The sequence below is a fragment of the Salvelinus namaycush genome, chromosome 2 (assembly GCF_016432855.1).
Source record: "Salvelinus namaycush isolate Seneca chromosome 2, SaNama_1.0, whole genome shotgun sequence".
NCBI classification, from domain to species: Eukaryota; Metazoa; Chordata; class Actinopteri; order Salmoniformes; family Salmonidae; genus Salvelinus; species Salvelinus namaycush.
This window is the reverse complement of record NC_052308.1, coordinates 48,542,662-48,607,273: the sequence shown is the minus strand read 5'-3', so window position 1 is coordinate 48,607,273 and position 64,612 is coordinate 48,542,662. Positions and strand designations below refer to the sequence as shown.

The 64,612-nt window shown below is 42.5% G+C and overlaps 2 protein-coding genes across 3 annotated transcripts; both read right to left on the bottom strand.

The window, feature by feature from the left end:
• Positions 1-512: 512 nt before the first annotated feature.
• Positions 513-29,727, bottom strand: LOC120064276 (carbohydrate sulfotransferase 11-like). The gene is made up of 3 exons (XM_039014736.1): positions 29,190-29,727; positions 15,262-15,344; positions 513-3,603 (listed from the first exon to the last, which is right to left on the bottom strand). Exons 1-3 carry the CDS (start codon positions 29,281-29,283, stop codon positions 2,755-2,757), a joined length of 1,026 nt encoding a protein of 341 aa, XP_038870664.1. The 5' UTR covers positions 29,284-29,727; the 3' UTR covers positions 513-2,754.
• Positions 29,728-34,966: 5,239 nt separating this feature from the next.
• On the bottom strand, positions 34,967-64,320 carry LOC120064266 (thioredoxin reductase 1, cytoplasmic-like). 2 transcript variants are annotated; one of them, XM_039014713.1, is made up of 16 exons: positions 63,950-64,320; positions 63,688-63,748; positions 61,547-61,656; positions 60,389-60,496; positions 59,785-59,857; positions 53,042-53,164; positions 52,589-52,731; positions 52,009-52,124; positions 48,780-49,005; positions 48,159-48,251; positions 47,807-47,883; positions 40,783-40,939; positions 40,330-40,437; positions 37,292-37,387; positions 36,795-36,929; positions 34,967-36,233 (listed from the first exon to the last, which is right to left on the bottom strand). In XM_039014713.1, the coding sequence occupies exons 1-16, from the start codon at positions 64,064-64,066 to the stop codon at positions 36,171-36,173; spliced, it is 1,806 nt and encodes a 601-aa protein (XP_038870641.1). In that variant the 5' UTR covers positions 64,067-64,320; the 3' UTR covers positions 34,967-36,170. The 2 variants fall into 2 exon arrangements, with proteins under 2 accessions (XP_038870641.1, XP_038870651.1); XM_039014723.1 differs by lacking the exons at positions 63,688-63,748; positions 63,950-64,320 and adding an exon at positions 62,990-63,009.
• Between the last annotated feature and the right edge of the window lie 292 nt (positions 64,321-64,612).

The window sequence follows — 64,612 nt, the reverse complement described above, 5'->3', positions numbered from 1 at the left end:
GTGAGGATGACGAGCAAGCAGATGAGCTTTCCTGAGTTTGTTCAGAAATTCTTCGGTTGTGCAAACCCACAGTTTCATCAGCTGTCTGGGTGGTCTCAGACGATCCTGCAGGTGAAGAAGCCGGATGTGGAGGTCCTGTGCTGGCGTGGTTACACATGGTCTGCAGTTGTGAGGCCGATTGGACATACTGCCAAATTCTCTAAAACGACGTTAGAGGTGGCTTATGGTAGAGAAATTAACATTAAATTATCTGGCAACAGCTCTGGTGGACATTCCTGCAGTCAACATGTCAATTGCACACTCCCTCAAAACTTGAGACATCTGTGGCATTGTGTTGTGTGACAAAACTGCACATTTTAGTGGCCTTTTATTGTCCCCATCACAAGGTGCACCTGTGTAATGATCATGCTATTTAATCAGCTTCTTGATATGCCACACCTGTCAGATGGATGGCTTATCTTGGCAAAGAAGAAATGCTCACTTACAGGGATGTAAACAAATGTGTGCACAAAATGTGGGATCTTTTATTTCAGCTCATGACATATGGGACCAACACTTTACAAGTTGCGTTGATATTTTTGTTCAATGGACATGAAACAATTCAACAACTTAAAGTCTATTGTTATCAAATTGACTGGAGCTGTTGTTGAACTGACAACAAGAGATTTGCTGAACCCAGTCAATTTGACAACAAGAGCCAGTCCGTCTTTTGTTGACCAATAAGAGGGCTGCACCATTAGAATGCAATTTTATGTCTCCTTTAAATGAATATTTTGGTGAAATTACATATTTAGATGTTTCTTTACATTGAAAGCAGTTTATAGACAAGGAGTCCACACTTTGGTTTTGTTAAACTACCCACTGCCAACAAATGTAATTTCTAGGTACTATCCCTTGTCTTAAGGCCTTCCCACACCGTACTTTGGATTCAGTCTTTTACGATTATTACATGTCACACTGTGTGATGTGACCAAATTAAAATCTTGATATCAATCTGGCCAGATTATAGATTTGCTTCAGTTCTGTCATCACATTTTGTGATTGGCTTGCGAGGCTATGTCAACTGCAATGTAGCCTACATCAACTGGGCGTGTCAAGCATGGCGTCAAAAGAACAACAAGCTGTTGCTGTGATGTTGGCGGTGTTTTGTCTCGAGAAACCCAAGAAAAAGGGTATGGACCCGTTTATAGCTGGGAACGAGGGCAGTATGGGCACGCCAGCATGGCGTCATTGGCCGTGTTCCTATTGGTCAGCCACCGGGATCGGCTCGTAACACCAGCCACACTACACGATGAAGGCCCAAAAAATTGGACACTGACAGAACTTGACGGAGCCTACGACCGCACGTAGTGGTACTTAAATCGGCAGACCTAGGCCCTGTCATACTGAACGAGCCAAGACGTCCGACAATCATTTACGACCTAAGAATTTGCCTACGACGTGGGACTTTTTGTCTGGGACGGCAAAATCGTGGCATAAGATGGCTAAAATCGTACAGTCGGTGCGGGGCTTCAGGTATACTTTATCAGACAGGGCTCCAAGCCTCCAGGAGTGTCACTGTTGACACTAGCACAATGTTAAGAGTATAGACACGAAGACTGGTAATAATAATGCCTATCGTGACAGCTCATCTTTCATAACATTGGACACGACTCGGATTTGAGTGCAGTAAAAGTGCTCTCTTTCCATACTTCCTTTCAAAACAACTCCAAAACAGCTTGATTTTACCTCAATATTTCAAACATTCACACAGTAAATTCCACATATTGCACAGCTGGATACTTATCCTTGATGTCGACTGGTACAACAGCATTCCAGACAGGGACACACAAAAACAGCTGTGTTTATGTGTTGATTTGAATATGGCTGAAGTTATGGTAGATATTCCAAATGTCTCAGTGTGATCTAACCGCAGTTTGTTGACATTGAGATGCAAATATCACAATAAATAAACGGTCTAATGATGGTTAATGTCGTGCTCTGTACACACCAGAGACACTCTCTACAGTACAAAGAAGACGCTGATGTCAGTCACATTTCCAAAGGATGTCATAAGGCCCACACTCAAAGGCACTAATATGAAGACTTTCAGCACCCCTGTGAGATAAATATCACTTTCAGACAGCTTGTGTTCCTCTTAGTCTGACTGTAGAATGGAACATTGTTGGTGACAATAGAAACTTTGAAAGAAAAAAACTAAGTTTGTTGGTGGTGTCATCGAGTTTGGTCATTTTGAGTTAATGTGCACTATACCGTAGGTGCATTTTACACATACAAAGGCAACAGTTCAATCTCCAGTGGCTCATTGTTACAGTACAAAATAATTTGCCTAGTTTAGTCAACTTCTCCATCTTGAGAAAGTGTCCATTCCCGGTTGTGAGGACGTCTCATCTTAAAGCCACTCTTACCTTTGATATGAAAGATATCTTTAGTTAGTTGCTTAGAGTTCACCAGGTTAGTTCTCTCAGTAACAAGCATTATTGTGCTTTGGAGAGTCCCGGGATCCATGTTCAAATTGTCTGTAACAATTATCTTGAGCCCCCTGTCATAGGTTATACAAATGTTGTTATAAGCAACAGCTGCTAAAAGCCATACAAACAGCTTATATCAGCTGTCTAATATTTGACTACTTCAAGCTGCCACGACACAAGCAATAAGCTAGTGGGGACTGGGCACGACTTCATGCTTACAACTGCATTACCTAGTCCTTATGACAGACGGTTCAAACAAAGCCTACTCCTACGAAAAGTTACTTCATTGAAACTTCAGGTACTCTGGCGTGGAGTAGTTGAACAGCAGGAAGTCCATGTGGTATAGGTTGTACAGCTTCTTCTGGTAGAAGGGGCTGATGCTGTGGAAGAACTGGGCGGCCATGTCTCCCGTAGTCCTGCTGCTCTTGGCTGAGGTGGGGAAGGTCACCTGGCCCTTCACCCCGGCCAGCTGCAGCACGTAGCAGGAGTCCTGCTCCAGCGTCTCGTACTTGCCCACCACATCATAGTGGATGAGGCAGGGGTGGCACAGCGAGTGCACCCGCTCCCAGTGCTCGTTGAAGGGCTCCTCACGCTGCGTGGCCGGGTCCACCAGGTAGTACACAAATTCCTCAAAGGAGACGTCGTCGCCCCGCTCCAGCGCCTCGGCCTGCGGGTCAGGCCGATGCTGGCGGATGATCTTGGTGCCGTAGCGCTTGTGGAAAGCTGTGTTGTAGCTGCGTGTGAACTTGTTGCGGTAGGCCGAGACGAGCCGCTCAAAGGGCTCGCGCACAAACACAAACTTCAGGTAGGAGCGCAGCCGCTGGTTGATCTGGGAGGTGGAGTACTCAGAGAGGGTGCGTAAGTTGCCCGGCACGTGGGCCTCGTTGGCGGGAATGGCGAGGGGGTCGCGGTGGGGGCCAGCGGCGCCTGTCAGGACCATGAGAACTCGTTTCCAGTTGGTGCAGGCCACCTTGGGCACGTAGCAGTAGAGCAAGCCATGCTGGTCGTCCACAATGATGTGCTTGAGGTCCTCAGGGATGAGGACGCGGCGCTTGTGCGTGTACGAGTGGCAGGCGTCTTCCAGCAGCTCCCGCCGACCCTGGTGGGTCACCTGCACTGCCGACTGCTCCAGCTACAGGAGAAGAGAGGAGAGGATTCAGTGAGTATTCCAGGTAGTGACATAAAAAACAGCTTGAATTTGTCTGAAGTTCTGGTAGATGTCTCGTGTTGTTTGATCACAGTTTGTTTTCTTGAGGTGAGTAGAAAGTGAGATGGCCAGTGGTTATGGCTGGGGGATACTTTATATCCATGTTACTGAACACATTGGCATATTTCAACAGGTTAACGCAGGAAGTTTCAACACTCATCAGATTGCAGAATGGGAGGCAAGAAACTGGTCTACACAATACGAAAAAAAATATATTTAATGAGGCTGGACACAAGGCTGGACAATCTACGAAGGGTTCTGGGCCCACAACAACCCCTAGCCCAAACACACTTCAAGTACATCCAAAATAATTGGTTAGGTATAAGCAATGTTGTTGTAGCGCCACCTTACCCGTATCTTGATTAATCAACAAATGTATAATAACACCCTTGCCTTTCTCGAACTAACAACTTGCACTTGTATTTTCTTAGTAGCACTGGCTTTGCAGATAGTTTATTGAGGAGAAATGTACTTACTATCACATGTGGTTGTCTCACCTACATATCTTAAGATGAATGCACTAACTGTAAGTCACTCTGGATAAGAGTGTATGCTAAATGACTAAAATGTCAAATGTAAAAATGAAGGGGAAAGGGGGATACCTAGTCAGTTGCACAACTGAATGCATTCAACCAAAATGTGTCTTCTGCATTTAACCCAACCCCTCTGAATCAGAGAGGCTAGATGGATGGATGTTTTTACATATTGCTTATACCCATCCAATCCTTTCAGATTTACACAAGTGCCTTATAGGGGCTAGGGGTTGTTTCTGTATGGGGCCATTTTCAACCCGAATATGAGAAAAAAACACCCTTTCAAAAGTAAGGCTTGGACCTCCTCAGTCTATTGACATTAGGAAGTTACTTGCAGGGGCAGAAACGCTCCTCGCATTCCAACGTCACTTCATAGAATTCATTCTACACCTTGTTCTTACCCGCACAGAAAATTCATTCTGAAAAGGAGTTAGCTACGTGCTTATGTAATAGTATAAACGTCTGGGAGATTAACCATAATAGGCATAATCTGTCCAAGAATGGAGCTAATCTCCAGAAAATTGAGGGTATGCGGAGAGGTAGAAAATAAGATGAAAATGTGTGCATTAGGGAATCTGCAACCGAGACAAGAGTATGTTCGTGCTGTATGACTGAATTACATGTTCTCTAAATGATCGTATTGTTTGTCAAACTTAAGACTTGATAGTTGAGTTTTAATGACCCATTTGTCTCCCACGTACACACACACTGTAGCTGGATGTCATAATTATATTTACTCTAAATCTCTCCCATCGACAGAACCGTCAATACCAACACTACTGGTCCACCAGTTCAACTTGGGTTCCTTCCTGTACAAAACCTGTATTTACTCCTTCCATTTACTCGGCCAAATGCAGAGGATCTCAGTTTGTCTTTGTGTCTGGTTGCATATGTGGTCCTGTGAGCTGGTTTGAGAAGACACTGTTTACACTGAAAGCTCAAGGACACACTCAAGCAGGCTACAATGATGCCACCTCTGAGCCTTCACTCATTGTGTAGCTGGGAAGTTATATCTTTCTATAAAACACTATTTTGTCAAGCAGAAGTTATCAAGTAAAACATCAAGTAAAACTATTACTTTATCTTTTGGCACCAGGTAATGCCATTCATTATCAATAACAGTGTAAAGACTATCTTATATGACAATCTTGAGTGGAATTAGTGGAGCAATATGTATTTTTATGGTACATACTCTTACCTTGTCGGCTACGACTGACCTCAAGTAGATTCAATGGGTTCCTCGTAAACCTAACACGCAAACCACACCGGCCACGTTGTGTGTGCAAGTGTTGCAAAATACATTTACACATACATATTATTCAATCATTTCACCCACACCGCTCACGAGCGTCTGCATAGCCAAGCGCTAAAATACAACTTGGTTCTATTTGACCCACATGACGTGCTGCAAGTCCCGCCTCTCCCATCTTCTCATTGATTTTCAGGAACATAGAACCCCACATAGATGAGCGATTAATCATAGATAACTTACTAAAAACTCAGCAATCATAATTTTGAGGTCATATGAATTAAAGATTTTAATTGCCTATTTCAAAGTCGTGCCCCCCCCCCCCCCCCCGTCCTTGAATTTTCCTAAATAAGTCGATTCAACATACTGTCATTGTTCGAATTTCGATATCACAAACAGAGTTTGTGTTAAAAACTGTTTTAGGAGGACATGTCATTTCCCCCCCCCCCCCCCCCCCCCCCCGCCCTTCCTTCACCAGTTGGCTGCCATCTTACAATGGCCCATCAAAACTAAACCAAAACTATATCAAAACTAATTTCACATCTGGGCTTATAATAATAGATGTAGCTTAAATACAATATTAAATTGATAATAGTCTGATGGGCGACAATATTATCAATTGCCTCGTGAATGAAGAGACTGAAGTGCAGTGTTGGTAATCGACAAAGTGGATTACTTTTTCAAATCATCTTTCATGCAGGTAAGTCATTTTGATTTCATAACCTAGCGGAAAGAGCAGGTTGTAATGTTTCTAAAACACATACATTTGCCAAACAATTTACAAAAAAAAAAGGTTTCCTGATCTTTCTTATATCTCTCAGATATACTGTAGGACAGACACTTCAGAACAAACTTCCTTTAGATTTTTGGGGGGACTATCTGTTGTTCCCTGTAGTGAATCTGTTATTCAATGCATTTCTATTGCTAATAGCAATAAAGACAAATTCAATGTTTAATCTAATAATTTTTTCAATATTTTTTTTTTGATACTTTAAGTGGTCTTAAAATTAGACAGGGCTTAGACTGGGCTTAGACTCTAGAGGGTTTTAATAGTCGGAGTAGAGAAACACACGATTGACACCGATGAAGTGTGTGTCAGTCATGCTGGTGTCGGCAGTAGAGAGTAGAGAGAGTTACGCCGCTGCTGCACAACATGCTGGTGCTCTATTGTTCATTAGGGGATATGTTTTCTTGGTCTTGGATACACAGAGTGATAGCAATACAGAAGCTTCCCTTTATTCTATGGTTCTTCCCTTCTCTTCTTTTCTCTGGGACACATGTTCTGGTTTAGAGAGATCTTCTGTTGAATCTGACAATTAATCTTGGTGGTTGTACAGTCGTCTCAAATAAAACTGTGAAGGACCTCGGCGTTACTCTGGACCCTGATCTCTATTTTGACGAACATATCAAGACTGTTTCAAGGACAGCTTTTTTCCATCTACGTAACACTGCAAAAATCAGAAACTTCCTGTCCAAAAATGATGCAGAAAAATTAATCCATGCTTTTGTTACTTCTAGGTTAGACTACTGCAATGCTCTACTTTCCGGCTACCTGGATAAAGCACTAAATAAACTTCAGTTAGTGCTAGAATCCTGACTAGAACCAAAACATTTGATCATATTACTCCAGTGCTAGCCTCCCTACACTTGCTTCCTGTTAAGGCAAGGGCTGATTTCAATGTTTTACTGCTAACCTACAAAGCATTACATGGGCTTGCTTCTACCTATCTTTCCGATTTGGTCCTGCCGTACATACCTACACGTACGCTACGGTCACAGACGCAGGCCTCCTAATCGTCCTAATTGTCTCCTAAGCAAACAGTTGGAGGCAGGGCTTTCTCCTATAGAGCTCCATTTTTATGGAATGGTCTGCTTACCCATGTGAGAGACGCAGACTCGGTCTCAACCTTTACGTTTTTACTGAAGACTCATCTTTTCAGTAGGTCATATGATTGAGTGTAGTCTGGCCCAGGAGTGTGAAGGTGAACGGAAAAGCTCTGGAGCAACGAACCACCCTTGTTATCTCTGCCTGGCCGGTTCCCCTCTCTCCACTGGGACTCTCTGCCTCTAACCCTATTACAGGGGCTGAGTCACTGGCTTACTGGTGCTCTTCCATGCCGTCCCTAGGAGGGGTGCGTCACTTGAGTGGGTTGAGTCACTAACGTGATCTTCCTGTCTGTGTTGGCGCCCCCCTTTGGGTTGTGCCGTGGCGGAGATCTTTGTGGGCTATACTCGGACTTGTCTCAGGATGGTAAGTTGGTGGTTGAAGGTATCCCTCTAGTGGTGTGGGGGCTGTGCTTTGGCAAAGTGGGTGGGGTTATATCCTGCCTGTTTGGCCCTGTCCGGGGTATCATCGGATGGGGCCACAGTGTCTCCTGACCCCTCCTGTCTCAGAATCATCTGGCCAAGTGCATAAAGTTCCCTCAGCGCTCATAACAAGCAACCTCTGAGAAAAGTCCCTCTACTATTCGAGGTGAACATTATGAATCAGACACCTTATCGATAGCAACAGCTCATGGTCCTCCTGGAATCAGAAGTGTTTTTGACTCAATAGAGGAACGTAGTCAGAGAAATGCTGATGAATGTCTTGCTCGAGCTGTGTATGCAACTTGTTCACCTCTGATGCTCACAGGTAATGTGTATTGGAAGAGATTTCTGAATGTTCTTCGCCCAGCATACACCCCTCCAACCAGATATGCTTTATCTACTTATTTGCTGGATGCAGAGTTCAACAAAGTTCAAGTGAAGGTCAAGCAAATCATAGAGAAAGCAGACTGTATTGCAATCATCTCTGATGGGTGGTCGAATGTTCATGGGCAAGGAATAATTAACTACATCATCTCCACTAGAGGTCGACTGATTATGATTTTTCAACGCCGATACTGATTATTGGAGGACCAAAAAAAGCCGATACCGATTAATCGGCCAATTTTTATATATATATTTGTAATAATGACAGTTACAACAATACTGAATGAACAATGAACACTTTTATTTTAACTTAATATAATACATCAATAAAATCAATTTAGTCTCAAATAAATAATGAAACATGTTCAATTTGGTTTAAATAATGCAAAAACAAAGTGTTGGAGAAGAAAGTAAAAGTGCAATATGTGCCATGTAAAAAAGCTAACATTTAAGTTCCTTGCTCAGAACCTGAGAACATATGAAAGCTGGTGGTTCTTTCAACATGAGTCTTCAATATTCCCAGGGAAGAAGTTTTAGGTTGTAGTTATTATAGGACTATTTCTCTCTATACCATTTGTATTTCATATACCTTTGACTATTGGATGTTCTCATAGGTACTTTAGTATTGCCAGCCTAATCTCGGGAGTTGATAGGCTTGAAGTCATAAACAGCACAATGCTTGAAGCATTGCGAAAGCTGCTGACAAACGTAGTAAAGTGAGGTTTGAATGAATGCTTACGAGCCTGCTGCTGCCTACCACCGCTCAGTCAGACTGCTCTATCAAATCATAGACTTAATTATGATATAATAACACACAGAAATACGAGCCTTAGGTCATTAACTTGGTCAAATCCAGAAACTATCATTTCGAAAACAAAACGTTTATTCTTTCAGTGAAATACGGAACCGTTCCGTATTTTATCTAACGGGTGGCATCCATAAGTCTAAATATTGCTGTTACATTGCACAACCTTCAATGTTATGTCATAATTACATAAAATTCTGGCAAATTAGTTCGCAACGAGCCAGGCGGCCCAAACTGTTGCATATACCCTGACTCTGCGTGCAATGAACTCAAGAGAAGTGACACAATTTCCATAGTTTAATATTGCCCGCTAACATGAATTTCTTTTAACTAAATATGCAGGTTTAAAAATATACACTTCTGTGTATTGATTTTAAGAAAGGCATTGATGTTTATGGGTTAGGTACATTTGTGCAACGATTGTGCTTTTTTCGCAAATGTGCTTTTGTTAAATTATCCCCCGTTTGGCAAAGTTGGCTGTCTTTGTTAGGAAGAAATTGTCTTCACACAGTTCGCACTGAGCCAGGCGGCTCAAACTGCTGCATATACCCTGACTCTGTTGCAATAGAACGCAAGAGCAGTGAAACAATTTCCCTAGTTAAAATAAATTCATGTTAGCAGGCAATATTAACTAAATATGCAGGTAAAAAAATATATACATGTGTATTGATTTTAAGAAAGGTGTTGATGTTTATGGTTAGGTACACATTGGTGCAACAACGGTGCTTTTTTCGCGAATGCGCTTGTTAAATCATCACCCGTTTGGCGAAGTAAACTGTGGTTCAATGATAAATTAACAGGCACCGCATCAATTATATGCAACGCAGGACAAGCTAGATAAACTAGTAATACCATCAACCATGTGTAGTTAACTAGTGATTATGTTAAGATTGATTGTTTTTTATAAGATACATTTAATGCTAGCTAGCACCTTACCTTGGCTCCTTGCTGCACTCGCATAACAGGTAGTCAGCCTGCCACGCAGTCTCCTCGTGGAGTGCAATGTAATCGGCCATGATCGGTGTCCAAAAATGCAGATTACCGATTTAATTAATCGGCCATTCCGATTAATCGGTCGACCTCTAATCTCCACCCCTCAACCAGTATTCTACAAGAGCACAGACACAAGGGACAACAGACACACCGGTCTCTACATTGCAGATGAGCTGAAGGCAGTCATCAATGACCTTGGACCACAGAAGGTATTTGCACTGGTGACAGACAATGCTGCGAACATGAAGGCTGCTTGGTGGAGGAGTCCTACCCTCACATCACACCCATTGGCTGTGCTGCTCATGCATTGAATCTGCTCCTCAAGGACATCATGGCACTGAAAACAATGGATAGACTCTACAAGAGAACCAAGGAAATGGTTAGGTATGTGAAGGGTCATCAAGTTATAGCAGCAATTTACCTCACCAAGCAAAGTGAAAAGAATAAGAGCACCACATTGAAGCGGCCCAGCAACACCCGTTGGGATGGTGTTGTCATCATGTTTGACAGTCTCCTGGAGGGAAGGAGTCTCTCCAAGAAATGGCCATATCACAGTCTGCCGATATGGACAGCCCCATCAAGAGGATCCTCATGGATGATGTATTTTGGGAGAGAGTAGTAAGCAGCCTGAAACGTATAGCAGTAGCCATTGCATGGATTGAGAGAGACAATGCCATCCTGTCTGATGTTCAGACTCTGCTTGCAGATGTAAGAGAAGAAATCCGTACTGCCCTGCCCACTACACTGTTGCTCCATGCAGAGGAAACTGTAGTTCTGAAATACATCAAAAAACGTGAAGACTTCTGCCTGAAGCCCATAGACGCTGCAGCGTACATGTTGGACCCCAAGTATGCTGGCAAGAGCATCCTGTCTGGTGCAGAGATCAACAAGGCCTATGGTGTCATCACTACTGTGTCTAGCCACCTTGGCCTGGATGAGGGCAAGGTTCTTGGCAGTCTGGCGATGTACACTTCCAAGCAAGGGCTTTGGGATGGAGATGCAATATGGCAGTCGTGAAAACATATCTCATCAGCCACCTGGTGGAAGGGACTTTGTGGATCTGAGGCTCTTTCCCCTGTTGCCTTCATCATCTTCCAAATCCCACCAACATCAGCCGCCTCAGAGCGCAACTGTTCCTTGTTTGGGAACACACACACCAAAGCACGCAACAGGCTGACCAATACAAGGGTTGAAAAATTGGTGGCCATCCGTGCAAATTTGAGGCTTTTTGAGCCTGACAACAAGCTATCCTCAACAAGGTTGTAAAGTGACAGTGAAGATGAGGCCTCGGAGTCTGATGTTCAAGAGGTGGACATTGAGGAGGTCCAGGGACAAGACATGGAAGCCTGAGAGGAAGACAACCAAAGCTTTAGTTTCTAGACTATCATTTTACAGATGTATGTTGAAAACGTTTTTGGGAGATGCGATGGATCATTGGGAATCATTCAATATTCCCTTTCTTTTGTTGTTCAGTGAAATCATCCCATGTGACGAGTCAACTCATTTAATTAAAGTTTAATTCGTAACAATTTTTATTTACTTTTTTCTATTGGAAGGATTGAATCATTTGCAATTATGTCTACTTATGATAAGGTAAAAGGTTTATGTTTCTGTCTCTATATGATATGGTAAATATATCCAATGCTAAAAACATCTACATTTAAATGGTATTAATATTAATTTGCATATATTTCCATAATTCCCATATATTCCCACGGAAAGTGTCCAAACCCTAGTCAGGAGTTTGTTTTTCAGTTGAGCCGTGGCAAGTAAGCTTCACGTTATCTCCAACATGAGCAGATTTTACATTGGGGACCAAAATGACTAGTTCTACATCCTGTAAAATGTTGTTATCGCAGATACACTCATAGTAGCCCAGCTGAGGTAATGGTGAGAGAGAGGTCTCCATTCTGGAGTTTAACCCTGTTTTCAAAGCCCTCGATTAGCCCCGATCTTCTGGTTATCGTACATTAGTAATATAAAAACCCAGTGTTTATCTCCCAGGACAAATAAGTTAGCAATAGAAGCTAGATAAATGTCCATGAATATTTCATGTGTGACATGACATGACCCGAAATTAATATAGTTGGTTCACAGTTGGTTTAAATATTTTTACGTGCGAGTCATGATCGCGTCTGGTATGGATGAACAAAATCTAAATGCTTGCGATGGCGCATGCGGACGTACGTGCATGGCCAGTGTAGTCAGCATATTAGGGTAACTTAAGCATGCAAGGTCAACTCTCCATGCATTGTAAAACCTTTGTTTAAGTTAAATTTCCAGTATAAAGTAATTACACCCTTTCGTGTTCCAAAACTGAACTTAGACAAATCAGAATAAAATGTGTTAAAATCTTCCGCCAGTTTTGCTTGCTGCCTGCATAAACTCAAACACTTTCCCTCGTAGTATAGCAAGAGCACAGAGTTCCACTTTGGACAAGCTAAGTGCAAAATAACCAAAAGAAAACCGCAAGCGATTAAAAAAATATTGTCTCAAGCAGTTGTTCTGTCTTTTGGCATGAGCCTCAGACTACCCTCCCTGTATGATTTAATTGGCAAAAGCCAAGCTAATTTCTCTCACATTCTCTCCAAGTCTTAGTTCTGGAACAGTCCCTACGCAATGTCATATTGTATAGTATACCACAACCTGTACATACAAACACATCCCGGAACTATGTATGTTTTTTACATTACAATTACCCTGGAGTAATGCCCATGTAATGTAAAATGTTGCCATAAAGTTTTAGCGAACCTTGTGTTGATGAAAAGTAATTGCAGAGAGTTCCAGGCCACAGGTTAGCTTTTTGCCTCTGCTGACACCAGAATGTCAAACCGTCATAGTGACACACTGTATAGATGTTTGTTTAGAAGTAGAATGACATGAGATATTTAAGTAGCCTATAAAGTACAACTCTACAGGCTACTTATTAGGGATTTATATTTTCCCGTTTAAATACTGGAGTTTAAATACCGGGAGTAATTCCTACTAACAGAGAGAGTCCGGGGAAATACCGCAAAAATACCCACTTAAAGAAGTACTCACTTAGTGTTTAAAACCAAGATATGGTCACTATGCCAGGGTTAAGAGGGGCGCTGCACCGGCTTGGTTGTGCCACTATGTAAAGATTTCAGAGCAAATGAAACTGATATTTTAGTAATGTTATAGTAACTATCTTTGATCGCCAATGCCATTGTTGTGAACTGCAAAACAGGCCATTCATAAATTCTGAGCGTTATCATGTTCCTCAATTAATTCGCCGCATTTCAGCGGTAGGCTATCACGACACAGAGGCCCCCAGGACGCACCCCGAATATAGCGCTGTAGAATCAAACAAAGTTTGTAACGGCAGTCAAACAAAAGTCAAATGACCAAAGTTGCTACGCTTGCTAGGTAACCTCCTTCAATGAATGACAGAATATCTCCTCTATTTGGCTAAATCAAGTTGATGATTATACAGCTTGCAGATCAGCTCATGAATAACCGGGAGATGAAGAGTGGAAAAAGTTGAAATGTCAAGATAAAAATATCCATATCTACTCTCATACCGTTTGTTGATCACACATTCTCTACCGAAGCTCTCATATGGGCAGCAAGTACGAGACAGCGCGGAGAAGCAGGGAAAATGTTATAGCAGTATTTTGACAGCCATAGGCGATTGCAGAATAAAGTTAGGAATTTTCATGAGAGACAGGAGTCAGGATTTTGGGTTTCAGTCGGATAGGGACTGGACAGGAAAATAGCTTAGGCTGTAGGACAGGAGAAGTTAGAATTTTCCCTCATGCCTTATTGTTAACAGACAGAGATGCCTATGTAGTGAATTGTGCATATTCAATTTGTGACTGTCTGAAGAGTCACAATGACATCTTAAAGAGGCACACGTTATTTTATAGGATATACTGTAGGGGTTTATTGTAGGGTTTATAAACTGCATTCTGGTGTGTGTGCAGTACTGCAGTATCAATTATGCGTGTGCTTTGAATTTATGGTGACTTTGTGTGAAGTAAATACACTAGGCTTTAAGGCTTCCATGCAACAACCCGTTTGGATAAGGTGCCATTTAATTTTTTGCTAATCTGCTGCTGCGCATGTTGTGTATTTTGTGGCATTGCATTAGTGCAACATTGGAGACATTTTTTGTAATTTCCCAGATCTTGTCATTCAATTTTTTCAGGAAATGTGAAGAGTGTTCCTGGGACAGTCCCAGGATCCCAGTTACCCATGTTAATCCATAACTATTTATAGTTAGGGAACTTTATACTGCAACTTTATACTGCACTCTATCACTGTCTGGACTTTTTTTCAACAGTGGTATGACAAGTCAAAAGAGGGAGGGAGAGAGAGAGGGGGAGATAGAGATAAGTGCTAGCAAATTTACAATGTCAGTTATTTTATTTTTAACGAGATGGTTTTATGCCCACCACATCTGAGAAGCAGGCAAAAATAACTGTGTGAATTCCCTTTGCATTATAACGAATCTTTTTCTATCCTAAGCATCCAAAATAATTGTATTTTGCTAACCAATGTCTGACTGCAGTCTGGAATCGCCAAGTCAGGGCTAGGAATGAATCATCTTCAAATCATCTTCTGCGGCAAAATTTTACGCAGACGTTTGAACTTTTGTCTGATGAGTAACTTCAAAAGAGCTGTACTAGACAGTAAACAAACCCCCCAAAAGGTCAAGGGTCGCATCTGTGTCAATCACTGACTGTCACCGGTAACTACAGCAGACAGTTTCAAAGGCTTAAGATGTACAGATTTGAAGACACTCGACACTTGGAGCTTAAGGTACATCTGTAGTGCAATGTTAGCTTAATAATTATGATTTAATCTAAATCTGCTTTTACAGACAAACCATTCACATCAGAGACGGAATGAAACATGAAACAGATCATGCATATATTCATTTGAGATTTCGGCTGTCTGCGCACAAATTCTTTTCACAAGGTAAGTTGAAGTTCGGTAGCCGAAGTCTACAACCCTTCGCGGTGACACAGTAGGTCAACAGTAGGGGTGGGAAATATGGACGGGATTCTTCAATCAAGTGTTTGCTGTCATTCAACGAGAGAGCGCAGCAGCAGCCAGGCCCTACTGTCTGCAGTGCACTACTAGTTTTTATGCCAAGTTTTTTTACTGGAGAACCTTTGTATGCGGACACCTTCATCCAATGGCCTTGCTTGCATGAGAATTAAATGTCAGACTTCCTCAACCAATAAGGTAAACACTCTCACATTATACGGAACTTTCAGCACGTAAACAGCAAAGGCTCCGAATATTTTAAAAATGAACGCTACCTGTTGGTGGGCGGGACTTACCTGGTCACTGTCATGGAGCATCTGGAGTGGACTTCTCCCCGACTTTCCCTGGTCGCTGCTCTTCCCACTGCCCTGCGCAGAGGCTGAGAAAACACACACAGGTACACACATCGAGGTCAGTCGAGGCAGATTACCTATAGTACACACTCAAGACCGCTAGCCATCTCTGCTGCATTCTAAATTGGTATCCACACACTCCATGTTATGCCATTGTGACAAATCATCAGGTATGGCAAGTTATTACTGAACTTTCAATCTGAATGCAAATGTCATGTTTGTTTAATGTCGAGCCCAATGCTTGATAAGCAACCACTCTGACACAGCCTAGTTGAAACTAGGGCAAAATGTTCTTCACATCCGTGCCATAGTTTAGTTAGTGTTAGTGAAAATGTGCAACTTAATAAAAAAAGGTGCAAGAGAGATAATCATGAACCATGTTAAATGTAAAGGTATGAATGTGACCCCAATCAGAGACTTAATATAGCCACAAATCCAGTTGAGTCACAGGGACACCAGAAAGACTCACCCATGTGTAATTTGTTACATACTGTACACACTACTACACACCTGAGGGTCATTAAACACTAACAAACAGGTGCACACCCAAACGACATCCCATACAACACTTACCGACAGGTTGTCATAGAAGCACACAGAGAAGAGGGAGGATATTTTAGGTCAAACCAGGCCTCAAAAAGGACTGTGCATCCATTCAGACTACTACTGTATCTTTTACTATAGCTCTCTCCTAAACATACAATGCAGCAACACTACTGAAAACAGCACTCCTTTATGGGAGCAGAGGAGGAGGTGGAAGGAAGTATGAGAGGGGAAAAAGGGCGAAACTTTGCTTGCAATCATAGAAAACCAAGAGAGCAGATGGAGGATAAACAGCGGTAGGCAAGCCTCTGGGACTACTTTAGAGTTACTTTAAGAAACATGACGTGGCATTTAGATTGTTGTGATTTAGGCTGTTGTCGTAGCCTCTGTTTCGTATGCTGTTGCTCATGTGATGTTCTATTTAAAAAAATGGTTGGTGGTGCAAACATGCAATTTACAGTGTTTGAGTTAGATGGTAAAAAATGTCACATTTGTCAGACAGTGTGGGTTGACAAGAAACCTTCACATCGGAATTGAGAGAGACAAAGAGTCACAGACATGGTCTCTCGAGACAGGGGAGGGTTGGTGAGGGTGCAGCCAGACAGGGCATGGCTGAGATAATTGTCTGTGTTTCAGTACCATCAAGCACGACTTCAGAAATCTGACATCATAAATGGCATAGGAAACCACCAATTTATTCCTTAATGTTACTGTACAAGAATGGAGTATTCACCTACTGAGAATAATTTGATCAAGACTTCCAGTAACTAATTAAAAACTAAATATTACTGGGATTGAATATAAAAGTATGAAAAGGATAAAACAAACTGATGTGTCACTCTGACCAAATGAGTGGAACACACAAACACACACTGCAACCCACACTAAGGAGGTCAACAGGACCAACTCAGTCACCATACAGTACACCAGTCTGGTGGAAAGATTTAGACTGGAGAGACTACAACTGGTGGCATAGTCTTCCTATGTACCCAACTGTCCGCTGACCCAACCACCGTAGTTTGGTCTAAAATTGTCACATCTACTCCTGCTACGGCACTCAACGTCACCAGTCTACTAACCACCGGTCCTGTCAACCCATCATTACGCTCACCTGGCAACCATCATTACATACACCTGCGCCCCATCATGAGGCACACCTGGACATTATTACTACCTGATTACTTCCCCTTTATCTAGCACTCCGTTGTATCACCCATTAGGTAGTATTGTTTCCTGTTTTCATGTTTAGACGCGACTCCTGTTTTTGTATTCAGTCCATGTTCGTTCCTATTAAACTCACAGACTGCACCTGCTTTCTGACTCCCTGCGTCTCCGTTACAAAAATGTAACATTCTCGTACTAGTCACTACTGTTGGGTTCGGATAATATGACATATACTTATTCAAGTCACTGAGGAAGAGAGGGTAATGTATAATGGTTTACATTATGTCAGGATATGTTATTGTTAGACATCGGGCATCCTATGGGAGGGATCCTCTTTGAGAAGAGACACAGTCTGGTACCAATCACCATGACAGCCTTGAGTTGGGGAGGAGTGAGCACTTTGGGGTAGAGGTCAGGTCAGATGAAGTGAGGAAGAACAGATATCACAAAGGTTCTGTCTAGTAACAGAGATGCGTTGTCTGTTCAGATGTGTAGGAGGAGACTCAGCCTAGGAGGAAGGGTTAAATATCAGTGCTTGTGTGGAAATGTCTTTGTCTAATGCAGCTGTATTGATCCTCTGGGAAGAATAAACTTGGGTTAAGCTTTCAGTGTCCGTTGAGTTTTACTCTGAAAATTTGAACCTAACACTACCCACTGGGCACAGGCGTCATTTCAACGTCTAGTTTTGGTTTACATTCGGTTTAGTCGTCAACTAACGTGAATTCAACAACAAAAACGACCACGTGATTGGATTTAGGTTAAATGTTGTGTGAAATAACGACGAAATTCCCTTACGTTGATGACTTTTTTCAAACCCAATCAGTTCCACGTTAATTCAACATCACATACATTTTTTGTGTTCAAATGACCTGGAAACAATGTTTATTGAACCAGTTTTTACCCAGCGGGTAGTGCTTGATTCAAGCAGTTTGTGCAGTCTACTCACTACACACCAGAGATCCATCAGCACATGACTTCAAGAGGACATCGACATTCAGGAAAGATGTTTATACAGTCATCCCATATGTTTCTATATGTTCAGCTCTTTTGGCAAACGCAAGACAGTGTTTATGTTAAGTTTAAGGACATTGCAAACAGCTGAAGCACATACTGTAACCGTGCCATAACATTTTCAGGAAACACTTATCGTCTAGCCGTATAAAGGCCATCTGGTGGGTTTTTAGTCCTTGCATCAAGACATTGAAAAAGGTATAGGGCTACATATACACAGATGACATTTTACACAGTCATTCCCAGCTCGTTAGACCTGTCCACCTTCTTTCAGTATACCCGATTTGAATATATTATCCCCTGCTTTAACGACCTCCACTGTTCAAGTCAATATGACTGGTACTAACTCAGCCCTGTTAAGGCCGTAAAAGCAGTCGGTCTCTGTCAAGTTCAAAGAGAAAGAGAGGGCCTCTTCTGACAGTGATCTGACATGTTTCAACTCTGGAGTAAAGCTATACGGAGGCACCTCTCAAACCTGTCAAAAAGAATTGAGGAGACTTTCTACCTGCGAAGTTACGACCGTCATACATTTGTATCACTGTATACATTTGTATCGCTTGAATTTTCTTATTCCACTTTACAATTGACTGCAAAACTTGAGATGTGATTTTACGGCATAAAAGACGCTGACACACGCAGTGTTTGACACTTGGCAAACTAGCATTTTCGACATTTTGTCCGTTTTTCTTTACTGGGAGAATTCACAATTCATATTCTTTAATGGAAGAGAACTGGTTTACAATTTTAAGTGGCATCTGTATGTTGACCCAACGCTAGCCTCGATTTCAGGAGTATGGGAGTATGGTAACGTGAGACTAACCCGATGCAAATGACTATCCATTTCATCCGTTTTAAGAGGTCACTTTAAAAGCTTTGCTATAACTTTCACACATAAGTTATTGAAAGGCAGCTATTGCATGAGTCACTTCTACCTTGACTGGGATGTAATAGCTACTGTGAAAGACGATGAAGAGGTTGTAGTTCATTACAGAGGAGCAATGACAACAGGGTAAGATAGAAATGGTCCTATAACAGTTAGGATCAGCTTGATCTCCCTCTTTAAGTAAAGGACGCACCGTGGCTGCATTCTAAGCACAGGGAACCTCCCCAGAGAGGAGAGACATCACACAGAGAAAATAGAAACATACATTGTGGTATGTTTATTTGTATTTAACCTTTATTTAACTAGGCAAGTCAATTAAGATAACGTTCTTATTTACAATTTGCCTACCAAGGCAAAAGGCCTCCTGTGGGGACGAGGTCTGGGATAAAAAAAAAGAAGAAGAAAAGTAGGACAAAACACACATCACGACAAAAGAGGCACCACAACATTACATAAAGAGAGACGTAAGACAACACAACAATGGTAGCAGCAAAACAATTGTAGCAACACAACATGACAACAACACTACATGGCAGCAACACAACATGGTAGCAGTACAAACATAGTACAAACATTGTTAGGCACCGACAACAGCATGAAGGGCAAAAAGGTAGAGACATTCTTCTTACCGAACCCCATGACCTTTGTTCTGGAGGTGTTCAGAACAAGGTTAAGAGCAGAGAAAGCTTTGGCCATGTCAATAAATATAGCAGCAATATTGCTTAGAGTCAAGTGCAGTGGTGACATAATTTAGGACCTTTAAGGTTGCAGTGACACATCCATAACCTGAGTGGAAACCAGACTGGATACCAGAGAGAATACTAGAGACATCAATAAAGCAAGTCCGTTGATTATTGACAAGTTTTTCAAATACTTTTGCCAAACAGGGCAAAATAGAAATAGGCCTATAACAGCTTGATCTCCCCTTTTAAATAAAGAACGCAATGTGGCTGCCTTCCAAGCAATGGGAACCTCCCCAGAGAGGATAGACAGGTTAAAAAGGTCATAGGCTCGGCGATGATAGGGGCAGCAAACTTAAAGAAGAAAGGATCTAAACCATCAGACCCAGATGTTTTTTTTTAGGGTCAACTTTTAAGGAGCTCCTTTAGCACATCAGACTCAGTGACCGCCTGAAGGGAGAAGCTGTTTAGCGGGTCAGGGGAAAAAGAGGGAGGAGCATCAGGGTTAGTCACATTAGAAGGGGTGGGAGATGAGGAAGTGTTGGACGGGCAAGGAGACGTGGCTGAGTCAAATAGGAATCCTGACTTAATGAAGTGTTGATTAATGAGCTCAGCCACAGTAAATACCAGATTATCAACATTAAGTGACATGGGCAGCTGTGAGGAGCAGAGTTTATTCTCAAGGTATTTCACAGTTTTCCAGAACTTCTTGGGGTTAGACCCACAGAGAGAGAACTGCTCCTTTAAGTGGAGCGGTTCGAGAATTTCAAGTTCCTCGGTCTCCAAATCACTAAGGACATAAAATGGTCCACTCACACACGTACAGTCATGAGGTTGAAAAGGTTTGGAATGGGCCCTCAAATCCTCAAAAAGTTATATTGCTGCACCATTGAGAGCATTTTGACTGATTGCATCACTGCTTGGTATGGCAACTGCACCGCCCTCGACCACATGGTGCTACAGAGGGTAGTGTATACAGCCCAGTACATCACTGGGGCCGAGATCCCAGCCATCCAGGACCTCTATATCAGACAGTGTCAAAGGAAATTCCGGAAAATCGTTAAAGACTCCAGCCACCCAAGTTACAGACTGTTGTCTTTGCTTCCGCATGGCAAGCAGTACCAGTGCATCAAGTCTGACACCAACAGGCTCCTGAACAGCTTCTATTCCCAAGTCACAAGACTGCTAAATAGATAACAGAATGGCTAAACAGGCCATCTGACTTGACCCTTGTGTTCAATTTGTATCTTGGACTGTCTCTGTAGACACTCACAGGACTCTACACACTCACGCACACTGACACTCCAACACACACATAACATGCACACACATTTATACTAACTACACTCACATGCAATCATCATTTACGCTGCTGCTACTCTGTTTATCATATATCCTGATGCCTAGTCACTGTATCCCTACACATACAGTATCTAACTCGATCGATCCAGTATCCCTGCACAATGGAAATATGGTATTGAAAGTGACCCTGTATATAGCTTCTTACTTTCTCGTGTTCTTATTTCTTACATTTATTTTGTCATTTTGTTCTACCTTATGTTATTTTTAGTGATACATTAATATTGATTACCGCAATGTTGGGTTTAGAGCTTGCAACAAAGGCAATTCACTATACTTGTGCACGTGACATTAAAACTTGAAACCAGGTGCCCCATGTCTGTAAATGGCACAACCCAACGTGCTGTGGCTGGATTAACCCAAAAGGCATACATTCTAAAAGAGGGAGGAAAGTGACACCTAACTGCAGTGTGGATTAACTTAAACACACACACACTGACAGAAGAGGAAAGGCTGGGTGCATCAAGAATCCAGCAGAGTAAGACTGCCACGCAATCAAACCTTTCCCTGCAACAAGGATGAGGGAGAATTAAGAATAGGTGCCTTGTGCGTGTGCACGGTATATACTCTAGGAGTCCTGATGTAATATGCCAAATAAGATATAGCGTAAAGAATGGCTAAAGAAAAATGTTTTGTTTCTTAGCATTCATGCTATCACATCGAATGGACTGGCTCCGATAACTTAATCTTGTCCGATCCCAATCCAATCAACCAATAGCATGCCATCGCAATATTTATAACGCTGTTGAACTCCAAGCTCTATAAATACCCAATAGGCTAAGCAGCATTAAATCCAATTTGATGATGCTGCTGTGACATGAGTCAGGAGTGACTTTGTAGAGATACACCGTATAACCAGGAAGCAACGTGTGCAGCAGGGTCAAGGAGGGGAAATGCTATATGCACACTCCTGATCTGCAAACCAATATTTAATTTAAGAATTGGTTAAAAATAGGTTAAGGTTAGGGTCATGGTTAAGGGTTTAGTTAAGGTTAGGGTTATTTAAGGGTCAGGGACAGTTTTAGGGTTACGTGACAGCCACTGTGGTCTACAAGGCTGTTTCTGCATTACATGGTAGTTCCACCAAGGATAAAGGCAATTGAATACCACTTTTGTAAAATGAATAGAGTATAGAGGGAAAATGTATGTGTGTGTGGCAAGGAAAAAGTAAAAAGGACGATGTGTGTGTCTCTCTCTCTCCACGCCCGTGTGAGACTCGGCAAGTCTGAATGCCAAGCGACTTGTGAACAATGAACACACTCACACTCTCCATGCCACAGCCAGGCATGCCGGAAATATATACTGTAGACCACTGAAGCTGGGGATAACCTATAAACTATGCACTTCCAGGAGGTAGGGGGAGGGAAAGAGTATGAGAAGCAATAGATGCAACTATACATATTAAAACAAGTCTCTAGACTTGCCATCTGCAGTCCATCTGCACTTAACCCAACAGCTACTAAGTTGGCAAGCTAGATCTGAATAACTGCATGTCAAAATATAATATTAAAAAAAAAAACTTGCTAATGTCTTGCTAACCGATGTCTTGCTAATAGAAATGACATGTTATTTGTGTGGAGAAACAACCATTTCCATGCTGAACAATTGACCTTGTATATACAGTAACTGTCACGGTCGTCATAATGAGGAGACCAAGGCGCAGCGTGATTAGCGAACATACCTCTTTAAAAAAAGAGAGAACACTGAACAGAACAGAACTAAACAAAACAACAAAACGAACCGTGAAGCAATATGGCTAGTGCAGAACAGGCAACTAAACATAGAATACAAAACATAGAATGCCCACCCCAACTCACGCCCTGACCAAACCAAAATAGAGACATACAAAGGATCTCTAAGGTCAGGGCGTGACAGTACTAACTTTCTCAAGTTCTTCTTATTTTTTATTTTATTTCTTGTGTGTTTTTGTTCTACCTTATGTTATTTTTAGTACTACATTGCTATTGATCATTGCATTGTTGGGTTTACAGCTTGCAAGAAAGGCATTTCACTGTACTTGCGCATGACTGTGAAACTTGAAATTATACCGACCAAAAATATAATCGATCCCGCAGGTGAAGAAGCCGGATGTGGAGGTCCTGGGCTGGAGTGGACGTACTGCCAACTTCTCTAAAACGATGTTGGAGGCGGCTTATGGTAGAGAAATTAACATTAAATTATCTGGCAACAGTTCTGGTGGGCATTCCTGCAGTAGCATGCCAATTGCATGCTCCCTCAAAACTTGAGATATCTGTGGTATTGTGTTGTGTGACAAAATTGCACTTTTATTGTCTCCAGCACAAGGTGCACCTGTGTAATGATCCGGCTGTTTGATCAGCTTCTTGATATCACACACCTGTCAGGTGGATGGATTATCTTGGCAAAGGAGAAATGCTCACTAACAGGGATGTAACCAAATTTGTGCACAACATTTGAGAAATATGTTTTTTGTGCGTATGGAACATTTCTGGGATCTTTTATTTCAGCTCATGAAACATGGGACCAACACTTACATTGCGTTTATATTTTTGTTCAGTATAGAAGACCATTTAAAGGTTACTTTCTCTACAGACATAGCTTTACCATTTGTGGGCCAATCACAACGACAAAAATAATGTTGATGCTTAAATAATGTTGATGATAAAAAAGGTGTTGCCAGTGCCACTGTTGTCAATGGAGCCAACTGGTACAGTAATAGAGAGAGAACGGGTCCCCAAAGGGCAATTTTGTCACTTTGGCCTGGCCCTTGCCTAGCGTGTGCCAAGGTGTGGGGGCATTTTGTGGTGAACAGTGATACAGTACATTGATGTATTTCAAACTGTTTAATAAACACATTACAACTTCCGTATGCCACTGTAAGTCAAGGCAGCACACATTTTAAATACGACCACTCCCAAACCTTTGAATTTTTTCCCTAATTAAATGCCAGGAGTACAGGTAACGTCAGTACTATTTTTGAATATACGAAACAGGACCTGGCAGAATGTGACTATAGCTACTGTATTCCAGGAACGAGCAGAGATGACACATTGAATCAATGTGCTCTTAGTTCCTTAACTTCCTGTTGTTATTATTAGGGCCGGGAAGATACCAGTTTCTCTATACTTATTAGTATCGTGGCAAGGAAATAAAACACGAAGTGAATGTAACTTATTTAGGAAAACAGCCATAATGTTGGAAACAGACATCATGTTTGTGTGTGCTGTAGCTTGGAAAATAAATTAAAATGACTGGAAGACATTATGTTGTCTTCCAGTCATTTTAATTTATTTTCCAAGCTACAGCACACAATATTTTACAAACAGCAGGTTTTTAAAGCTTCGTGTTTTCATTTTTGCCATGAAAAAAATTATGCGATACTGGTATTGTCACAGCACTAGTTATTATCATTCTACAACCATGGAAAGTTACACAAAAAATGATTCTGATGAATTAACATTTATTCGGATGGAAACTAATGAGCAATACATTCAGGAGTTTCCCATCCAATTACGGAAGATAAAATGTTTCATTTGCAAGCAATACCAGCCAGCTGCTGAAGATCTAGGCCTAAGTAAAGCCCAAGAATTGCTCATTGTATATGTTGACTGAGTATTGCTCAGAATAAGATCTGCTAGCTAAGTGACAAAAAACGTAACCCAAGTACAGACTTGTCTACCTAATAGAGCCCCACGGGGGGGCCATAGGGAATTTTAGAAATACTTAGGGCTGTGTTTCGTGTAGGCTTACCCTGGCATGATGTTTTAATAACCGTGTAAATCTTTTTAGGACAAGGTGACTTTTATCAATATACAGTATGCGGCTGTATTTACCCCCCCCCAAAATGAAATGCTAATTAGCTGCTAATGTGGCTATCATAAAGAACTACAAATACCATGATGATATGGATGAGACTGCCGAATAGAAGCAATGGTGAGAATCTCTGGATTAACTATCTAATCTTAAATCAATTTAGTAATTAATACATTGGCTACATTTCTTTAAATTTACAGTTCTGTGAACTGTTTTGTGCACGTTTTAAATTGACTAAATACCTGTTAGTAAAGGTGTCAGCTAGAGATGGCGTGCAGGAGCTTTCAAGGACTTGTGGTCTTGCACAATGTCTACTTTGATGCTAATTAGCATTTTTGAATCTGAGAGTAAATAGAGCCAAATATATTGATAAAACTCATCTTGTCTGATTGAGATTTACCTGGTTATCAAAATGTCACGCAAAGGTAAGCCGACACGAAACACAGCCCTTATTTTAAGTGTTTCTAAAATTCCCTATGGGAAAAATGAATCGTGGAAAAACGATTGGAACCATTTCCCTGTTTGACCGCTAGGTTTTATGGGTATTATGACTCATACCGTGGTACTCTATAAAGGTGTTCATAGCACTCAACCAAAAACCCATTTAATGTGAGCTGACCAAGTCCTATTAGTTTACTTGACCAGAACCCATGCTAATCCTCTCTCTTTCCCACTCTCCCTTTCTGGTACAGTAGCAAGAGCTTAGGAGATGCAGAATGTAGAAAGGCCAATGTGTGTTTCTCTTGTCCCTGCCATGAACGCTGCTCTGTGTGGAAATCCCTCGGGGAGCAGGGGCCCCATCCCCCTCCACGGCTCTCCAGGTCTGCCAAAGTGAGGAGCTTTACTGAGAGAGACACTGCTGTGTGGAGGCCGATCCCCCCTGCTGCTGCAATGTATGTGAAGGGTGTTAGTGCACATCCACGGGCACGTGGGTGATGGGGGTTATCTTTTTAACGAGAGTTAGAGTCTTAGGAGAGTGCAAGCAGATGTGGGGCAGGTATCTTCTTGGTCTTTCCCCGAGACACATAGTATGGATTACAGAACAGGTGGGGGCTTATATTGTCTATAGGCAAATTTGTGGGGGTAAAAAGAGTAGCAAGGCTGCTATAGCATCAAAACAGGCTATGGTGTTCCACAAGGAGGGTCATCTTCCAGGCGGTTCTTTGGGTCATCACCAAGGTTTAAGTCTTTAATTGCGTGCCAGGTTGATGACATTGGAAGACCTTACATGCTACGCCCGATCAGGAGACAAGTGTTTCCCTTAGTGAGGAGAACAAGCCTCTCAAAGCGCTCAACGGTGATCTGCGAAATTGCTGAGTCAGCATGGGCAGTCTAGGGGATATAAGGTGACCTTCAGCACAGATCTAGGAACAGTTTTAACGTCAAAGCCAACATTTAGGTGACAGTGCAAAACTGGGGACAAAACAAGAACACAGGGTTGACAGATTACATCCAAATTCCACAAAACTAAATGGAGAGAATTCCCATTGCCATTCCCAGAAGTCTTCTGTGTGAGAAGATAATCCAATCCTACATAGGGATTTGTGCCATGGTGAGAGCAGCTGGAAGTAATAGAGGCCAATTATGAACAAAACCAGAGTGAGCGAAGAAATCCGTGTTCCCGCATCACACAAACTAATCTAATCCTGGAGCGATTGATCTACATAATTGGAGGATGCTGAGCAGGAGGATGCTTGGAGGAGGAAACACATGGAAACCATGTGTTTGATACCATTCCACCCATTCCGCTCCAGCCATTACCCCGAGCCTGTCCTCCCCAATTAAGGTACCACCAACCTCCTGTGTTCTACATGAATATGCAACTGGCAGGGGGAAAAGAACAGTTTGGAACAGCAGGGCTGAACTGAACTGTCATCAATATCCCAAGATGGCTACAGATCTGACGGCAATCTCAGGCAGAACTAATTTCACTTGGCAACCTGAGAGTACCATCGAGATCTGCATGACAGACAGTCAGTCGGTATCTCTTCTGGGACACGTAGTACTAGACTGAAGTCAAACAACAATGACAAACATAGGAGAGACTGGAACATTCCCCAGAACAAAGTTCAAGACACTGTGCTCCTACTCTTCTAAAAGGTAAGACAATGTACAGATTTGTGGCTAAGGATATTTGTATTAGTCTGGGGTACTGCAATTGTTTTTGACACTCGCGTGTTGAGCAGATAAGTATTTTATGACCCCAATGCTCTTGAGTCAAGCCCAGGCAAGGCAGGTATGAGGTGGGGACCAACATCACAGTGTAAGCTGATAGTTGCCCCAAGCACTGATCTACGGCCAGGTTTCCTTAAATCAGCCATAATGATTATGGTTGGGACCAAGATAGGGCAATCAGGCCTCAGATCAGCACTAAATGAGTGAAATCATTGGTTGGAGCCTTGTGTGTCTTCTTTCACCAACCACTTGTAAAACATATATCTGACTTGTACACCACAGAAGCATGCACTGGCTTACAGGGCATATAGAGAGGTTAGTGGTGGAAGGATCCTGGCAGTGTGTCTGTGTTATAGACATAACATTCCATTGAGGTTAAGTGCCACGTATGCTGTCTCACATCTTTTCAAGAGTCGTGTTGTTCCACCAAGGCTTTTGTCGGACCCTCAAGATCCACTGGCTTTCGCTGCAAACCACAAAGGGTATATTGGGTTAAATACACGTTGATTGTAGCGTGGCCACCACAAACACTTTATTCGTGTCTCCTGGGTCAGGGGATCAGAGGCTATAGCCAGCATCTGGTGCAGTCTATGTAATTATTTTCCTTGAACTTGAGAGTGAGGACTGTGCACACAGAATTCCCATTCAGCAAGTGGGAGAAAATGACGCTGCCCTTTTGTAAGTTAAACAATGCTGTCCAGTGTGATATGATACTCTCCCTTTGTTAACATAGTAAGACATTACGTCAGACTGTGGTCTGACAAAACAGACTTAGAAATGGAAATGTTCAAAAGTCTCATCTGCACGCCCGACTGCAACATTTTGAAGCCTATCCAAATTCATTTGGCAAAGGATGCAGATTTTCTTCCCCAGACCTGTGCATCGGTATGATAGTGTGCTCTTTCATGTAGATCTATTGACATCTTGAATGCTCAGGGGCATTTCCTGTTACAGAAAACCATGCATACATTTGTGCTTATGTCATGCTGAAGACCTACAATAAGATGCACCTGTAAAATGCCTTTTGGTTATACATGTAGTAGTGACAAACCCACATTGATTGACCTTAGCTTGAGCAAAACCTTCCATGGCACTATGCTAGATAGAAAGGGAGTCATTTCAACAGCATTTTAAGTTTAGGACTTTGATTTGATAAATGAAATAAGTTCTTTAAAACTAATGTCATAAGTAGAGCAACACGCACCTACAGAGCTCCACAAAGGTGACCATTCTGTACAAAGGTTTTATAAAAAGTCCAAAATGTTACCTTGTAGGACCACATGGACTTAGTATGGTTGGACATGTCTGAATGAGGCAATTGTACGGGCAAAGAGGGACCAATGTGGGGTAGAGGAGAAGGCCGGGTCTCACAGTGAACGGATACACTAACGGCAGCAAACTCACACCACGTTCTTCCACATAGCAGAGGAAACACTGAACCAATCAGGCTGGCAATTAGGGCTTTCCTCCATTCTGCTCCACGTCCCAAAGGGAAACGGAGACAGAGGGTGGGACATGAGGTAAAACATTGCTGAAAGCTGTTGAGAGAGTGGGGTGGAGACACCATACAACAGTAACACGCACTTTAAACATATCTCTGTGGTTTACTCACTGACAGTAAGGCAATGGAGACGTGTTTCTATGGTGTGGTGTAGGTCAAGTCTGCAAAATGACAAACTTTCTCACTGAAGTAGAATTTCTGTTAAGTAAATGGGCATATACACTTTGTACAAAACATTAGGAACACCTTTCTAATTTTGAGTTTTTGTACTGGTCCCCTGTGGGAATCAAACCCACAACCCTGGCGTTGCACCATGCTCTACCAACTGAGCCACATGGGACCAACATCAATAAAGGATTATTGATGTTGGTCAGTCTATGTAATGGAAATAGGTGTTCCTAATGTTTTGTACACTGTGTACACCTCTATCGAGCCTTTTTAAACCCATTATAATGAAAAGTATGAATAAGTGCTGGCATGGAAGCCTGCAGGCTACTTGGCTATCATACATGGTTTGGTTATGACATGCCCCTGCTATCTATTCACACTGTATTAGAACACAGGAGACATTATTATTATTTGTCTAAATACAATGGATTAGTTTTACTCCTAAAATATACAATTTAAGAGTTTTAATAGAGATAAGTTCAAAAGTCACTTTGTATGCAAAACACATGGGAAAACATGCATATTCCATTCCATGTACTGAAATATGACAAATGCACGAATACAGTAAACGGCTTGTGCAGGATATTTGACTCACCTGGTTTCAGGTTGCTGTGAACATAGAATATAACCATTATAAAACACCACAAGCACATTGCAAGAACCATCCGATTAACTTTGGGTTTTCTCATCCTTAATCTTTAGGAACGACAAAGCCGACCCAAGTCCTTCTGTGGTTCATGCGAAAAAGGACCGTTCAACGCTCAAGTAACGTTAGGGATTTGGAGATTCGAGTACATTGCTCGGGTACAGATAGAACCGTCTCTTCTTCAAGTCAAATTGCTGGTTGTTACTTGTGCGATTCATCATTTTGATGTACATCCACGCATATCCTGCGCCGGTGAAAAGTTACAACAGTCCAACCGCAAAAGGAGCGACAGTTACGTGAAGTCAGCAAATAATTAGTTGCAGACACAACTTGCCATACCAGTCGCTCGAGTTCTGAACAAATGTACTGGCCAGGGTAGAAGGCAGTTTATTCGAAATTAAAACGGCAATCGAGTTCTCTTACGACGAAGGGGTTTATATGCCCTTCAGCAAACCTTCAGAGCTTAAGATCTTTCCAAATGTGAGCTTTGCTGTTAACTCTTTACTTTCCAGAAACATGTATGGCACGGGCGACGCTTTGGCTACATACACCCCCAAGCGTTGGAACATTTGGGAAGAAATATGATACGTATTCAATGAACCATTCTGGTATCAATGCAAATCGACGCCTGGTATACAATGTATGATTACAGTGATATTTAGGCTATATAAGGCCTTTTAGAAATCAATCAATATTTGGCATGGGTTTATTGACCCTGCATCTACCAGTAGTGGCTAACTAAACGTTATCAGTAATACAGTAAGATAATGATGCATTCTAGTATATAGTATTACATGGTAGCTAGATACGCTGTTGTGGCGTAATTACAGTCTAGGTACAAATTGTTGCATAGCAGCCTACTTATACTTCTCTTATACCTTCAGCATGTGTATATGTTATCTCTCACCAAAGGCGTGAATATTCAACAATCTACTCGTAATTACAGCATACCTGTACATGTATTAGGGACACTTATTCTTAAGTGGACATGTGGTTGTTAGAGGGACTGAATAATCTGTTTGCTGATCATATAGTAGCGACCTCAACACCTAGCGACCTCGTCAAGAGGTTTTGACCTCTTGGCATAGCGGTTAAGGTGTTGGCATGACAGTTGCTGGACCCGAAATTGCTACATTGGTGTCAGAAGTGGGGCCATTGGAGAGGCGTGTACACATGAGGGACACGGTAAAGAGAAGCGTGGGGACACGCTCTCCCAAAGGAAGAGGGTAATGTAGCGACTTTAACCCAACACCTAGCGACCTTGTCAAGATGTTCGGACCTCTTGGCGTAACAATTAACTTGTTGGCATGACAGTCGCTGGACCCAGGTTCGGGTCGGGGCATGCACAGCTAATTAAGAGCTAGTAACATGTCCTGTACAGCAGCCTTTGCCTCTTGACCCCCCCAGACATTTGGCACCTCCGCTTCCCACTGGGTCTCAGGGCAGAAGGTCCTGCTCGGAACCAGTGTGGATTAGGATACATGCAAGTGATCAAACGAGAGCCCTCGTAGGCAGACGGTGTGAAGCTTGCCAGTTTATGAGGGAGATAATGGTGAGTGGTCATTGTCAGCTCTGAGGCCAATTAGTCTGTTGCGTTTGACTAGACATTAAACCTGTGTTTAACTAGACCCCCCAAAATGTATTTTTAAATAAATAAAACCTTGCTCGTCTTTTCCTACTAGCACTGCCTTTGTCGATAACTTCTTTACTGAGGAAAAATGTACTTACTACGACTGTGATATGTGGTTGTCTCACCTAGCTATCTTAAGATGAACGCACTAACTGCATGTCCCTCTGGATAAGAGCATCTGCTAAATGACTAAAATGTAAAGCAGGTGGACAGTGACCTGTTTGAAAATAGAAAAAAATGGGCCGATCCCTAAGGCACTGCATCTCAGTGCTAGAGGAGTCACTACAGACACCCTGGTTCAAATCCAGGCTGTATCACAACTGGCTGTGATTGGAAGTCCCATAAGGTGGCGCACAATTGTCCCAGTGTTGTCTGGAGTAGGCCGTCATTGTAAATAAGAATTTGTTCTTAAGTGACTTGCCTAGTTTAAAAAAAAATCTGCTGCGGTAACTGTTTTAGCATTAGTAGGGCAAAGGAGAAGGTGACAGAAAAGTGCAAGTGAGCGAGAGCCTGGCATGCTCTCTTGCTCTGCGCTTGACACAGGTCCAAGGCTGAGCTCCCTTCTGACAGTGTTGAGGTATATGAGCTCACTCACTCCCTCCCTCACTTCTTACCTCCCCGTTACCACCTCTTCCTCCTTGAAAACCCTACACTGGCTCCAGGGTTTCATTGGAAACACATTTTCTCCAGAGGAGAAGGGTACATTTTGTTTATTGGGAATATCATGTTCCCAAACTGTACAGCAAACTGCAGCCATTCCAAGGTAATTCCGGGGGGGAAAGTCCAAGACGTTAACTGATAATGGTGCTTCTTGAATAGTCCCAAACACATACAATGGGTAAAAATAAAAAATAAATCAATAGGAGTCAAAATATGCAGACTGTATTGGTCTTTATGCAAATAATTGTTTTGCTCTCACTTGAGCTAGGCAAGTTGCAAACTCTTATCTGTTGGGCTAAAAACCTTTACCTTCTCATGCTGTTGAACAACAATGACCTTTTCATGCTTTATTGATCACTGGTTGTCAATTTGGACCACCCTCAATTTAGGGGCCAGGAGGCTGGTATCGGAAGGGTGTAGGAATAACAGTAACGCTCTCTGAAATCACTTTACTCCGTAGCAGTTGATTGATGTACTGGAATGAGAACACTAACTCTTCATGGACTAGGAGGTAGTGGTTGGAGAGGAATATGAGACCGCTGTCCCCTACTGGACAACAATGATAAAAACAGTGAAACATTTTGAGACTAGGAGAAACAAAATTATTCTCCTTATTCGTAACTCAGTCTAACTGAAAATATTAATTATTTTACATTTCTACTTATTTTGTATCAAAGTTATCTACTGCTCACATTCATACAAGGGTGTTTGGTAGAATGGTCGCACTTTAAACTAGTCTAAATACATCCTATAAAAGGATCATGGAAGCCTTCAAAAGCTTCACTCTACATAGCACCTAGGCTTTTCATCAGTGACTTTAATAGTCCAACGCATCAGTAGGGGGCAACGTTGAGTCCATGTCCCGCACTCTGGCACTGTGTGAACAACACAGTAGGGCATAGGAGGAAGAAGTGGGAAAATAAACCCCAAATACAAACGCTACATTACCTCTAACAAGGAATGATCCATCCATTCATACTAAATGATAGGATCAGTGAGTCACTGACGCAAGAGTCAGTTACAGCTCAAGGAAGTTGGAAAAACATCGAGTTGTAATACAGCAAACTAGATTACCTGTTCAGGTTGCAATCCAAGCTACTTAACTTAATTACATTCAATGGAAATATGCTAACAACCACTGATTGTTTGATGAAAAGAATAACATAATGGTATGTATGTAAAACCAGAATACCTTGTATTAGACTATAAAGACAAGGACATTTCAACAAAAGACTCCTTCATTACAACATAAGATGTGGTTAGGGCATGTTGATAAGGAGGGCCAGCCATAACTGTGGTCATGTTTTGCAGTGGGACAGGACTAATATTTGCCTCGTCATTGATAGCATATCGTGAATCAACACAGGAACTGCCAGCCTTGGGTGTTGTAACAAAAGTACACTGTGGCTTTGGGTCTTTGCACATTTGCAAATCCTTGACACAACTTCCTCGGTGAGAGAGAACTGTATGGAGAACAAGCCTCGTTCTTGAAACAATGTCAGTCAAAACGGCAGCATGTTCCTACCTGGGCCTGTATTCATAACGCATCTCAGAGTAGGAGTGCTTATATAGGATCAGCCTTTTAGCTCATAACAAATAAAATTACATGGACGGGGGGCCATTTCCACCAAGACTGAGTAGGAGTGCTGATCTAGGGTCAGTTTGGCCTTTTAGAGCATCATGAATAAGATTGTATGGACAGATCCTAGATCAGCACTACTAATCTGAGACACTTTGTAGATACGGGCCCTGATCTCAAAAGGACAGAACAAAACTGGAAGAGAGTCTACTTCCCACTTTATTCAACCTTCTGGATTGTTCGTGGTTCGCTGTCACACATTTATAATAACTGTCTTATGCCTTGAATTACTGAGGTATCACCCTGAACAAACTCAGGGAAAAGGTTGACTAACAGAGGGGTAGAACTCCGGACAGTGGTGGGAAAAAGTACCCAATTGTCATACTTGAGTAAAAGTAAAAGATACCTTAATAGAAAAAGACTCAAGTAAAAAAGTGAGTCACCCAGGTAAATACTATGAGTAAAAGTCTAAAAGGATTTGGTTTTAAATATACTTAAGTATCAAAAGTAAATGTAATTTCTCAAATATACTTAAGTACCAAAATTAAAAGTATAAACCATTTCAAATGCCTTATATTAAGCAAACCAGAGGGCACAATTTTTGTTTTTTCCATTTACAAATAGCCAAGTGCACACTCCAACGTCATTTACAAACAAATAAGTGTTTAGTGAGTCCGCAATATCAGAGGCAGTAGGGATGACCAGATGTTATCTTGATAAGTGTGTGAATTGGAAAAAAATTCTGTCCTGCTAAGCATTCAAAATGTAAAGAGTAATTTTGGGTGTCAGGGAAAATGTATAGAGTAAAAAAACACATTATTTTCTTTGGGAATGTAGTGAAGTAAAAGTTGTCCAAAATATATAAACTAGTAAAGTACAGACGGCCCCAAAAAACTACTTAAGTAGTACTTTAAAGTATTTTTACTTAAATACTTTACACCACTGGCTCCACATTTGTTTAAAAAGCTCTCATCTGAATGACAGATTAATTTAACCATATCGCTGGTAGATTGAGTTTCAATTAAACTGTAAGGACTAAAGTAAATTAAAATTCACAAAGGCCAGAGTTGTCATGGCAGCGTGTGCAGGTGACAACGTTCATACAGCTAAACGTAAGACGGAGCCACTAAACCCAACAAAAGCGTCACACCTGTCTAGGTTCTTTTGATCATAACCGCCACTTGGCTGGCTGAATAGACCCATAGAAATAAATACTCAAAAAGAAAAGGAAATACCCCCCATTTTAAAATGTTTCAAAACGTCCCTTTTCTGATGTTGGGTGCCCACTTCAACAGACTGGCTTGATCCACTGTACCAATGTGGGCGATGAATGAAGGTAATTAAAATAATCCAATAATGATCTCATCACTATTAAACAGCACGCCCACTTGTATGGAAAGAGGGTTCTCAGCAAACAATGTGAAATCGAGTTGTTTTTCCTAAAATCCTCCCTCAGTTCAACTTTAAACGTACAGGTTCAATAATATAGGTTGAAGAACAATTGCCTCTAAAAATGGCCAACATATCTTTCCCTTTACCAATACACTTGTACTAATAATCATTTTTGATATGCAAGTAATGTCCCAGCTCCAATGTCAGTCACACTTGGCAACATGACACAAGCGCATCACGGTGTAGGCTACATTGCTGGCACTTTCCAGTAAGAAGGAAACGACACCGCAGACTGAAGACCATACAGCCGACTCCGTATCTCTGGAAATTAACATGCACAAGATTGCCATCAACCACTAACCCTACTTTAGGCAACCACACGGAACAGGTCACTTCATGATAGAAGCAAAAATAAAAGTAACATATCTTCACTTTCACTTTGAGACAGCAAACGAACAGCCAAGATGATAGCTTGCATGTTGACATAACTTTTATTTGTCTTCAAAAGATCATCTACAAAGGTGATACCAGTGAAGCAGTCATTTATACAGTTTGACGTGTCACCGCTCAACAACAAGTCAGATAGGACAGTATTTTAAGAGTAAATAAATTCCTCTACCAGATTGGCTACATCTTAAATACACAAATAATGCAGTGGCAAACGAAACAGCAAACTGATACAAATAAGCATTTTTTTTAATTCTCCACTGTAAACTTAAGATGTATTTATTTTTAACATTGAGTACAATTCGAGTTGTATGTATTCATTCCTTGGAAGTCCTAACAGAAAGTGTTTCCTGAAGCAGCAGAGCTTTGAATGTCGGAGGCTCTTTTTCTCTTAACTTCTGTCACCTTTTTGGGTAACACTTTGGTAGAAATTGGAACTGGGAGGCATCTTTAATCTAAGGCTAACGACCTTGATGTGGAGAAAGGTCGATACCATGAGAAATGCAGATTAAAAATAAACATAATCTTTGCCCACCACATTAACCTCATTGATTTTTTTGTCTTCATATGAGATATTTGATAGTACACTTCTGCCAATAATGTTGATGGCTTGACAGAAGAGACGTGATGACAAAATAAACAATATCTTACGTGAGTGTATGTATGCGTGTGTAAAATGTGTTTAAGTTGGGGAGTTGGACGAAGGGTTCGGTTCACCCCATGTGCCTTTGGACACAGAGGGACATCGGTCCTAGCCCACCACAGCGACTGGGTTAAGGGCCAGGACGTCAAACAGCACTCACACATCCCTAGAGGGGTGGTGCACCTCTGAGCAAGACACACAAGTGGCACCTCGTAAAAGCAGCAGAGTAACCCCGCTGTCTAGTAGGCTGTCCCATAGATCGTAACTCACCTCATCTCATTATCTCACCTTGTATGTCCACGCTACAGGCCACCTCAGTGCATCTTTTGGCTCAATCTTTCAGACAGTGAGACATATTTCCCCATCCACCTCTATTCCCAAATGAGTGGTTTTATTCATTCAGACCCCGCTACCCTGGTTTCTAATCACCTCATTGTTTTTTTCCTGAGAAGAGATTGGTCTTGGATGTAGAATTTGAGTGGCGGCCAGGTTGGCACAGAGATACAAGGTGAGAGGGAGGGCGATGGAGATATCTAAGATGAAGAACGGGACAGCCTGCTAAACGAGCAGGGTTTAACCTCAGCAGCCCGCCTGGGTGAGGTCACCGCCCGAGCTCTTGGTCACCTCCATGGTGGTGAAGGTCTGGAAGAGAAGAAGCAGAACGACCGTTGATCTCTGTGGTGTGGTGAGGCGCTGCGGCTCGTTCACAAATGTAAAGACAACTGGGCAAAAGCAACCGATTTAAAGCTACAACCATAGAGATGGATAGAGGGTACACTTGCTACAAAATACTGTGATAACCTTAGCCTTGAACGTAATGGCAATAGTTGCCTGTGGTGCTAACTGTCAGCTGTTACAGTAGTTAGTTTTCCAGCCTTTAGTTGACAATTAAATTCTTGATTTGATAGGTTCTAAGGTCGAATAACTTGTCGTGGCTCACTGCCAGATCGACTCAGGCAATCAGAAAACGTTCTGCAAGTTACTTTTTTTCACCGTGGAGGGACTTGCATGTTAGACATTTTAAAAAATGTGTGAATGTATATCAAAAGCAGTCAGCAGTGATTAATGGGAAAGATGGAGATGGATAGAGGGCACACATCCTATGTCTACAACCAATCCGAGGAGGAGAGAAAACGAGGGCAAAAATGGGGGAGCAACTCTGGAATGAAATGCGGCCTGCAGCTGGTGGGCGATCGGTCTTACCTCAGCGCAGGTGGGGTGGATGCCGATGGTGTTGTCCAGCTGCTCTTTAGTCAGTCCGCACTTCATGGCCACGCCATAGCCCTGCGTCACCTCGCCTGCGTTGGGCCCCAGGTAGTGGAATCCGATCACACGATCCTGCAGAGAGAGTGATGTTACCGATAGATCAAGTGTATAGGTCATCTACAAGTTTATGTTAGCCAGACCCTGCATATCGGAACTTGTATTCTTCAATATGGCTATTGAATTCGACATGTGTGTCCATTGTTATTCTAGAATAGCTTTCAGAAACATGGTGTCAAAAGTGACAAAGTGTTCACATAGCTTCTTGACCGGAGACAAGGGTGGAACATTTTTGTTCCTCTAACAAAATAATTTTTCAGGTTTCCTGAATTTTTCAAATGTGAGAACTTTTGAACTCTACACAGCAAAAGTGACAATTGCAGTATCCATGAATCAAACAGGTAGTCAGGTGAGTTAGCAGAGAGGAGGGTTCCTACATTGTCCAGTTTATTGCAGATGATCTTGGAGTAGCACTTGTTGTTGTCCCTGTTGGGGACAGTGAACTCCAGAGGCCAGAAGAGACTGTGGTACACCTACACAGTTAAGGACACACATTAAAATACATACACATACAGAAAGGGCAGAATAACTTGAATTTAAAAATTAATGTGTCATGCGTGTATGTTTCTAGAGTGTGGTGTTATAACTAAGGCCCTGTGTTTTGTGCAAATGTGTGACATGTTTATTTTATTTAACTTCTTATGGCTGCAAGAGGCAGTATTGAGTAGCCAGTTAAATCGTGCCCATTTCAAACGCCCTCGTACTCAATTCTTGCTCGTACAATATGCATATTATTATTACTATTGGATAGAAAACACTCTCTAGTTTCTAAAACCGTTTGAATTATTTCTCTGAGTGAAACAGAACTCATTCTGCAGCACATTTCCTGACCAGGAAGTGGAATGTCAGAAATCGATGCGCTGTTCAACTTCCTGCCTATACATGGGCATGATACGTAAGAGTCTACGTACACTTCATACACCTTCCCCTGGTTGTCAAGAGGCGGTGAGAGAAGACATTTCGTGTTTATCTTGGTCTGAGGTGGAATTAAAGCTCTTTGTATGACGTGACCGTCCATTTCCTGTTTCTGGAGCGCGCGAAAGGGGACATGGATTTGCCTTCTGTTTAGCTGTCGTTATGGACGACTAACATCTCCGGTTTAGATTTTATTTGATACATGTGACCATATCATCGTAAAGTATGTTTTTTCAATATAGTTTAATCAGATTATTGAAATTTTTTCGGGAGTTTTGCCGTGTTCCGTTCTCTGACTTTGTTGACGTTGGAGAGATCCGTACCACTTGGTAAGTGCCCATGCTAAATCAAGAGGGAAATTTGCCGTTCCAGATCCAAACAACGACTGTTCTGGACAAAGGACACCTTGTCCAACATTCTGACGGAAGATCACCAAAAGTAAGAAACATTTTATGATGCTATTTCTAATATCTGTCGTGCATGTGAACTGGTCGTCGGCGCCCAAGTGTTTCTGGCTATTGTGGCTACGCTAATATAACGCTATATTGTGTTTTCGCTGTAAAACACTTGATAAATCGGAAATATTGTCTGGAATCACAAGATGCCTGTCTTTCAATTGCTGTACACTATGTATTTTTCAGAAATGTTTTATGATGAGTATTTAGTTATTTGGCGTTGGTGTCTGTAATTTTTCTGTCTGCTTTCGGTGCAATTTCTGACTGTAGCTGCAATGTAAACTATGATTTATACCTGAAATATGCACATTTTTCTAACAAAACATATGCTATACAATAAATATGTTATCAGACTGTCATCTGATGAAGTTGTTTCTTGGTTAGTGGCTATTTATATCTTTATTTGGTCGAATTTGTGATAGCTACTGATGGAGTAAAAAACTGATGGAGTAAGAATAGTGGTGTCTTTTGCTAACGTGGTTAGCTAATAGATTTACATATTGTGTCTTCCCTGTAAAACATTTTAAAAATCGGACATGTTGGCTTGATTCACAAGATGTGTACCTTTCATATGCTGTATTGGACTTGTTAATGTGTGAAAGTTAAATATTTAAAAAAAATATCTTTTGAATTTCGCGCCCTGCACTTTGAGCTGGCTGTTGTCATAAGTGTACCGACGTCGGGCTGCAGCCAAAACAGGTTAACCATTATTTAAATATTTTTTCATCAAACTGTCACCTTTTCTTTTTATGCCAGATGGTCCAGCACCATCCTCAGACAATACCTTTCATTTAAATGGGCAATTCTCATGTCTGGATACGGCTTAAAATACAGGATAAAATCCTGCCACGTCACATGATTGCACAAAACACAGGGCCGCTATTGAACTTGACCTTTGTTTATTTTGTAAGTCATTCTAACCGCATCTGTCTCCACGTGCATATGTTACAGTACGGTTGTTAGTTGTGGTGTTAGTTCTTCATTGCAAAAACACTAACACCACAACATTAACCTGTGATATGTTAGTCCTAGTATTATACAGTCAGTGGACATTTTATTAGGTACACCCATCTAGTTCTGGTCGGACCCCCCATCGCTTCCAGAACAGTCGGAATTTCAGGGCATGGAAATGTTGCTCAATTGATCTCAAGGGACCTAACGTGCACCAGGAAAACATTCCCCACACCATTACACCACAGCCACCAGCCTATACAGTTGACACCAGGCAGGTTGGGGCTATGGACTCCTGCTGCTTATGCCAAATCGTGACTCAGCCATTAGCATGACGGAACCAGGATTCGTCGGACCAGGAAAAGTCTTTCCACCTCTCAATTGTCCAGTGTTGGTGATAGCATGACCCGCTTCTTGTTTTTAGCTGATAGGGGTGGAACCCGGTGTGGATGTCTGCCGCAATAGACCATTCGTGACAAAGACCGACGAGTTGTGTGGTCCGAGATTCCGTTCCGCAAACCACTACTGCGCCGTTACTTGCCTGTTTGTGGCCCGCCCGTTAGCTTGCGCGATTCTTGCCGTTCTCCTTCGACCTCTTATCGATGTGTTGTTTTCGCCCACAGGACTGCCGCTGACTGGATGTTGTTTTGTTTGTCGCGCTCCTGTGCGTGAAAAGCCCAGGAGGACACGTCCGTTTCTGAGATACTGTAACCGGCGCGCATGACACAACGCTCAACCATGCTCAAAGTCGCTTAGGTCACTAGTTTTGCATTCGATCGAACAGTAACTGAATGCCTCGATGAGTCACTCTGTAGGAGCGAACCATTTGTGAACGGCGTGGTGTACCTAATAAACTGACCACTGAGTGTATATGATCGGTATCACTGTTTAATAGCTGGCGAGTCAATATCCACATTTAAATTGGTATGCTACAATGCATATTGGAGATTGGAGCAGAGCCTAAATGTCAGTTGATTTCGGTCTGTAATGTTCAGTGCAAGTGGTGTTGAAGTGTGTGATGTGGCTGTAGTACCACTAGGCTGGAAGTGGGCTCTGTGTCTGTGTGTGTGTCTGTGTGTTGCGTCAGCAGCTACCTCCAAGTTGTCTTGGCCGTACAGCTCAATAGCTTTCTCCTCAGAATGCCCACAGGCGCCATACTCCAGAGGGGTGAACACAGTGGTGGGAACGTTTACGTAGTCACACTGCACACAACAACATTCAACCGCAGTTAATAATAAACAACAAGACATGACAATTTACAGAGGTTCACCAGACAGAATATACTACAGTATGATGATAGAAGCTAGGGAACATTTTTACATGGTTTCTCCTAGTTTTTACATTTTAGGTGGAGAGCAAAGGCCCCGCCATATAACACCAACGAGGGCCAACATTAAGATTTGAACTTGAAAGCAACAAAAGCCAATCTTATTAAAAGCAGAGGGACAACGGAGAGAAGAGTCACACTGACAAACTGCCATGGTCTATCAATAGAAAAGCATGTTAACTCCCAAGGGGTGAATCGAGGCCCGCTGTCCAATAATTACCTTGAGCGAGGCTCCCGCGTACAGCCGGCGTGCCAACAGCTTTCCGGCCTGGATGGCCACGGGTGTCAGCTCCCACTTGCCCTCCAGGATGTCTCCGATGGCGTAGATGTGTGGCACGTTGGTTTGTTCCTCGTCGTTCACCGGAACCTTACCGTTCCTGGAGGAGGCGGGAAAAAAAAAGAAGAAAAAAAAAGAAGTGGAAGCTTAGCTAGGGTAAAAAGACTGGCGACTCCCATTTGACTAATTATAGATCCCCATGGAGCCACAAGTTGCAGATCCCTGGTCTAGACTTACTACACATACATGTATAAGAACAGTTTGCAGAATACATACGCACCAATCTATGTGACCTTTATTATGCAGCGGACGGATTGAAAAATTTTAGGGCATCATAGGAACTCATTGGAGAACAGAGTAAAGTGAAAGGTCCAACAAGTACAGAATGTGGTCAATAAATCCCACTTGACAAATTAAGTGGAATACAAAACAAAGTCAATATTTTAGCATTCCCAACGTGCGTTCTACATTAAGCTGAGACTAAAATCGGTGAAAATATCCACACTGTTCGCAAATGAAAGTATCAGATCTTGCGACAGACATTTTAGTGTAATGTGAAAGAATTATGTAATGTGACCATAGGATGTTGACAAAATAGTGGTTGTGTGTTTCCCGGTTGAGAAATATCTGTGCAAAGAACGCCATTGTTCCGTGATTGAGGGTAAACCAATAAGAGGGTGTTCGGGTCACACTTTTTAATGGTGCATTATTTAAGTAAAGAAAATACCATATACAGTGCATTCGGTAAGAATTAAGACCCCTTGACTTTTTCCACATTTTGTTACATTACAGCCTTATTCTAAAATTGATTAAATTACCCCCCCCCCCACCTCAATCTACACACAATACCCCATAATGACAAAGCAAAAATAAGTTTAGAAATGTATGCAAATGTATAAAAATAAAATATCACATTTACACAAGTATTCAGACCCTTTACTCAGTACTTTGTTGAAGCACCTTTGGCAGCGATTACAGCCTTGCGTATTCTTGGGTATGAGTTTACAAGCGTGGCAAACCTAAATTCAGCAACAACAAAAAAAAACGTTCTCACACGGTCAACTGTGTTAATTTTCAGCAAACTTAACGTGTTTAAATATTTGCATGAACAGAACAAGATTCAACAACAGTCAAACTGAATAAGTTCCACAGACATGTGACTAACAGAAATGGAATAATGTTAAAAGTCAAAATCAAAAGTAACAGTATCTGGTGTGGCCACCAGCTGCATTAAGTACTGCAATGCATCTCCTCGTGGACTGCACCAGATTAGCCAGTTCTTGCTGTGAGATGTTACCCCACTATTCCACCAAGGCACCTGCAAGTTCCCAGACATTTCTGGGGGGAATAACCCTAGCCCTCACCCTCCGATCCAATAGGTCCGAGACGTGCTCAATGGGATTGAGATCTGGGCTCTTCGCTGGCCATGGTAGAACACTGACATTCCTGTCTTGCAGGAAATCACGCACAGAACAAGCATTATGGCTGGTGGCATTGTCATGCTGGAGGGTCAAGTCAGGATGAGCCTGCAGGAAGGTTACCACGAGGGAGGAGGATGTCTTCCCTGTAACGCACAGCGTTGATTGCCTGCAATGACAACAAGCTCAGTCCGATGATGCTGTGACACACCGCCCCAGACCATGACGGACCCTCCACCTCCAAATGAATCCCGCTCCAGAGTACAGGCCTCGGTGTAATGATCATTCCTTCAACGATAAACGCGAATCCAACCATCACCCCTGGTGAGACAAAACCACGACTCGTCAGTGAAGAGCACTTTTTGAGTCCTGTCTGGTCCAGTGACGGTGGTTTTGTGCCCATAGGCGAGATTGTTGCATGGTGATGTCTGGTGAGGACCTGCCTTACAACAGGCCTTCAAGCCCTCAGTCCAGCCTCTCTCAGCCTATTGTGGATAGTCTGAGCACTGATGGAGGGATTGTAACTCGGGCAGTTGTCGTTGCCATCCTGTACCTGTCCTGCAGGTGTGATGTTCGGATGTACCGATCCTGTGCAGGTGTTGTTACAGGTGGTCTGCCACTGCGAGGACGATCAGCTGTCCGTCCTGTCTCCCTGTAGCTCTGTCTTAGACGTCTCACAGTACGGACATCGCAATTTATTGCCCTTGCCACATCTGCAGTCCTCATGCCTCCATGCAGCATGTCTAAGGCACGTTCATGCAGATGAGCAGGGACCCTGGGCATCTTTCTTTTAGTGTTTTTCAGAGTCCGTAGAAAGGCCTCTTTAGTGTCCTAAGTTCTCACAACTGTGACCTTAATTGCCTACCGTCTATAAGCTGTTAGTGTCTTAACGACCATTCCACAGGTGCATGTTCATTAATTGTTTATGGTTCATTGAACAAGCATGGGAAACAGGGTTTAAACCCTTTACAGTGAAGATATTTGGATTTTTACAAATTATCGTTGAAAGACAGGGTCCTGAAAAAGGGAGGTTTTTCTTTTTTTGCTGAGTTTATATTTGAGGAGTTTCTCTCATTCTTCTCTGCAGATCCTCTCCAGCTGTCAGGTTGAATGGGGAGCGTCGCTGCACAGCTATTTTCAGGTCTCTCCAGAGATGTCAGATCGGGATCAAGTCCAGCCTCTGGCTGGGCCCCTCAAGGACATTCAGAGACTTGTCCCGAATTAGGGTGCTTAGGGTCATTGTCCTGTTGGAAGGTGAACCTTCACCCCAGTCTGAGGTCCTGAGATCTCTTGAGCAGTTTCTCGTCAAGGATCTCTGTACTTTGCTCCGTTCAGCTTTCCCTCGATTCTGACTAGTCTCCTAGTCCCTGCAGCATATGAACTGCCAGATAGCTGCAACAAGATGTTGACATGCTCACACCAACATCGTGTGGCATCTGACCATGCTGAGTGAACGGCAAGAATGTGCTCGTGACTCAATGGTCGACCAACTGCTCTCTCCTTGAGTGACAGCGGGCAAGGCATGGTGGGAAGCGGCATGCAGGAGGAGAGGAAGACGACCCAAGAAACAAAACGGAGTAAACTATAAAAACGGACAGTACACATGCCTGAGTTGCATATCACATTTAACAAACCAAAACATAAAAATATTGTCATAGAAGGTAAAGTAAAAACGACAACCGGCCCATGCATCAATAGCGGTACAGTCAAAATCGGGCATACCGCCCAGCCCTAGGTTGTGGACATGAAGAATGGAACTGACTGTCTGGGTGGGGCTAAGATCTTGCCATCACCAAAACGGAGACAAAGTATTCAACAACGATGAGGATGATTCATCATCAACGACAGTCATGTAGCGCAAATGATACTCAGTCTATGCATATAGACTGAACAAAAATGTATAAAAAATGCAACAATTTCAAAGATATTACCGAGTTACAGTTCAAATGAGGAAGTCAGTCAATTGAAATAAAAGCATTAGGCCCTAATCTATGGATTTCACATGACTGGGAATACAGATATGCATCTGTCGGTCACAGATACAGTACTTTAAAAAAAGTAGGGAGGTGGATCAGAAAACCAGACACTATCTATATTTCCCTTATGCTGCGTGACGCATCTCCTTCGCATAGAGTTGATCAAGCTGTTAGTTGTGGCTTTTGGAATGTTGTCCCAGTCCTTTTCATTGGCTATGCGAAGTTGCTGGATATTGGAGGGAACTGGAACACACGGCCGTACACGTCGATCCAGAGCATCCCAAACATGCTCAATGGGTGACATTTCTGGTGGAGTATGCAGGCCATGAAAGAACTGGGACATTTTCAGCTTCCAGGAATTGTGTACAGATCCTTGTGACATGGGGCCGTGCATTACCATGCTGAAACACGGGATGATTGCGGCGGATGAATGGCACAACAATTGGCCTCAGGATTACGTCACAGATGTCGTCACAGTATTTAAATTGCCATCGATAAAATGCAATTGTGTTTGTTGTCCATAGCTTATGCCTGACCATACCATAAACCCACTTCCACTATGGGTTACTCTGTTCAATGTTGACGTCAGCAAACTTCTCGCCCACATGCCACCGTCTGCCCGGTACAGGGATACATCGGCGAAGAGCACACTACTTCAGCGTGCCAGTAGCCATCGAAAGTGAGCATTTACCCACTGAAGTCGATTAAGACGACGAACTGCAGTCAGGTCAAGGCCCTGGTGAGGTCGAGGCCCTGGTGAGGTCGACGAGCATGCAGATGAGCTTCCCTGAGACTGTTTGACAGTTTGCGCAGAAACTTTTCAATTGTACAAACCTACAGTTTCATCAGCTGTCCAGGTAGCTTGTCCCAGGCGATCCTGCAGCCGAAGAAGTCGGATGTGGAGTTCCTGGGCTGGCATGGTTACACATTGTCTGCGGTTGTGAGGCTAGTTGGACTTGCTGTTAAATTCTCTAAAAACAACAGAGGCTGCTTATGGTAGAGAAATTAACATTAAATTCCTGCAGTCATGCCAATTGCACGCTCCTTCAACTTGAGACATCTGTGGCATTGTGTTATGTGACAAAACAGCCTTTTAATGGCCTTTTATTGTCCCCAGCAAAAGGTGCACCTGTGTAATGATCATGCTGTTGAATCAGCTTCTTGATATGCCACACTCGTCAGGTGGACGGATTATCTTGGCAAAGGACAAATGCTCACTAACAGCGATGTAAAAATACACATGTAAACTACTAGTCTGGTTGAAACCAAACTCAAAGTCCACCTGACGTGGGTCTCTTTAGCCAGCCTGGTAAGCTACACTCATGTAGTGCAACCGAGAGGCCGAACCTGGTGCACCTTAAGCCGTGTGTCAGTCAGCCCAATGTTAAAGAGATTCTCCGTTACGTTTGTATAATTTTTTGCCAGTAGTTCTGAAAGGAGCACTCAAGAGCCAAAAGTGGTCCCCGAAATCTGCGTGCTACGTCACATATGTGCATCACGCCATTGCTCTCTCGCTCTGCTGTGTGTGCACATCTGTCTAGTTGTCACTCAAATGGTGAGGTGCTGAACCTCATTGGCTGGAACACGAATTGCTAGGGGGCTGGCCCACGTGGGGGAAAATGTAAGGAAAATGGCGCTGCACAGCTTCCAGTAAACAGTCACTTTCAAACTACGGATTTCGTAGTTAATTGAGGTAAAACAGTAATTCTTCTCATAGATTAGGCATGTATGAACTACACATTCATTTCCTTAAATGCTGCTAGGGACCAGGTCATATGACTGAGGCATATGACTGACTAAGGCGCACTCACTCCTAAGCCTGGCTCATGTGCTTGCTTTATCCCGTTGGCCTAGAGAGCACTCTGTAGGGCTGACCCATTCATAACTGAACTGCATGTTAGAAACCCCATGAAAACACTTCTTCCTCAATCAATCCAGTTAACAACATTTTAAAGAAGCTTGAGATTTTTTTAAGATACCGTTACGTCCCAATGTAACATCACAAGGGGGTTTCTCTCCTTACAAAGCACAAACACAAAAACTCTTATCCCCACAAAACCCCTCCCTGTCAGTTCTCTCATACACCTCTGGTGAGGCAATAGTGCTGAATCACCATGACTGTAGAGAGCCTTAAAGGTACAGGCGTGCGCACACACACACCCTTGTCTGCGTCACATTTGTGACAGCCGCGAGGGTGCATGGGTGGATGAATGAAATGAGAGAATGGAAGAAAATAAAAGGAACGGTACATTTTTTTTGGCCTAAAATGACATACCCAAATCTAACTGCCTGCAGCTCAGCCCCTGAACCAAGGATATGCATATTCTTGGTACCATTTGAAAGGAAACAATTTGAAGTTTGTGGAAATGTGAAAGGAATGTAGGTGAATATAACAATAGATCTGGTAGAAGAAAATACAAAGACAAAAAAACAACCGGTTGTTTTCTACAACCATCTTTGAAATGCAACAAAGGTCCCTACATCTAACCATCACTCTGGTTGTAATTGCGATGGTGTCCACAAGATGGCAGTGTATGTGCAAAGTATCAGACGGATAACTTGAAGGACGAGCAAACTACATGACATTTAGTGTGAAGTCACCCAGGTACATTTGGGCAAATTGTGAAGGAGACATTTACATTCACATTACATTTGTCTGCAAGAATATCGTCAAATCTGTATACTTGGACTTTGATTTAGCTTTTCCAGTATTAGTAGCCATATTATAAGTTCAACATTTGCAAAACATCCCGTTTTCATAACTCTCCATATTCTTAATTTGTCCAAAAGGAAAGGCTTGATGTCACACAAGGTTAGCAGCAACATTTTGCGATAGATACTAGGTTTCAGCATACTCCTGTAAAGCCCCGCTCATTGGCTATCTAGCTAGCTTTGTTTGACCCCGATTGACTTTAACTTCGGAAAATAAGCACCAATCAAGTGAAGACTGCCCGCGTCATCGGCGTGCCATGAAGGCGTTGCTCTCTGACCAAATTCGGTGTCCTATAGGATATACTACACTCTAAATGATATAGTGAAGTCTGGTTACATTCTAGGATCTCTGAGGAATACATACAAACGTGATTTGACTGGTTGAAACAACATATAGGGCTAGATTTACACCGATTCCTTTCTTCGCAAATTGAACGAATGGAAATACAAAATTGATCATGCATGCTATATGGACCTTTTTAGGATATGAAAAATAGTTTTATCTAACAAAACGACAGTTCATGTTATCTCTGGGACCCTACGGATGATAAATCAGAGCAACATTTCATAATGTAAGTACACATGTCACCTTCAGAGGTGAATTTATCAGACCTAACTTGGTGAAAAAAGTGTTTTGTTGTTGGGAGCTTCAACTAATAGCATGGCATTTTTTTTGCAGATATAGCTACTGTAAATTGGACAGTGCCGTTATATTAACAAGAACTTAAGCTTTCAGCCGATATAAGACACTTATATATACCGAGATTTGTTGTTTCTCTAAGATCTGCGATCGTGACACACGGCGCTGAATGATTTACAACTGTCCCGTTGACGGGACGCCTATCCCGAAGTTAAACTTACTTGGGGTTGACTTTGACTCCGGCTTGATCCAGGCCGATCTTGCCTGTACACGCGTCACGCCCCACGGCTATCAACACCTGAGGGAGGACAAGGAAGTCACCGGGTTAACGGGACCATTCTCCCAAAAAATAAAGCCCTGTCATCCCTACAGAGCAAGAATGACTAAATTTTGCGGGACAAAACATCTTATAGTTAAGGCTCAAAGACTGACAATCATGCAGAGTTTGATAATGCCTAATGCAATATGTTAAAGTACTTTGTTTGCAGATTTAACTAACAGTATTGGTTTCATTCATACGTGACAGATTTACTTTGGCTATTGGGGCTTAAGGGGACTTTAATGCGTACGTACAGTGTTGTATTCTCCCTCGATGGTCTCGTCACTCTCCGTGCTCTTGGCTGTCACCTTCAGCCTCCCAGGAGTGCCTGCCTCCAGCTCCTCCACCTGACATGTAAAATTAATTGTATGAGGGGGAAAAAATGTGTATCTAGCTACAAAATTCTCTATGATACTATAATGGCCAAGGCCGGGTGAACTGAAGGCATCTTTCACTCTGAAAGATCACGTGTTTTTTTATTTAGTTCACCTTCAAAGACTAACATCCATGAACTTTAGACTTAATCTGATGACAGGACTCTTCCGATAAATAGCTAAATATTACACAACTTCCCTGATTGTTCCCTGAACAATTTAGCCCAGGCATTTCCGAACCATAAAAAGGCCATAAAGAAAGCCCTGAACAGCTGAGTAAAGATACAAAGGGTGTAGTAGTAGTACCGGAGTTCACATACTATTGAAATAATTTAAAATACTAGCCGTGCTTGATTAAGCTTAACTGTTGCGATGGGAACCAATAGGAAAGTCCCATGAGTGCAAACTTGACCCAGGCTAAGACAACGTTCAAAGTATTTGAAAGACTTCAAACACTATTTGAACCCAGGTCTAAGTAGTAGATAACTCACATTGGCTCACCTTGACTGGGACGTACTTCCGGAGGAACTTGACACCATGCTCTTCCATGTGTTCTCCGGCGCGGTTGGCCATGTCCTGGTCGAAGCCCCTCAGCAAGATGGAGCGTACCATGACCGTCACATCCAGGCCCAGGCCCGCAAGGAAACCCCCGCACTCCAGCGCCACGTAGGACGCCCCGATCACCAGGGTCTTGCCCGGGCAGTGGGGGAGCGAGAACAGGTCATCGCTGCAGCAGACACCCACAGACAAGGGAAGATCAGCCATAGTAGGGTGCACTTCCGTTAAACCAATAATGCTCTTAGAAATGTATAAAAATGCCACAATTCACCCATTCTTTCTGCGATTGGCATGTGAAATACCTGGAATGTCAGATTCATTCACTAGACCAGTGGTCCCCAACCGGTCAATTGCGATCGACTGGTTCATCTTCAAGGCATTCCTAGTCGATTGCCAAACATTTCTGTAGAAATGCCAACGATAAAGCCTTGTGCCCCTATTTGTTTTAAGTTTGTCCCAGTTTGTGGTAGGTGCACTTGATTTAGCTGCCATCCGCGCCAGGTAAGCGAATTGTTCCCATTTAGAACCATTTCATTTGTCTCAAGGCACAAAACTTGGCCGACCCGGAGGGCTAAATCAAGTGCACCTATTGCTGGCCAATCGGATTAGGAGAGCTCAAAATCACTGTGCTTGCAGCTTCTACGGCAAAGTTTGATACTAAGTGAGATGTTAGAACTTTTAAAACTATGACCAGAGAGGGAGACTGTCAAGGAAGGCAGAAAAGAGCTGCTGTTTTTATGAGTGATTTCATGTTTTAAAAAGTTTTTAATTCAACACTGTACAAACCATAAAACGTGCCTCTCCCTATTTACATTCTCACAACCAACTAACCAACCAGCACTGCAATGAATATGTAGCCTACATGTAGCCAAATGTAGTCCCTCTCGTAGGGACTACGAGAGGCGGACCCTCCGCTGCCCTCTCCTTCCATTCGTTAAAACTAACAATCAGAAAAATCCATTTTATTTTTATTTTTAAGAATGCTCAGCTTACAACTGATCTATTTAGCTCAAGTTTTGAAGTATATTATGGTCTGAGAAGAACAATATTGGCAGACCAAGCATGGCCAATATGACGTGATAATGTATTAGGCCTACTGCACAAACCTCACTCTTACAGAACAGTTTTTATTCAGTTAATGTTGCATAGGCTTACATTTGAGTCATGCTTAAAAAATAAATTAAAAAATCTGAGTGGTAGACCTCGGCTTGGATATTGATTCCGAAAGTGACCTCGACTCAGAAAAGGTTGGTGACCACTGCATTAAGACACAATGACTTCCTTTAACTGTTAAAACTCCCAAACTATAAACAAACAAAAAAGTCTGGCTAAAGACTGGTTATGTAGTCTGAAATGGGTCTGGGCGTGAACTTTGACGCCAGTAGACAAGAATGCCCTCTGAAATTGTATTCAGTCACAAAACAACTATCAGGCATACAATTAGCTTTAAAAGGGTACAGAGATGGATACTAGGGTCTGTCCCTATGACATGTAGGTTAGCAAAAGCCCACCGACACAAAGAGGTTACTCTTCTAGACAACCTGTGTTTAGACAGGTGGGAGATTATAGCCTAACTAAATGAACGTCCTGATACAAGACCTCCCGTGGTGGGAATTAGATATTTGAGCTCACCTGGGGAAGGTTTGTGTGTGTTCCAGAGCACAAGCTTAGCTGCAATGTTACACATCCACATATGTCCACATTTCACCTGCATGTCAGTGTTAGAAAAATCTATGCTTTTTCGGACTGAAAGGGGGGATTACCTGAACTTGTCCAATGAGAAACTTCCGTTTCTAATGCCGATGGAAATAGTTTTACTACAGTGTACACTAATGAAACCACCTGCAGTGTGTTTATACAGTGCATTTGGGAAGTAGTCAGACCCTTTGGCTTATACCACATTTTGTTACGTTACAGCCTTATTCTAAAATGTATTAAATTATTTCCCCCTCCTTAATCTACACACAATACCCCATAATGGCAAAGCAAAAACAGGTTTAGAAATTTACCAAAACATTTAAAACAGAAATACCTTATTTACATAAGTCTCCAGAACTTTTGCTATGAGACTTGAAATTGAGCTCAGGTGCATATAAGGTCTACATAAGGTTCCACAGTTGACAGTGCACGTCAGAGCAAAAACCAAGCCATGAGGTCAAAGGAATTGTCCGTAGCGCTCCGTGTAAGGATTGTGTCTAGGCACAGATCCGAGGAAGGTCCCCACAGAACACAGATTGACACCAATCTTAAAATGGAAGAAGTTTGGAACCACCAAGACTCTTCCTAGAGCTGGCTTCCCGGCCAAACTGAGCAATCGGGGGAGAAGGGAGGTGACCAAGAACCCAATGGTCACTGACAGAGCTCCTCTGTGGAAAGTACAGAGATCCTTGATGAAAACCTGCTCCAGAGCTCTCAGGACCTCAGACTGGGGTGAAGGTTCATCTTCCAACAAGACAATGACCCTAAGCACACAGCCAAGACAACGCTGGAGTGGCTTCGGGACAAGTCTCTGAATGTCCTTGAGTGGCCCAGCCAGATCCCGGACTTGAACCAGATCAAATATCTCTGGAGAGACCTGAAAAATAGCTGTGCAGCAACACTCCCCATCCAACCTGACAGAGCTTGAGAGGATCTGCAGAGAGGAATGGGAGAAACTCCCAAAATACAGGTGTACCAAGCTTGTAGCGTCATACCCAAGATGAATCGAGGCTGTAATCGCTGCCTAAGGTGCTTCAACAAAGTACTGAGTAAAGGGTCTGAATACTTATGTAAATGTGATATTTCAGTTTTAGTTAATACATTTGCAAAAATTATGGGGTATTGTGCATAGATTGATGAGGGAGATTAAAAAAAAAAATAAAAAAAAATAGAATAAGGCAAAATGTGTAAAGAGTCAAGGGGTCTGCATACTTTCCGAATACACTGTATCTTGTTGTGTTGATTGAATAATGAGGGCTTTCCCCTGGCTGGACAGCAGTCAAATTGGATTGTGGGTTAAATAATTACTCTGTCCAGGTGTTGCTGATGCATGCCAGATCTGGATAGGTATTTTACCTATCAGCTACCCACATCATATGTTATAGCAATCGGGTGCCCGATGGCACAGTCAATGACACAACCATTGGTTGATGCATGCAACGTCTGAGCAAGTGGGGGAGGGGGTTGGTCTCACCTGGTGATGCAGTACTCTTTGTCTCCGGGGATGCTCAGGTAACGCGGCCTCTCGCCCGTCGCCAGGATAAACTTAGCTGCTGTGTGGAAGGTCTCCTTTCCTCGCTTGTTGGTCGCCTGCGGAGGGGAAGTAGGGTGTCAAACGCTCTCTTACACACTGAAAGAATAGTCGTTAAAAGTCACCTTGCGTATCCCAGTCTGTTGCGTCAATCCTACAGTATGGTTTAAATTAATCGATGCATCAATTCAAGGGTGTGGTTTGAAACCGTCCACGAGAGGGACATTAGCTGCTGTACTAAGTGTTGTGATGTGTGTTTGTACAGAGTCATTACATATCTTTGGGGTTTGTTTACGATAAGCCAAGGAACTAACACAGTCTCTATCCAGTTTCAGAATACATTGTGCTGTGCATCAAAAAAAAAAGTTCACATCAATTTTACCCATTAGAAGACAATCATTCAGTATGAAAATGTAAGGTAGTAAATTAAGTATGAAAATGAAAGGCAAGTCAATTAAAAATTAAAACGCATCAGAAAATAACCATGGTTAGACATTTGCTTATAAATTCATAGGGTGCCAACCTTGATTTTGTGTGGCTCGATGAACTCTGCGTAGGAGTTGACGTAGTTGACGTTTTTGTCGCGCAGTGCCACCCGGTAGCCCCAGTTCAACGAGCCAATGTAGTTGTTCACTGCCGTCTTCATCGTCTCCCAGTTGTGCTTCACTGGGAACCAGACCAGAATGACAAAGTCAACAAAAATTTATTTTAAAAAAAATAATTATTTAGTCATTTATTACCCTTACTGAAAAAGTACTCAGCTGGAAGTATTACATTTTGACCTCTTATGTTTTCAAAGGAAAAAAAATTATTTACTCTTACACCTCATGTTTCATGCCTAGCACTGACCATGGCTCTGTTCCAAATATCCTTAGAAGCATACACCTTTGGATGAGGCCATGCGTTGAGCATGCTTTCCAAGTGGCTAATACAGACATTATAACCTAACTAGACACAGTAACCTAACAGACGCTACCTGTCTCCTCAGGCAACTCCCAGCCAAACTTGCGGGCGTCCTGTATGGAGGTCCCTAGCAGGGCTGTCTGGTGCATCAGCTTCTTGGGGATGCAGCCCACGTTCACGCACGTTCCACCCAGGCCTGTCCAGGGACACATACAGAATCACACATTTGGAGATTTCATTTAGATACCATTGAAACATGCAGACATGTTGGAACTGAAAACAGCGGTAATCTGCTAGCTATTTTGATTTATGCGTCGGTGGCCCTGCAGCAGTTTCTGTAAGATTGTATGTCTGAAACAACTACAAGTTAGGTCGAAGACACACACGCTCGTAATATAGTATAACTATCTTCAAAGTAATGACTTGGGACGTTGGGTATAAGATGAAAGCTTATAGTACTTGTTTACGCTACATTTCACCACTTTAGACAGTTCAAAACAATAAAGAAGGTTGTTAGCGCAAGCCAGGCTAATCACTCGTCACTTGTTTATAACTGGAGCATTCTCATCACTTCCTGTCGCAAATCCATTCTGGTACTTGCAGTCAATAGTGTAATCCAATACTACAGATAGAGAACTATCTCCATCACATGAAATGTAATACAATTACTATTGTACATCTGTAAATAACTGTAGATAATCTCAATGAATTAACTGTAAAACTTAACTCCGTAACCTATTCAAGTTACCACAACCCCCCCCAATAAACTGTTCATCTAAATCGACTGAATAGGTCTCAACAAAGTCCCTGAGGTAGCACAAACTGAACATGACCTAACTAGGCCATCTCGGCCTGGAAAAAGTTACTTGATCTTCCCTAGTTTCCAGGTTTGTCAGGGTGTCATCTTCTCCGATGAGTGCAACGTCAACCACTTTTAGTGTGGTGGGCTGCGTGCTGACTAAGTCCAGCGAGTAGTCTCTTCGCCAGCTGTTCCAGAAGCTGGTCACAAGTCTCCGCATGTCTTTTCCTACCTTGTTGAGCATCATTCGGAAATAGCTTGGGCGCCAGGAAGTGGGCTGGTGTCAGGAGTTGTGGTTCAATCACTTCATTGTACTTCAAGGTCAGAGGCCTAGAGATTAGGATTGCTTCAACCCGTCAGGACTGTGCACATTACATTTACATTTTTGTAATTTAGCAGATGCGCTTGTCCAGAGCGCATTTTCATATTTTGTTTGTACATTTCTTCAAAAGTTGAGTGAAGCTCTCCCGAGAACTTCAGGCATGTTTTGACTGATCTGAAGAGTCTCACAGAATCCGCCCCACCAGGCAGCTCACTCGCCGATGATGATCCTCCAGGCAATGCCTCTTTCCGAGAAGAACTCCAAGAGTTGGGGGAACTTTTATTGATTTCTACAGATCTTTCAAGTCCAGACCACATGCCTTGAACATCTTTGCATTGTCAGAATGGGTTACTTTGCATAACCTAACATGAAATGTCTCTTGACTGACCTGAGATCAGATCCAAATCTATTGCTCTGGGAACAGCACAAGTGAACAGCGCAATGTAGGACTTCTTCACAGAACCATTTGATTTCACGTGGAACGGTCCTGCAAGATCCACATCTGTGGTGGGGATTCAGTTATTCTGTCTTTTGGTAAAAGCACAGTGACCTGCAGTCCGGCCTTTGCTTTGAATTTCTTGCAGACTGTGCATCTAGCCATGGTACTCATGACTAGCACGCAAGATCCAGTATCTTTGATTTGCACTAGAGTGACTGATATTCCAGAATGCATCACCTTCTCATGATAGTACTACATCAGCATTTCTGAGTATCTGGGTTTGCTGTGGCAGAACCCATGGGTGGTGCTCTCTGAATGGGATGTTAGACTGTTGCATTCTTCCTCCTACATCGAGTAGTTCTTCCTTGTCCAGGAACAGTTTCAGTTGTTTGATTTCAGTCATTGTTTAGGTTTTCCTGCCTTCAGCAGTTTGATCTCCTGACTGAAACGCATGTGACTTTGAGCCAGTACTTTTCTGCTTCAAACAGTTTGTCAGCAGTCAGTTCACCTTGTGTCTGTGTTTGTATGAGCATTGGCTGTGAATCTCTATATCCAGGCAGTCACTCTGAACACTTTCAGTTTGCTGTACCCTTCGAGCTCCAACAATGGTTCAGTGATGTGTGTTGTTTACAGTGACCGGACTTAAGTTCTGTGATCATGGCCTCCCGGGTGGCGCAGTGCTAGCAGTGCCACCTGAGACTCTGGGTTCGAGCCCAGGCTCTGTCGCACCTGGCCGCGACCGGGAGGTCCATGGGGCGACGCACAATTGGCCTAGCGTCGTCCGGGTTAGGGAGGGTTTGGCCGGTAGAGATATCCTTGTCTCATCGCGCACTAACAACGAGGTCGCTAGATGCACAGTGTTTCCTCCGACACATTGGTGCGGCTGGCTTCCGGGTTAGATGCGCGCTGTGTTAAGAAGCCGTGCGGATTGGTTGGGTTGTGTTTCGGAGGACGCATGGCTCTTGACCTTCGTCTCTCCCGAGCCCGTACGGGAGTTGTAGCGATGAGACAAGACAGTAACTACTAACAATTGGATACCACGAAATTGGGGAGAAAAAGGGGAGAATAAAAAAATGTATTACTTTTTTTAAAGTTCTGTGATCACCTCTTCCGGAACCTTGTCATCATTAGCTTCCTCTGACTGATCGCTAGGTCCGTTCCACCATAGCTGGCTCTAAAGTTTCGAACAGTTTGTCCTCCTTAGGGAGAATGGCTGGATTTGTTTTCCCTTCATTGGGTGACCATGACTCTCGGTTGGTCAAGGACTGTTTGCGACAAACGGTTTCCATTTTTGAGCTGAACTGCAAATCCAATGCAGCACAATCATTGAGTCTGTCCACACTGATCTGTGTTTGTACCATTTTTCAGTGTGGTCAGATTGTTTGCTACTCTCGCTCCAATCATAGCTCCCATGAGCTCCAAGCGTGGCAGTGTCATTTTCTTGAGAGGGGCCATCCTGGACTTGTTTCTCCGTTTTGTGTTACACCTTACAGGTAAGATACTACCTTTTCTCTTGTGTTACAGAACATGTCTAGTTTCAGGGTGTGGCTTTTCTGAGGCTGCATGTCTGTTCTGTACAACCTTGGTATGGCAAGATGGTGTAGTTCTGAACACATTCTAGTGTCAAATCAGGTGGTTACTCTTTTGTCCAAGCTGAGTACGATCACGCTGCACGTTGGTCCGAGTATGCTTCCAACGATCGTGACAATAATAGTAGAGTGATTTATTTCAGATTTTATTTCTTTCTTTCATCACATTCCCAGTGGGTCAGAAGTTTACATACACTCAATTAGTATTTGGTAGCATTTCCGTTGAACTTGGGTCAAACGTTTTGGGTAGCCTTCCACAAGCGTCCCACAATAAGTTGGGTGAATTTTGGCCCATTCCTCCTGACAGAGCTGGTGTTTATACTTGCATACTGTTGTTTGCATAGATGAACGTTGTACCTTTTGCTCCCAAAGATGAACCGGACTTGTGGAGGTCTACAATTTTTTTCTGAGGTCTTGGCTGATTTATTTGGATTTTTTCATGATGTCAAGCAAAGAGGCACTGAGTTTGAAGGTAGGCCTTGAAATACATCCACAGGTACACCTCCAATTGCCTCAAATGATGTCAATTAGCATATCAGAAGCTTCTAAAGCCATGACATCATTTTCTGGAATTTTCCAAGCTGTTTAAAGGCAAAGGCACAGGAATTGTGATACAGTGAATTATAAGTGAAATAATCTGTCTGTAAACAATTGTTAGAAAAATGACTTGTGTCATGCACAAAGTAGATGTCCTAATCGACTTGCCAAAACAATAGTTTGTTTAACAAGAAATTTGTGGAGTGGTTGAAAAACAAGTTTTAATGACGCCAACCTAAGTGTATGTAAACTTCCGACTTCAACTGTACATACATACATACCAGTATGTGGACAACCCTTAAAATTTGTGGATTCGGCTAATTCAGCCACACCCGTTGCATAAAATCAAACATATAGCCATGCACTCTCCATAGACAAACATTGGCAGTAGAATGGCCTTCCTGAAAAGCTCAGTGACTTTCAACGTGGCACCGTCATAGGATGATACCTTTCCAACAAGACAGTTCATCAAATTTCTGCCCTGCTAGACCTGCCCCGGTCAACTGTTAGTGCTGTTATTGTGAAGTGGAAATGTATAGTAGCAACAACGGCTCAGCCTCAAAGTGGTAGGCCACACAAGCTCACAAACAGGACTGACGAGTGCTGAAGCGCGTATTTTTTTAATTTTTTTTACAATTGCTTGTCCTCAGTTGCAACACTCCCTTCAGAATTCCAAACTGCATCTGGAAGCAACGTCAGCACAAGAACTGTTCGTCGGGAGCTTCATGAAATGGGTTTCCATGGCCGAGCAGCTGCACACAAGCCTAAGATCACCATGCGCAATGCCAAGTGTTGGCTGGAGTGGTGTAAAGCTCATTGGACTCTGGAGCAGTGGAAAGTGAAGTAATGAATAACGCTTCATCACCTGGCAGTCCAACGGACAAACCTGGGTTTGGCAGATGCCAGGAGAACGCTACCTGCCCCAATGTATAGTGCCAGCTGTAAAGTTAGGTGAAGGAGGAATAATGGTCTGAGGCTGTTTTTCCATGGTTCGGGCTAGGCACCTTAGTTCCAGTGAAGAGAAATCTTAACCCTAAAGCATACAGTGACATTATGTGTATTAGAGGTCGACCGATTAATCGGACTGGCCGATTTATTAGGGCCGATTTCAAGTTTTCATAACAATCGGTATATATATATATTTTTTTTTACACCTTTATTTAATTAGGCAAGTCAGTTAAGAACACATTCTTATTTTCAATGACAGCCTAGGAACGGTGGGTTAAATGCCTTGTTCAGGGGCAGAATGACAGATTTTTACCTTGTCAGCTCGGGGATTCGTTTTTGCAACCTTCCGGTTACTAGTCCAACGCTCTAACCACCTGCCTTACATTGCACTCCACGAGGAGCCTGCGTGGCAGGCTGACTACCTGTTACGCGAGGGCAGCAAGAAGCCAAGGTAAGTTGCTAGCTAGCATTAAATGTATCTTACAAAAAACAATCAATCTTAACATAATCACTAGTTAACTACACATGGTTGATGGTATTACTAGTTTATCTAGCGTGTCCTGCGTTGCATATAATATAATCGATGCCTGTTAATTTCTCATCGAATCACAGCCTACTTAGACAAACGGGTGATGATTTAACAAGCGCATTTGCAAAAAAAGCACCGTCGTTGCACCATTGTACCTAACCAAAAACATCAATGCCTTTCTTTAAAATCAATACACAAGTATATATTTTAAACCTGCATATTTAGTTAATATTGCCTGCTAACATTCATTATAATTAAGTCTATGATTTGATATTTGATAGAGCAGTCTAACTGAGCGGTGGTAGGCAGCAGCAGGCTCGTAAGCATTCATTCAAACAGCACTTTCGTGCGTTTTTCAGCAGCTCTTCGCAATTCTTCAAGCATTGCGCTGTTTATGACTTCAAGCCTATCAACTCCCGAGATGAGGCTGGTGTAACCGATGTGAAATGGCTAGCTAGTTAGCGGGGTGCGCGCTAATAGCATTTCAAACATCACTCGCTCTGAGACTTGGAGTGGTTGTTCCCCTTGCTCTGCATGGGTAACGCTGCTTCGAGGGTGGCTGTTGTCGATGTGTTCCTGGTTCAAGCGAGGAGAGGGAGGGAAGCTATAATGTTACACTGGCAACACTAAAGTGCCTATAAGAACATCCAATAGTCAAAGGTATATGAAATACAAATCGTAGAGAGAAATAGTCCTATAATTCTTATAATAACTACAACCTAAAACTTCTTACCCGGGAATATTGAAGACTCATGTTAAAAGGAACCACCAGCTTTCATATGTTCTGAGCAAGGAACTTAAATGTTAGCTTTTTTACATGGCACATATTGCACTTTTACTTTCTTCTCCAACACTTTGTTTTTGCATTATTTAAACCAAATTGAACATGTTTCATTATTTATTTGAGACTAAATTGATTTTATTGATGTATTATATTAAGTTAAAATAAGTGTTCATTCAGTATTGTTGTAATTGTCATTATTACAAAAAATAATAGGCCGATTAATCGGTATCGGCTTTTTTTGGTCCTCCAATAATCGGTATCGGCGCTGAAAAATCGTAAATTGGTCGACCTCTAATGTGTATTCAACTTTGTGGCAACTGTTAGGGGAAGGTCCTTTCCTTTTTCCGCATGACAATGCCCCCAATGCGCAAAGTGAGGTCCCTACAGAAATGGTTTGTCGAAATTGGTGTGGAATAACTTGAGCCTTGACCTCAATCCCATCGACACCTTTGGGATGAATTGGAACGCCGACAGAGTCAGGCCTAATCGCCCAACAGCAGTGCCCGACCTCACTAATGCTCGTGGCTGACTGGAAGCAAGTCCTCGCAGCAATGTTCCAACATCTAGTAGAAAGCCTTCCCAGAAGAGTGGAGGCTGTTACAGCAGCAAAGGGGGGAACCAACCTCATATTAAAACACCTATGATTTTGGAATGAGATGTTTGACGATCAGGTGTCCACATACTTTTAGTCATGTAGTGTAGTTCTCGATCACGTAAAAGTAATACAATTACCATTGCATGTCAATAAAATCTTTAGATAATCTGAATGAAATAACTGTAAACATGAACTCGGTAACCCCTAAAAGTTAATGAAACGTTGGTTGAAGAAGAGTGACACGTAAGGAGTACGCCAGGGAAGCCCTACTCACCCCAGGTGTTCCCTTTCGGCGTGGGCACCACATAGTCCAACACCATCACCTTCTTCCCCAGCGTCGCTGCCTCCTATCCCATGAGAAGCACAAGAGGGCAGACGTCCATTTAGACAACTTGATTAAAAGGTACTCAGCAATACTCAGATAATAAACAGGGTAGAGGGTCAATTTCCGCAAATAAGACCGTTGAAGCTCGAGGCTCAACTTCTAAACTGTTTTGGTGCCCCGATTACCATTCAGTTGAACAGGGCGAAGCGAACACGTGCCCATGCGCAGATACTGTGTGTGACTGTGTGAGAGCGAAGTCTTGCATCTCGCTCATCTCAATATCTGCGGCGCTGCTTGTGGCAACTTCATTTCGCAGAGTCTGAAAACATTACTAGCAGTCAAAGCTCATTAGAGAAGGTTTGAGGGAAACCTTGGATCCTCTCCTCCAATCCGTTTTGAGAGGAATTGAGGAAACAAGGACAGAGGAAGCAAGGATTGGACAGCTAGCAATGTTTTCAGACATTAGAGCCTTCCTTCAAGGGCCGCATCACTTGAAAAGGTGCAGGCCTGTAGTTATGCTTGGTTTGAGATGCACTGTCTGGGAGGCTCTCACCTTTGAGCAGGCCAGGCCTCCCGATCCGCCCCCGATGACGATGAGGTCATACTCGTAGACCTCATTCTCCCCGCACAGTAGCTTTTGCAGGATGCCATCTTTGTGGGCCTGAGAAGAGGATGACAGGGGGTCAGCTACCATTGCAAGAACAACATTAACCCAACAAAATCTTTAAAAAAGGCACACAAACATGTTTCAGCTTGTGGTGGGAAAAAACTAATGTAATGCAGTAAGGACACCCGACATGCTGATTTATGATGCCGAAAAAAAGGTGTTATTCAAAAATGTGCATGGCTGTGAGGTTATTCTACATTCAATAGCGATGCCGACACCACTCATGCCGGAGAGGGTGTTCTTCATACCACATAAAATGCATTCGACGGAACTAAACCAGCATTTCCATGATAAGTGCAGGAGACAGAACACATGTACATCTTAAGGATAATAAAACATTATACACTGAAGGAGAATGTGTTGGTGGCTTCAAGTAAAGCATAAGCTATTGCGTCATGCTGGCAAAGTGCCCTCTTATGCAACGCATGAAAAGACAAAAACATAGTTTCATGAGCTAATTGCAGCTCAGTGTAGAGGGAAGAGGAGACTCTAGATTTGGGTGTTCTTAAGTAGCCGTTTTTATGTAAAAATAAGTTTGGCAGTGGCATCAGGCTCTTATAACCACACTTGACCCAAATAGATCCACTCAACCCTTGTTTCTGGCAAATGGACAAAGACACTCTTCAGTAATATTACAAAGCAATTAAAGCCTGCAGTGGGCATAATTTACCACATGCTAAAATGCGAGGGGAACCTATGACATCAAATGTAAATGTATCTTTCTTTGCCAAAACCTGACATTTCAGCAGAAGTTTGAGTTATGGGTCCTGTGTGGCTCAGTTGGTACAGCATGGCGCTTGCAACGCCAGGGTTGTGGGTTAAATTCCCACTGGGAACCAATATGGGGGGGGGGGGGGGTGGGGGTATGAAAATGTATACATTCACTACTTTAAGGTCACTCTGGATAAGAGCATCTGCTAAATGACTAAAATGTAAATCAAAACAGGATAAGTCCAAAAGTCTGAAAGTTGGTGGCATTTGCAAAAACACAAGTGAAATGACAGTGAAGTTGTTCTTGAAATCTTACGCTACGTCGATCCATACCTGCATTGTTTTGTCACAGCCGCCAATGTGGGTTTTGTTGACGAAGACATTGGGGACAGTTTTCTGCCTGGTCATCTCAAGCAGAAGTTCTTGATAGTTTGATCCATCATCTAGACAACAGTTAAGAGATGTTAGCAGAGTAGCAGCTAAATGTATATGAAATGAACCATTCATATCTCTGTCATGTACACTAGGGTCATTATACGTGACATTCATACAAACAGTACATGTATAAACATTACAGGTGTCCCTGACAAAGAAAACTACTTGCAACACTGTATCAACTATTAACTTGCAACATTTTATAAAATATTCTGGGCCCTCAGTTTCCTGTGCCAGTGAGCTCAGGACAGACCAAGCTGTAGGCTATTTGCGCAAGGGAGAAGAAGTAATCAGGTAGGCCTATTTTATGACATTTCCAATGGATCAGAATTACATTTTTCCCTTTCACACCAAATGGTTATCGAAAGGGAGAGAGCTGGAAAGATTTGTCAAATACATTGAGGATGTATTGTCATTCTCAATGATGTAAAAACAGACGACGTTTGCTTGCTGTTTGAGGTGAAGAAAATATTACTTTGAGAAGCTCTACAGCGGATTAGTGGTGATGCGTTAATTCAATCGGAAATACTATCAGATCCCCAAATGGGCACATTTATATGCCTATATTTGTGCGCAGGCCAGGTAGCCTATAGGCCTAATCAGGTGCGCGTCCTAACGCAACATTGACAGGAGCGCTCCAAACAAAAGGCAATTAATAAATTGACAAAATTCGCAAATGGAATGAAATAAATCAAAACTTGAGTAGTATAGGTTGTGCGCTCTGCAAACATGTCCACTCAATGAGAATGGTAAAAGACTGGAATAACAATATATTGAATGCATTAACAGAAATTAGCAAAACAAACATTGTAGATTAGAATATATAGGAATTAACAGTAAATGTACTACTGGTGATATGTAATGGGGAACTGATTGAGACTGACAGTCAAATGCAAACAATTCACACAAATGAACTTATGAAACAATGAATGTGCACAAATTGGCAGGAGAGAGTGCATTCTGGAGAGAGAGGTGCATTGGGCATCTTAGCCACACTCCCCCTTCTTGGACTTCCCCATCCCCACGGCCTCCGCAATCGATTAGTACACCGAGATCGTCGAATAAGACTGGTGTCCCGTGTGTTATGAAAAATATATATTATACACATTTGCTTCTGCTCGATTAAAACAAATCTAGCTCGACCAACAGCCTATCGAACAAACAATCGGCCAGTCGACTAATTGGGGTCAGCAGTAAACGTAAAACATACAACAACTTAAATTCTAAGTGCTGACAGTGGGTTCAGTCTGATGTAACTGTCACTTTGGGTCTGTTCTGCAAACAAACAGTTTAAATACACTGCATAATTCAGTACTTGCAATCTTTTCTAAGTATATTTACCAGAGCAATTTATGTAGTGCCCAGTGTGTATTTACCAGAACAGCTGTGACCGGTGAGAGATAAAATGGCCAAGCATCCAGAGGAGAGAAAGAGATTGAGGGAGTGACTCAGCACATTTTGTGGTGGCCCTAACAAACATTGACAGTGTATTCTGTGGTAAAACATTAACATATTGACTATGCAAGTAAAAACAATGATAATTTTATTAAAAGGCACCCATTAGCCTTTTTTTTAACCTTCTGATCAACCATTAACAAGTGAGAAATATCAGATAAAGCAATAAGGAACAGCTTTACGGTGAGCTTGAGGAAACAACCCATTACTAGAATAACAGATCCTGTACATATTTGTATGTTTTACCATTCAAAAGACATATTGCAAATGTGTATGGTCCATCAACATTTCCCAAGTTAATTTTAATTGACTAATTTAGCCCTTGCACTTGATAGTCCACACTGACTGAGTGACAGCATGACCATGCAACTGGTCTGGAGGCGTGGATCCTTAGTAGAGTACTACGTAATACCTTTTGAACTTCCATTGCCAATTCAATGATATCCCAAAACGTATAGCCAACTTCACTGAGGCTAGAAAAATACTGGTCATATAACAAAGAACTACATGTCAGACTTTTGAATGCTGTACATCGGCCTTCACAGAAAGAAGCTTGCCACCACTTCCTGTGAACAATTCCTTACCAATTAGATCCAGCTCCACCACATTGCAATTCACGTTCAGTTCCTTGAACAGATCCTTCACCTGGAAAGCAAAACAAATATGCTGCTTGAATCCCGTTTTATCTTCGCTGTATTAACTAACGTTACCCATCTATCTATCCAGCGTGTTACTGTAGTCATTTAACGTTACTTAGTTCTGTCAGAAGCTAGCAAGTAACCGACTACTACTAACTAGCTAGCAAGATAGGTAGACAAAAAGTAAAAACAAATATGTTGGACTTACTTTCACACAAAATGGACAGTAGCTTTTACTGAATACCAACACTTGGTTTGAATCAATAAGCTCCTGTATCCGAGATTTTAGTTGATTTCTCCCAGAGTCAGTGTCGATGGGAGGCATTGTTGGACTATTTTCGCCTGGCTTGCCTCCTGGCAAGCTTGAACGTATGCGAAAAATGGGAAAGAGCGGAGCGAAACACGCAATCTAGCTGTTAAACGATGACCCAGCAAGTCCGATTTCTCAAGTAGTTGTTGTTGCGAATCACAGATAGATAGAAACTACCTTGTTAGCTAGATATAATTCCAACAGGTCAACTTTTGCCCTCATGTCGTTTCAGCACCCGCCCGGTATATCAACCCCGCGAAATGTCTTGCGTAAATCTTGTTTAAGGTCAGAGAGGAAGAGGCGAAGCGAGAGGGTTTACCCAGCCCAAAATCTGTCCACGTTAAGCAGATCATTCATTATTAAGCAAGTGATGAGTTTTTGTATGGGGGTGACAATGAGAGTGTCGAATTTAGTAAATATAAACATGTATAGCTATTTTCGTAATGCTTAGGTTGTTACGGGTGTACTGTTTATATCGGAGTTGTATCGGAGTTTGACAGCCCGCCGTTTCCGCTCTGTGGACAACGAATCCTTTTGTTAAGGTGGAGACACAAGCATCTC

Excerpts from the sequence above, each read along its gene's own strand:
- LOC120064276 (XM_039014736.1), bottom strand. The coding sequence starts at position 29,283 with ATGAGAAAACCCAAAGTTAATCGGATGGTTCTTGCAATGTGCTTGTGG. Across the intron at positions 15,345-29,189 it reads TCACAGCAACCTGAAACCAG|CCTCTGCGCAGGGCAGTGGG; the intron begins GTGAGTCAAATA and ends GTGTTTTCTCAG. Across the intron at positions 3,604-15,261 it reads TGCTCCATGACAGTGACCAG|CTGGAGCAGTCGGCAGTGCA; the intron begins GTAAGTCCCGCC and ends CTTCTCCTGTAG.
- LOC120064266 (XM_039014713.1), bottom strand. The coding sequence starts at position 64,066 with ATGCCTCCCATCGACACTGACTCTGGGAGAAATCAACTAAAATCTCGG. Across the intron at positions 48,252-48,779 it reads GGAAGTACGTCCCAGTCAAG|GTGGAGGAGCTGGAGGCAGG; the intron begins GTGAGCCAATGT and ends TTTACATGTCAG. Across the intron at positions 36,930-37,291 it reads TCTGCAATAAACTGGACAAT|GATCGTGTGATCGGATTCCA; the intron begins GTAGGAACCCTC and ends CTCTCTCTGCAG.